Genomic DNA, 72,089 nt, shown 5'->3' on the forward strand with positions numbered 1-72,089 from the left:
ATCACATTGGGACATTGGGTCAGCTTACTAATCTTTAGTGACGTGTGTGTATGTGTGTGTTTATGTTTATGTATATTATATTATGAACTGTTTGGATATGAGCGACACGTTGTGATTAAGAAATATATTTAAAATGGGTAATATTTTTCATTATAAAGTCTTCTTCCTGAGATTCTATATTAAGAAACGTTGAGGCCAAAAGTTTTCCAAAGAGATCTTGATGATATTGTGTCCTGGCATCAGGTCAGCATCTAAGAACAGTTTAAATTTGGTATGACAGAGGATCATCTTAATGGGAAAATTTTTTTAAAATATGAGATGCAGAGTCAAAGTTTAAGAATACAATCAAGACTGGAAATATGATTTCAGGTGTCTTCCATATAAAATTAGTGAGCTTTAAAACCATGCAAGTGGTCACGTTTTCCAAGAGAGAAACATGCCCAGAGAAAAGAGAGCAGGGCACAAAGCTGGGTTCTTCTATAAAGCAAATACCTTCTTATTTAACTGTTAAAATGTTGGACACAGAGAAATGTTCCAATAGGGTTAGTGTCTGTCACATGGCAGGCCTCCGTAACTCTTTAACCAGTTAACGAAAGAATGGAATAAATAAGATGTAGTTGAGAGGAAGAGAAACAAACCTGAGCAAAAATCTGAGAAGAAATAAAGTTAATGGGGTAGAACCAAGATAGGGCAGCTTCAAGGAAGCCAAAAGAATAGAGAATTCTAAGAATTTAGAAATTGTTTACAATCTCAAATGAGGAGGAGGAATTCAGTTCACAAGGAATCAATATCCATGGTTCATTGTTGACCTTGATGGGAACAGTTTTAATAGCATGCTTTAGAGTGCTAGGGAATACAGACAAGCAACATATCCTGGAAACAATGTGAGGGTGAGTCTCTGAAGTCTTCCTGGAGGAAGCGATGCTAGGCTTGAATCTTAAATGAGTAAGAGTTTTCCTGGAAAAGTAAGAGAGGACTCAACATATTAGTTAATATTTTTAAGCATTTTATATCCTGTTCCTTCTCAACTAATCCTTAACAGATCTACAGTGTGTGATCCTCATAAATAATATCTTACTCCAGTAAAGTGCTAATAATGACAAGACGAATTTTTGAGCACTTAAGTGTGCCAGATGCTGTGTTAAGATGCAGTTCATACAAAGGTGCAAAAAATACAGTCCAGTCTTCAAGATTCTTATGATGTATTTGCAGAGAGAAAAAATCAAGTGGATTTATAGAACACAGACTATGTGTCTGGTCCTATATTCTGCATTAAGGGCACAGAGATAAAACCCACAATGTATGTCCAGGGTTGGACATGTAGGTTAAAAGACAATTACAGTTTCTTATGATAAACGATATGACGGGCTGTGGGAACAAAGAGGAAAGATGCCTAACCTAGATCAGGTAAGAGGTCATGGAAAGCATAGAACAAGTAAACTTTGAGCTCAGTCTTACAGGAGACACTGCCTACGAACTTATCTGAGTAAAGTAGAATGTCATATGAGAGTTAATGCACAGATCCGAGGGAGGAAGCTGCATTTGAATATTTAGAATAAATACCTGAAAAGTATCTATAAGATGGGAGGGTGAGAGTGATGAGAAAGAAGCCTGGAGAGGGTGAATTTTGGCTTGAAAATGGTGACATCATATAATTCAGAACACTGTGGCTTTCTAACTTTTCAGTAACTCCTTATTTCTTAGTGAGCTTCCAAATAATGTCATCTTTATTAACAGCTTCTACAGACCTACTAGTACGTTGGAGTTCTGCTCCACTATGTCTGGGTCCCAAATGGTCCTCTTCAGTCATTTCGAAGCCTTAGCTTATTTTATTTAGGGCTTGCTCCAATAAACACAATATTCCTACATGGAATTTAATGTGAACTATTGTCAGTGATTACTATTCAACATGTGGTCTCTAATCTCCTCTGCACCCCATAGTACTTAATGAGCACTCATTCAATCAGAATTTATTGAGCACTGCTACATGGCTGGAACTGAGCCAGGTGCTTTACAGCAGTGCTTCTCAACCTCTTATATTCATATTTTCTTTGACTGGACATTAACATCATCCTTTCCTTTAATATCAATTGAAATTTCAAATTTTTCTTAAATTAAAAACAAAAGTATTTAATGGAATATAAGTACTGATAGAGCAAATTAATTTTGTCCTAGGGAGGCACAAGGGACATTTTTGGCTCATATAATGACGATAGAAAGATAAGAATGAATCTGCTTGTTTGTGAAAAAGTTCTATGCTAAAATTACGTATTCCTTTAACAAATATTTATCAAATATCAAGTGTGTGCTGAGCACTGGCCATGTTTGGGATGTACCAATGAGAGCAACAACAACAAAAATGAAGTGGAATTTCTGTTCTAGAAGGTACAGACAGATAATACACATACACATAATGAATAACTAAATGTATAATACATTTTAAAGTGAGAAATACTATGGAAAAAATAGAAAAGGTTAAGGGAGATGGGAGGGTGGGGTTGGATGGGGGTTGCAGTTTTAAAAAGGGAGGTCCACACTGGCTTTATTGAGAAGGTAAAAATCGAGCAAAGACTTGAAAAGGTTCAAGGAGATACCTATGGGGATATCAAGGGAGGAGCATTCCAAGCACAGCAAACAGCCAGCAGGAAAAGTAGGAGTGGGCCAGGTGAGTAGAGGAATAGCAAGATGTCCTGTCAACCTGGAGCGGGTAGGGTGAGTGTCAGCCAGAGTGGAAGGAGTGATGGTCAAACAAGTTGTTGGGAGTGGGAAGAGATTCTAAGAGAAAGAGAGGGAGCGAGAGAGGAATCTTTAGTGAGTTACCTAAACAAAGATTACTTTTCTATTCAAGTCTGGGGTGCACTTATTAGTGCAAATAATGGCCTCAGAAATGCATGTGGAAGAATGCAGGACAATGGGATGGAATCTTTCACAAAGCTCCCCTTGAGTTCTTCTGCCAAAGACTGTGCAGTGGTTAATTCAGCTCAGAGGTAGTTGCAGAGGGGGAGCTAGAGGGCCCTGGAATGAGACTACCTTTGTTTAAGTCCTGGCTCCATGACTGCTAGGCTGAGTTCTTTCCAGCAAATTCCCTAACCTTTCTGTGTCTCATTTCCTCACATGGAAAAAGGAATGCTAGTCTTTCCATCATTATGACGCTGTGGAAATTGAGATAATACATATAAGACATTTAGAGGTTTTGAGGATCAATATGGCTGATGACAAAAACCCATGTCTGACACATACTAAATTCTCAGTCGATATCACCTATTATTGCAGCTTAGAAGAGGGTTTCCTTCAAGTGTTTAGCAGAAAATTTTCACTCCAAAGTCAGGAAAATATCTTCTGCAGACAGAGTAAGTGAGATTTGATCTTCCTTCAAATCATTTTAAAGAGTTGTGCCCTTGAGCATCTCATCAGTCTGAGAAGATGAAGACATGTTGTCCATAAGTATATTTTGGCTATAAATGGTTGAAGTATATCATAACGAGCAAAGGTATTGGTATTCGTCCCCAAGGTTTTTATGTTCAGTGTATTCAAACTTAAAAAATATGGTTTTATTTGCTTAACATAGCTATAAAATATAACTCCGAGTAGTTTAGAGCAAATGATGGTTTTAAGTTAGCCTGAAATAGCTTAGTTCCTATTGACCACTAGTGGCCGTATACTAGAGGGACTTTGGGATTGGTTATCAAATCTGCACAGAGAAGGGCAAACATTCTTATCTTTAATATATTTGTCTTCAAAGTCATTGATTACAGCTGTCACAGCAAGGTTGAAGGCCTCTTGTGAATTAGCAAGCAGAGGTTTTGTGGTCACAGTGGAGTAGAGAATAATGGCGGGGGACTTTTAAAAATTAAAGTACACATGTGAGTGTGCATTTAAAGTGCTTTGTTTTCCTTTTCTTTTTCTTTCTTTTTGTTTTTCTTTTGGGAATTCTGACCACCCTATTAAGGCATGACTGATTTGGTTAGAACTTGAACTCTTCATTAATTTCAAACTCAACCCATTCACTCCAGGACATTTGACACAATATTAAAGAAAAAAAAAATCAGCTTTTAAAAAAGTAGTATCCTAGGCTACAGAAAGCATCAATTCTTCTGCACACAGTTGAGCACAATTCATGTTATCAGTGGAGGCATTAAAACTAAAAACAAAACAGAGTGACAGCCATACCTTTGAAAAATATTGTTGATCTCTTTGGCTATATTACAATTTTGGCACTTAACTAAAATTTCTTTTAAAATTTAGAATCCAAGAAATATTTTCCAAAGCAGTTAGTTTGCAAATTTTATAACTTCTCCAATGATATGACTTAAATTTTTAAAATAGTCTCTCTTATTTCATAAAAATTTTCTGAGTCTGTAGATTCCTGATATTATTTAGTCCAGTACTGCCTTGCTTCATGTGTAGGAAAAATGCTTTGTAAAAAATTTAAAAATATATTATGTAAACATTTTTTATTCAAATCATTTTAAGACAAGAGAGCTTGGGTCAAGTTTAAGATATACAACACAGAAAAATTTCTACAGTAGTTCTTGCAATGTATATAATAAATACAAACTAGGAATGCACTAAAGCTTGGCATTGACCTTGATATTTGACCAAAATCAGGTATTTGGCTTCTACTCTGGTCTTCAAAAGGCTGAATGTCTACTTCAATGTAATTTTGATCCTGTGATCAGATACGTTACCATCAATTTAAACACAGTAATGTCATTAGTACTGTAAATAACACATACCATTTGGATTTGTTAATGCCTAAATATTCTTTTCCAGATATAGAAAGACTTCTACCTATAAGTTGAAGTGAACAATTTTCTGCCTACTTTATACATAGAACAGTTTCTACTTACTTAAAGTATAAATGTACCTTACTGTTGCAACTATAAAATGCTGTAAAATCATCAAAGTTGATGTGAAGCCTGTTAAATTTATGTTAAAAACAAATAAAAAATTCATCATTGAAACCATTTAGTCCTGAGCTTTTCTTTGTTAGGAGGTTTTTGATTATAGATCCAATCTCCTTATTCATTGTTGGTCTGTTCAGATATTATATTTCTTCTTGATTCATTCTTGATAGGTTGTATTTTTCTAGAAATTTATCCATTTCTCTAGATTATCCTATTGGTATATAATTGTTCATAATTGTCTCATAATCCTATTTTTATGGTATAATTTATAGTTTTTCCTCTTTCATTTCTAATTTTGAGTCTTCTCTCTTTTTTCTTAGTTAATCCAGCTTAAAGTTTGTCTATTTGTTTATCTTTCCAAAAAAACAACTCAATTTTGTTGATTTTTTTACATATTGTTGTTCTCTTCTATGCTTTATTTCTGCTTGAATCTTTATTATTTCCTTCCTTCTGCTAACTGTAGGTTTAGCTTTTTTCTTCCTTTTTTTAGTTTTTTGAGGTATGAAATATTATTTATTTAAGATCTTTCTTCTTTTTAGATATTAGCATTTATATCTATAAACCTCCCTCTTAGTACTCCTTTTGCTGCATCCCATAAGTTTTGATATGTTGTGTTTTCATGTTCATTTTTCTCAAAATATTTTCTAATTTTCCTATGATTTCTTCTTTGACCCATTTGTTCTTCAGGAGTTAGTTATTTAATTTTCACACATTTGTGAATTTTCCAGTTTTCCTTCTAGTATTGATTCTACTTTAATACTCTTGTGGTTGGAAAAGATGCTTGGTATTATTTAAAATTTTCAAAATTTATTAAGGGTTATTTTGTGAACTAAAATGTCATCTACCCTAGAAAATGTACCACAGGCTCTTGTGAAAAATCTGTATTCTGTTGCTTTTGGGTAAAATGCTCTCTATATCTGTAGGTCCATTTGGTCTATATGTTATTCAAGAAGAATTAATACTGATCTTCTTAAACTCTTCCAAAAAATTTAGGGAAGAGTGGACACTTCCAACCTCATTTTATGAGGCCTGCTACTATCCTGATGCCAAAGCCAGACAAAGGTTGTACAGAAAACTACAGGCCAATATCCCTGATGAACATAAATACAAAAATCTTCAATAAAATACTAGCAAACTGAATTCAACAGCACATTTAAAAGATCATACATAATTACTATGTGGAATTTATCCCCGGGATGCAAGGATAGTTCAACATATAAAATCAATTAATGTGATACATCACAACAGAATGAAGGATAAAAGTCACATGATTATCTCAACTGATGCAAAAAAAGCATTTGACAAAATTCAACATTGTTTCATGATAAAAATTCTCAATAAATTATGTATACAAAATGTTTACCTCAACATAATAAAAGCCATTTATGAAAAGCTCACAGCTAACATCATAATTAATGTTAGAAAAACCAAAAACATTCCCCCTAAGATCAAAGATGACCACTCTTACCACTCCAATTAAACACAGTACTAGAACTTTTAGCCAGAGCAATTAGACAAGGGAAAAAAATAAGAGGTGTACAAATCAGAAAAGAAGAAGTAAAATTATCTTTGCAGATGAAATGATCCTATTATAGAAAACTCTAATGGCTACACACACAAAAAACTGTGATAGCTAATAAATATATTCAGTAAAGTAGCTGAATACAAAATTGACATATGAAAATCAATTGCATTTCTATACATTAATGACAAACTAGCCAAAAAGATAATCAAAAAAACAATCTCATTTACAGTAGCATAAAAAATAAAATACTTAACAATAAACTCAACTAAAGTGTTTAAAGATTTGTACTCTGAAAACTACAAACAACTGATGAAAGAAATTAAAGAAGACACCAATAATAGGAAAGACATCCTCTGTTCATGGATTGGAAGACTTAATAATGTTAAAATGTCTTTACTACCTAGAATGATCTAGATTGAAAGCAATCCCTATCAAAATCCTAATGGCATTTTTTATAGAAATAGAAAAACCCATCCTAAAATTCACATGAAATCACAAAAATCCCTGAATAATCAAAGCAACCTTGAAAAAGAACAAACCTAGAAATATCACACTTCCTGATTTCAAAATATATATAAGCCTACAGTAATTAAAGCAGTATGATACTCGGATAAACCAAACATACAGACTAATAGAATAGCGAGCCCAGAAATAAACACATACACATACTGTCAACTAATTTTTGGCAAGGATGCTTAGAATACACAATGAAATAGTCTCTTCAACAAATGGTGTTCAGAAACTGGATATCCACATGAAAAAGAATAAAATTGTATACTTATAACTACTAAAAAATAAAATAAAAATGGATTAGAGATTTAAACATAAGACCTAAAATTGTAAAACTCTTAGAAGAAAACATAGGGGAAAATCTTCATGACACCAGTCTAGGAATGACTAATTGGATATGACACCAAAAGCCCAAGCAAAAGCAAAATCAGATAAGGGGGTTTACAGCAAGCTAAAAAGCATCAACACAGCAAAGGAAATAATCAACAGAATAAAAAGAAGACCCATGAGAGAAAATATTTGCAAACCATATATCTGGTAAGTGGTTAAAAGCCCTAATACTTAAGGATCTCCTACAACTCACTAGCAAAAAAAACCAAATAATCCAATTTTAAAATGGGCAAAGAATTTGACTAGACATCTTTTGCCAAAATGACATACAAATGGCTAACAGGTTCATAAAAAGATACTCAACATCACTAACCCTCAGAGAAATGCAAGTCAAAACCAAAATGAGCTATCACCTCATACCTGTTAGAGTGACATTTTTTTTTTTTAAGAAAAAAGTACTGGTGACAATATGGAGAAACTGGAACTCGTATACTGTTTGTGGTAATGTGAAATGGTGTGACTGCTATGGAAAACAGTATGAAGATTCCTCAAAAAATTAAAAATAGAACTACCATATGATCCAGTAATTCCCCTTCTGAGTATATACCCAAAAGAATGGAAAGCAGGGTCTCAAAGCAATATCTATACTCCTGTGTTCACTGCAGCATTATTCACTATAGCCAAGATGTGGAAGCAACCTAAGTGATGAATGGATAAAGATGTCGTCTATGTATATACACGGAATATTATTCAGCCATGAGAAGGAAGGAAATCTTGTCATTAGTGACAAGCAGCTGTACCTTGAGGGCATCATGCTAAGTGAAATAAGCCAGACTCAGAAGAAGAAATACTGTATCATTCCACTTATATGATGTATCTGAAAGAGTCAAATTTGTAGTGAGAAAGAGTAGAATGGTGGTTATCAGGGGCTTGTGGGAGGGGAATGGGAAGTTTCAGTTCAGATATAAAGTTTCAGTTATACAAGATGATTCAGTTCTAGAGCTCTGCTTTACAACATTGTGCCTATAGCTAGCAATACTGTATTGTGTGCTTAAAAGTTTGCTAAGGTGGTAGAGTCCATGTTAAGTGTTCTTAACACAATTAAAAATAATAAAGAATAAATAAAAATTAAAAACCAATGCAGATTCCATTTTATATATGTACCACATTTTTATCCATTCCTATTTTCTGCAAACAGATTGTACCTTCTTCATTTTTTTTTCCTGTGCTATACAGTAGGTCCTCACCAGCCATCTACTTCATACATAGTAGTGTACATATGTTAATCCCAATCTCCCAAGCCATCCCACCTTCCCCTCCCCCCTTGGTGTCCATACATGTGTTCTCTATGTCTGTGTTTCTACTTCTGCTTTGCAAATAGGTTAATCTGTGCCATTTTTATAAATTGCACATGTATGCATTAATATATTTCGTTTCTTTTTTCTCTTTCTGACTTACTTTACCCTGTATGACAGTTTCAGTTTAGGAAGGAGAAAAATTCGGGAGATGAATGATGGTGAGAGTTGCACAACAATGTGAATGAATATACTTAGTGCCACTGAAATGTACAGTAAAATATGGTTAAAATAGTATGTTTTATATTATGTGACTTTTACCACAATAAAAAAACAACAACAAAAAAAACCCAATGAGAACTCTCAGATAATTAAATAGCAACATAAATTGGTTGTGACATAAATATTAAGAAAGAGTGCATTCAGGGAGATCAACTTGATGCTTTGTGATGACCTAGAGGGGTGGGTTAATGAGGGTGTGAGGTAGGCTCAAGAGGGAGGGGATATGGGAATATATGTATGCATATAGCTGATTTACTTTGTTGTACAGTAGAAACTATCACAACATTGTAAAGCAATTACACTCTAATAAAGATGTAAAAAAAAAAAACAGTGCATTAAGTAGTTAATTTAGATATAATATTTTCTTTTTGATTTAACAAAATTTAGAAAAGCTTGAAAATTATTAAAAGTTGTATTATATTTTAGTAATACTTTAAAAATAAAATTCTGGATTATTCTTTTTTTAGAAAATAATATACTGAGGTGAAATTCATATAACATAAAATTAACCCTTTTAAAGTGAACAATTCAGTGGGTATTGATACATTCACAAAATATTCTACAGCCACTGCCTTTATGTAGTTCCAAAACATTTCCATCACGCCAAAGTAGAACTCACTACCATTATAGTTTTCCCTGCTCCCCTCTAACCCTAGAAACCATCAACCTGTTTGATTTCTCTATATATAGATTTAACTACCCTTGATATTTCATATAAATTGAGTTCTACAATGTGACCTTTTGTATCTGGCTTCTTTTACTTAGCATAATGCTTTTGAGATTTATTCACACTGTAGCATGCATCAGTACTTCATTTATTTTGATGGCTAAGTAATATTCCATTGTATATATATATCACAATTTGCTTATACAGTAATCTTCTGATGGGCATTCAGTCTGTTACCATCTTTTGGCTACTGTGAATATTGCTGCTATAAACATGCACTTAGGTATACTAGTTTGGGTAGCTGTTGTCAGTTGTTTCAGACATACAAGAGTGTAATTATGGACTCATATGGCTGTTGGATGTTTAACTTATTCAGGAACTGCCAAAACGGTTTGCACAGTGGTTGAGCCATTTTACAGGATCCCACCAGCACTTTATGAGGGCTCTATGTCTCCATACCCTTGCCAAACTTGTCATTTTCTGGTGTTCTGGTTTTAGTCACCCTACTGTGACTGAAGTGGTACTTCATTGTGATTTTAATTTGCATTTCCCTAATGATGAATGATATTGAGTTTTTTTGTTTTGTTTTGTTTTGTTTTTTCCTTGAGAACAACACCTTTCCTTCAGCACTAGTGATGGGATACTTACAGCACTAGGGTCTCATGAGTCACACCATCATGGAAGTGTTAGTGAACAGTTGACCGAAACCAGCCGCCTTGGCCAGGCCCACTTGCCTGAGTTGTCTCACAACAGGAGGTCCCAATAAGGAACATGGTGCTGCCGCCGAAAACTAACCAGGAGAATTTGGGAGGGGCCCAAAGAGGGAGGAGACGACCAGCCTACCAGAGCCCTTCTCACTGGAATCCATCTCAGCTGAGCGATGCATGTGCCACCAGGAAGGACCGTGAGTCAGACTAACTATGGGCCAAGCCAGAGATTGGCCAGAGACAACCAGGAAACTAACCCCATCACATAAAACCAGAGACTGTGAGGCACGTGGCAGAGCAGTTCTCCTGGGTTCCCTTACCCTGCTGCTCTCTGCCCGGGGGCCCTCCTTCCAAGTAAAGTCTCTTGCTTTGTCAGCACGTGTGTCTCCTTGGACTATTCATTTCTGAATGTTAAACAAGAGCCCACTCTCAGGCCCTGGAAGGTAGCCCTTCCTGCAACACTCCTGTGCACCCCCTAGTGATGGTGCTGTCTGACCTGGAGTCCACAGTAGCCACACAGCCCATCTTTGTCTCTTTGTCCAGGTTTATGTACACTTTGGGGTGGGCAAGGGTACCCCAACACCCTCACATGATATCACTCGGCTGCTGACTTGGCTCACAGGCTTCTCTGCTATCAGATGGATGGTGAAGTTCTCATTCACCTCTTTCTGATGACCTACAAATCGAACTTTCCTGTTGTCTTTATCATCATAAACCTGGCCGGTGTGTGTGGGACCTTCTCCGTGATCTGCGAGGTCCACACCCCAAAGCACCTGGCACACCGCCCTCCCCCAAGCCCGGCAGCCGGAGGAGGGTCACTGCCGCGGCCACCTTGCAGGCTGACCCTTGACCCAGTGCGTGGACGCTCACAGCTCCGAGAGCCCACACATGCGCACTGCTCAGTAATGAATATTTTTCTCATGTGATTTTTGGCAATTTGCATATCTCCTTTGTGCAAATGTCTGTTCAAGTCTCTTCCTCATTTTTAAATTGAGTTATTTGTCTTGTTGCTGTTGACTAGTAAAATTTCTTTTATATTCTGGATACTAGAGCCTTATCAGAATTATAATTGGTATATAATTTTCTCCAATTCTCTAGGTTTTCTTTTCACTTTCTTGATGTCTTTTGATGCATAAAAGCTTTGAATTTGGATTAAATCTAATTTATCTCTGTATTTTTTTGTTGCTTTCCTTGTCATTTCTAAAAATCCATTTCCAAATCCAATGTCATGAAGATTTTCCCCTATAGTTTCTTCTAAGAGTTTTATGGTTTTATATTTAGGTCATTCAACTCTGAGATTATTTTTTTATATGGTAAAAGGTTGGGTCTAACTTTATTCTTTTGAATGTGCATATCCAGTTTTCCCAACTCCATTTGTGGAAGAGACTATTCTTTCCCATGTAATGATCTTGGACTCTGTCAGAAATCAATTGATTATAGATGTATGGGTTGATTTCTGCACTCTCAATTCTAGTCCATTGACTTATATGTTTATGTGTGTCAGTGCCACACTATTTTGATTACTATAGCTTTGTAGAAAGTTCTGAAATTGGGAAGTGTATATCCTCTGGTTTTGTTCTTCTTTTTCAAGATCATTGGCTACTCAGAGCCCAATTCAATTCCACATAAATTTGAGCATTGGATTTTCCATTTTTGCAAAAAAGTCCCCTGGAGTATGGACAGAGATTCCATTAAATCTGTAGATCACTTTGACATCTTAACAATATTAAATCTTCCAATCCATGACAAGGGGATGCCATACTGTTTAGTTAAGTCTTCTTTAGTTTGGTTCAGCAATGTTTCAAAATGTTTAATGTGTAAATCTTGTGCCTCCTTGGTTAAGTAATTTCTATGTATTTTATTCTTTCTTAAATTATGACCAAATATACATAGCATAAAATTTAACACTTTAACCATATGTAGGGTACAATTCAGTGGCATTGAATGTATTTACACTGTTAGGTAATAATAATCATTGTCCATTTTCTGAACTTTTTTATAACCTCAATCCTAAACTCTGTACCATTAAACAATAATTTTCTATTAACACATCCTCTCCCCATTGAATGGTGTTGTCACTTGAATCATTTTGCTAGGGCTGCCATAATAAAATACCAGAGATTAGGTGGCTTAAACAACAGAAATTTATTTTCTCACAAATCTAGATCTACAGGCTAGAAAGCCAAGATCAAGGTGTTAGCAGGATTGACTTCTTCTGAGGTCACTCTCCTTGGCATTTAGATAGGCTTTTCTCCCTATTTCTTCACATGGTCTTCCCTCTGAACATGTCCAAATTATTTTTTCTTATATAAACACCAGTCTTAGGAAATAAGGTCTATTCAGCTCCATCTGGAATCAGGAACCAAGATCCCACACTGGGATTTCAGGGTGCCATCTTTAAGACCAATATCAAGCTGAAGAGGGTGGCCAAGGGCAAGTGAAATCACCACAAACTTTCCTACCATTTTTAAGTTTTCTTCTTATTGATTCAGCATTCACTTTGTTGCTGTAAACTTTTGACTGTTTCCCAGAGTTCTGACTAAGTAGATTCTAACAAGTACTGCTTATTTTTAATGTTTTTGTGAAGGAACGGGAGTTTGGAGCTTCCTACTCCATCAATTTGCTGACCTCACTCTTCCAGATTTATTCTTGATCTCAGAAGTTAATCCTATGATAGAGATAATCAGTTTTGGCTTCAAGGTTCAGCTAGTTTTAAAAACTAGGTCTTTTTTGACAATTTGGCAAAAATATGTATTCACTGCACCTTATTATGGACATTGTAAAATGTTCATTCTTGCCGAAGACTTTATTTATCCCTACTTTTTCCAAAACATAAATATGAGGAGTATTAATAAGGTTGTATAAATTACCTTTTGGAGAAGTAAATGGTTTTGTTGTTGGCTTGGCTATCTGTAGTGATTAGTCTTTTTTGAAACCTGAGAAACAAGATTTTTTTTAAAGTTTTATAGCCAGGATCAGCTATTTAACACTTGACTCAACTTAGTGATGCCCAAAGGCAGATTAAAATGCCCTTAATTTGATAAAATCCTCTTTTCTAACATAGAGATTTCAAGAAGAAGGTTTTAAAAATGGAAATGTGACAAAAATAATCTCCTAGAGTTCAAACCCAATGTAGTTATTAAGACCCACAAACAAGAAATAGTTTGTCTTTTAACTTAGCTATACTTACAGACAAAAAGCAAACAAACAAACAAACAAAAAACAACCTTATATACACTTGTCATATACAACAGCATTCTAAAATTAAACTGTAGTGTACTAAGACCATCCCTCAGAGTTAACAGACATATCATGCCCCTTGTTAACAGTCGGTTTGGACTGGAATGGTTCCTCACTCATTTTTTTTCTATTTCTTCACCATCACACATGTGTTTATCATATTTGTTCTCAAACAATGTGTATTTTTATATAAGTATATATTTCAGTGATTCTCAAATAAATTTACATTACAATATAGAATAGGCTTGTTTCAATGGAAAATACCCTTCTCCACCAAAGAACTTTGATAGGTTTCTAGGGGATTATACTGGTCCTCTCACTCGTCTTTCCCATCTGCCACCCTAGATAAGCCGTAGCTCTACATGATGGGAGCATAACATTATAACATCCCTTTCTACTTCAGAGACAAGTTATACACTTATAAGATCCTGAACTTGTAAAATAGTAGTGCCAAAAATCCTTTAGGAGCTGAATGATCATTTACAACACCTCAACTTAAAGACCAAGAAACTGAGGGTTTGTGAGGTATATTGACTTTTCCAGGGTCACATAATGAGGCAGCATAATGGGGACGTGAAGGATTAAATACTGAAATGAGTGCTGTAGGTAATTACACAGAAGGCAGAAACGGAAAGGATCTGAATTATTTAAAAGCTAGTTAACACTGCAGAGCACTTAAACTTTCACAGCACAGAAAAATATAGGAAAGCACTTAAAATAGGGATACCACAGTCTATAAAAATGTATGGGTAGCTTGTTTTCAACCAAGATCTACTTGGCCAATCTAGAAAGTTCGTCTTGGGAAAGGTAAGGAGTTAACAGCCATTAGGATACAGATCTCTGTCTTGTGCAATATTATTTTCTCATGGTTAAAATCAATCCAAGAAATTCGTACCATGAAGTCTGTCTGACTCTGATTTCCATGTGACTTCCACCATTGCACACTGCCTTCCAAGAGGCTGAGCAATGGAGCTATTGAATTGGTCTACATTTTGGGAAGAAAACTTCAAATGCCAGTGTCTAGTAGGTAGGCTTTAATGTTGAGGCCAGCGATAAACTTTTGATAAACTTTTGAGGACAGCCATGCCATGGCTAACTTCTATGACATTTAAATTTGTTTTCATTTGAATCATTTCAGTCATATAAAAAGGACAGACATTAATATAAAAATAACCCAAGTTTACCACTCTGATTTAGGAAATGTCAACATTTTTCTGTATTTGTTTCATGTTATTTTTGTTTGTAGGAATAAAAGCTTCAGGTACACTTGAAGCCACTCAACCTTCCCTTTTGCCAGAAGTAACCATTTTACTGAGGTTGGTATGTGGCCTTCTGTGGCTGCTTTATTCCTTACAACATATATTTATGTCTATAAAAAAGTCTAGTAATATTTTATGTGGTTTTTCATATCTGACATTGTACAATATGCCCCTTTGCAACTTTTCACATTGTTATGTTTGTGATATATCAATGTTGATACATGTATATATAATTTATTTATCTGTGCTTCATTTAATTTGTTATTTTAAACTGATGGATTGAAAGAAGAGCAACAACTTAATTATTTTTTCTCCTCTGGTAGACATTTTGATTTCCTGTAATTATTTCCTATTATCAACAGTTCTGAAAAGAACACTGTGTTACATGTCTCCTTGTGCAAGCATTTAAGAGTCTAAGAGAGCTAACTAATAGTGGTATTACTGAATTGTAAGGTATGTACTTAAAATTTATGAGACAGTGCTCCAAGTCTCTCCAAACTGGTTGTGCCTTTTGCATGCCATGTTAGACAAGTATTTGCATGTACTTGTCCAATTGCCAGGTAGTCGGGTTCCAGATCATCATTCAGAGCCTGGCAGAAGACAAGTCACATTTTCCAGCTGAAAGGGATACTGTGTTCTCTGCTGTCCTTGGTTTTTCCCTGTCTGAATGGTGCAACTACTCAAGTCATAGCATCCTATAAAGTCTATCTATTGCTTTTATTTACTACTCTTTGCTTTTCCTGTTACTGAAATAAGGGGTGGGATTTGCTACGTGGCCTTCTTCCTTGAATATTTGCTACATATATAGTCCCATGCACACCTGCGATAGTCTGCAAAATGCAGTCAGTACCAGAGGAAGTATTTGCTTTCAAATCTCCTTGAAAGATTGATAAAGATTACTGGGTCAGAGTCCTACTGTCTGTTTGAATTGAACAACAGACAAGATGTAGGGGTCTTTTGAGTAGACTATTTGGTATCAATTCACATGCTAAAGAGACTAAAAAATGTGAATTGCACAAATATTGTAGGAGTCCTTTAGGCATTGGAGGTTCACTAACCAGAGGCCAGAATCCATTCGAGCATCAAGCATCAGTGTCTCATTTCCTCAACTTTACTCCAGACAGAAGATGCAAAATGAATCCTACAGGTGGTTATTTGAGGGAAACTATATCAAAACTAGTTAATTCTGATTGCATTCCTGCTTGATAAATCATATATTTACTCTTTCAACAAATTAACCTCTTGCCTATCAAAGAAGGAAGTTGCATTGTGTTTGAGTTGCGTAGTCTGGGAGAAGCTAACCTTCTTTTCCATTACTGATCCATCAGCTCTCACTAGGTGGTATGGAAAGAGAAGACCTACAATTGCAGTCAATCTCAGGAGAGCTGGGATCAGGCTCTGCCACACAGAGCCACATGGTGTTGGTAAGAAGGATGTGTTTCCCCTAGATGACTGCTGTATTGTTCAGGGTGAATGACTTAGAGGAACCTGGGCTGGGTTTTGGCCCTTTAATCCCCTCATCAGGGCAGTCCATTGCAGTGAGCACCCTGTCTGGCCATCTGCTGCATCTCTGTCTGCTAACAGGTGGTTACCTTTGATTACTGTGTTATTCCACAGAGGGATTTGGGAAGGAACAGTGTGAGATGTGAACTCAGATTTCCAACTTAGAATGCTCTCCAATACGTCTACATCTTTCCTACAAATACTTTTAAGTTCCAGGGAATTAAAATGCAGGTAAGTAACTGTATGTCCTATTTTGTTTGTATTGTATCAGTTCCATTTTTAAAATGTCATTATATTTTAATAAGTGCAAATCTTTGGCTGCATATTTTATTGAATGATAGATATTCATCATAAGGCCTATCAGAGCTCTGTTTTTCAGACACTTATTTCCAACGTTTTTTATCTCAGCATGTAATGTTCCCGTAAACATTTATGTGTGTAAATCTTGGTCTGCTTTTCAGATTGCTTCCTCATTCATTCATTTTTACATATATGTATATATTGTATCTATTATGTGTCAGAGACTGTTCTGAATGCTTTTGATATATGGGTAACAAGTATTTGAAGGGAACTCTAGGATTTCAGAAATGTATACATTTCAAGGTTCTTTATAAATACGAGCAAATTTACACACATAGTTTTCAAGTTACAGATGGTCTTCAAGCACCAAACATTTTGAGGACTGGTGTCTGATCTGTTGGAAATTGAAATGCCAAGACCCATCCTTTCTTTGCTCCAGAGCTCAAAATATTAGAAAATAATTTTAAAAAACTGATGGCCAAATAGGGGGTAGCAATATAAGCTTTACTGAGATAAAATGACTGCAGAGCATAACTGTAACCTGAGGTCCACACTGCCTGTTTCTAGTTCCTCCCCATTGAAAAAAAAGGCCTAAGCAGAGGCAGCTGAAGAAGCTGGGCCAGAAAGAACAGATCCCTCCCCAGACTAAATATAGACCAGAAGCTCAGAAGGCCATGGCAGCTCCACTTACCCATGAAACAAGCAACAAAAGACGAGGTGCAACTTGTGCACAGAAATCCTATGTACCCTTACCAGGGCCCTGGGCATGTCAGGCCCTCCCCAGCCAGATTACTTATACCCCTTTCCAGCTTCCTCCCCTTAGAGAGAAAATAAATGGGCTTATCTTCTGAAAGAAACATGATAGAGAAAATTTAAGGGTAGTTCTTTTGCAAATACTCCATGAGAGCTACAGGGAGCAGTATGTTTTCCCAGGAAGAGCAAGATATCAAAGGCTTTCGTTCCTGGACACTTATTGACTTATGTAACATTAAACAATCTACTTAAATTATCTGAACCTCAAGCAGTGAGGATATGATACTCATTTCATAGTACTACTGCATAAATTAAAAGAAGTATTATTGCTGAGTAACTTCTCCTCCCTGTGGAGTTGTCAATTCATTGACAGGGAAAAAAGTCAAAACAGTTGTTTAATACATTACCTCATTGACTATTATAGCTACAGAGGTCATAGTGGTGAAATTGGAAATGCTGTATAGACGTTCTCATTATTAACCCAGAGTTTATTGAACTTATGGCTCTTCTAGTCCCAATTGACATAAATCAACCACACATAATTCTATGAGCTTGCTTATTTTATTTATATGTAAGATTAACAGATTTCTTACTTGATAGGCTTTGGAGATGTGTGTTAGCTGTTGATTTCGGTAGCTGTGTAAACAACGGTTCTAATTTCTCCACATCCTTGGCAATACTTGTTATTTTCCTTTGTTCTGACCCTGGCCAACCTAGTGGGTGTAAAGTGACACTTTGTTGTGGTTTTGATTTGCATTTCTCTAAAGATTAAAAATAAGAGCGCATCTTCTTTGGGAAAATGTCTATCTCAGTCCTTTACCCATTTAAAAATTTGATTGTTGTCATTGAGTTCTTTATATATTCTGGATGCAAGTCCCTTACCAAATATATGATTTGCAAACATACTCTCCCATGATCTCGGTTGTCTTTTCAGTCTTCTGTTAGTTTCTTTTGCTGCACAAAACTTTAAGTTTTTATGAGGCACGATTTATCTTTTTTGTTGTTGCTGCTTACACTTTTGATGTCATATCTAAGAAATCATTGTCAAGTTCAAGGTTATAAAGCTTTATAGATTTAGCTTTTACATTTGCTCTCTACTCATATTTCAGTTCCTTTGGCATATGATGTGAAGTAAGGGTCCAACTTTATTCTTTTTCAAGTGGATATCCAGTTATCCAAGCATCGCTTGTTGAAGAGGCTGTTCTGTATTCATTGAATCACCTTGGCACCCTCATCAAAAATCAAATGGTAATACAGTTGACCCTTGAACAACATAGAGGTTAGAGGACACTGACCCTCTACATAGCGGAAAATTTGCATATAACTTTACAGTTGGCCCTCTGTATCTGTGGTTCCACATCTAGGAATTCAAACAACCTCGGATTATGAAGAACTATAGTAAGTATTTATTGAAAAAAAATCCATGTAAAAGTGGACCTGCACACTTCAAACCCGTTGTTCAAGGGTCAACTGTGTATAGAAGGGCAAATTGGAAGTTGACTGTATTCCATTGGTCTATGCTTATGCCAGTACTACACTATTTGATTATTGTACATTTAGGAGTAAGTCTAGAAATTAGGTAGTGTGAGTCCTCCAACATGGTTCTTCTTTTCCAGTACTGTCTTGACTATTCAGAGTCCCTTGCAATTCCATATAAATTCTAAGATTGGCTTTCCCATTTTTTGCAAAAGGGGTCACTGGGATTTTGAAAGGAATTGCTTTGAATCTGTAGATTCCTTTGGGAAGTATTGCATCATAACAATCTTCTGTTTTCCAATCCATAAATATGGGATGTCTTTTTATTTATTTAAGTATTTATTGATTTCTTTTAACAATGTTTGTAGTTTTCAGTGTACAAGTCTTGAACCTTAGTTGAATTTATTCCTAGGCATTTTATTCTTTATGATACTATCATAAATGAAATTGTTTTCTTAATTTCCTTATTGGATTATTCATTTCTAGTATATAAAAACACAGCACATTTTTGAGTGTTGATCTTGTACCCTTCAAATTGGCTGAATTCATTTACTAACTCTAATATTTTTTGTGACTTTGGGACATTTTCTATATGAAAGACCATGTCATTTGCAAACAGTTTTTTCTTCTTCCTTTCCAATGTGGATGACTTTTATTTCTTTTTCTTGCTTAACTGCTCTATCTGAAATGTTCAGGATAATGTTGAATAGAATGACAAAACAGGCATACTTTTCTTTTCCCTGATTTTAGGAAAAAAGCTTTCACTTTTTTACCATTGAGCATGATATGAGCTCTGAGTTTTTCATAAATGGCCTTTATCATGTTGAAGAAGTTAACTTCTACTCATTTTTTTAAATTATAAAATGTGATGGATTTTTTCAAATGCATTTTATACATTAATTAAGATGATCATGTGTTTTTTCTTCATTCATTTCAATAATTTTGTATATTACATTTATTAATTTTCATATATTGAACACTCTTTATATTCCTAGGATAAATCTCACTTGTTCATGATACAATCCTTTTAATATGTTGTTAGACTCAGTTTGCTAGTATATTTAAAGCACATTATCATCTATTTGGATAAGAGACATCGGACTGTAATTTTGTTTTCTTTTGATGTATTTGACTAGCTTTGGTATCAGAATTACGTTGACATCATAGAATGAGTTAGAAACGATAGCTCTTACTCTATTTATAGGAGAATTTTAGAGGATTGGTCTTCTTTTTTTGAATTTTTAAAAGATATTTATTTATTTGGTTGTGCTGGGTCTTTAATTGCAGCAGACGAGCTCCTTAGTTGTGACTCGCTGGCTCCTTAGTTGTGGCATGCACACTCTTAGTTGCAGCATGCACGTGGGATCTAGTTTCATGACTAGGGATCAAACCAGGACCCCCTGCATTGGGAGCATGAAGTCTTAACCACTGCACTACCAGTGAAGTTCCTAGAGGATTGGTCTTAATTCTTTTTAAAATATTTGATAGAATAGCCCCAGACATTTTTTGGTGGGGAGTTTTTGGTTACTGATTCAATCACCTCACATTGAATTGATTCTTGTGTATGGTGTGAGGTAGGAGTTCAACTTCATTCTTTTGTGGGTGGATATCCAGTTGTTCCTGAACCAGTTCTTGAAAAGACTATTCTACGTTTTATGTACCATTTTATCTCATAAGGATGCCCAGCATCTGAGGCAAATTGTCTGGAAGATCATGATCCCAAACTAAGTGGGGATAAGTCCCCCATCACATTGTTTTCTGTCAAAGGCTTTTCCTAAACTGAAGAGAGTTAAGAACTTCTTAGGCCTTTCCTGCTAGTACAGACCTTCCCTAAGACTGTCTTCAGAGGCCTTGAGATGAGCAATGACTTTGGCATGTGATTCTCCCCCAAACTGGGGAGAAGGCCAAAGTTTTCTTAAGCCACATGCTGCCTCTACTTTTGTCACATCTCAATCACACACAACTTTTCTTATTCCTTTGGTTTTGTTTTATCTTAACTACTACACTAATATCATAAACATTATCTTTCCATCCCAAAATTTCCTGCTGCATTAGGATTTTGATTTGAGCCTCCTCAGTGCTGGCAGAGAAAGCAGAATCTGGGGGTAGCCACGTGTTTACTCCAGAGTTTTGCCCTTTTGAGTTGAGCCTCCACTTTGGCCTCTGCAGATGGGGCTCTAAGATAAGAAAGATTGCCTTGGCTGTCCAAAGTCTCCAATAGCATCTTTCCTGTCTCCCCACAAAATTCCTCTTCAAGCCAAGGCCAGATTATAATTTACTTTGGTTAGGGTCATAAACAGACTTTCTCTCACCCACAATTTGGTTCTCTTTGTTACTAACACTAGTAGCTAGAACCACACTTGATAACTCAAACCATCAATGTGAGATCAGCCCAAACAGCCATGGGACCTGGTGCCTGGGTTCCCTGACTCTTTTTAACTGGAGGTTGAATGCAGCCTTTCTTGGAATTGTCACCTCCCTTTCTCTTTCTCTTCCTGGTCCCTGTGGCTTGGTTATAAGTGGATTCAGCATCCTTCTTGGCCTTGGCTGGCTTTCTCTATAGACACACAGGCAGAAGGGCAGGCCCTTTTTAGGCCTTGAATATGGGTTACCTCAATTTAGCATTTTATCAGAATTCTTCATAGAATTGTACAGATATTAATATTTTAGTGAAAAACTTGCTATTTCTTTTGAGAACTTTTGTCAAAATTTTGGAAAAATGTATGGGCAATTTTAGGTTAGATTTGGAGAAATTATTGGTTTTCTGTCTATAGCACCATTGCAATATTCCTCAAGTTAAGTGTTTTTAGAGCAATAATCTCAATATTTATAAGAGGTGTAAGAGGAATTTAGCAAAAAACACCCACCATTGTGGACATTTTTATCAGATGCCCAAGACGTGTCCTTGAAGCTTATCTAAAATCTGTTCAAAGAAATATGATGAATAAGGAGTATAAAGACCTTCAATTGGGAAGATAAGAAACGAAGATCATCACCTATGACTGAAGAAGACAGAGTCATCTACTATGGAAGCACCAAGGAAAAGGAAATTTGAATTTGAAGACAATGGGGTTGTCATCGCCTCCTGTAGAAATTAGCCCCACTGACTAGCAATGATCTGGAAGGAGCAAAATAAACCAGAGTCAACAAATGTGTAGGAGCAAATGTTGTAGTTTTATAAAACAAGTTGCATTTTTAAAACACATTACATTTGTGAGAACAAATGTTGCTATGTTAGTAACTATTTGTGCCTATTTTTTCTCTTGTATTGTTCAGGGTGTTTTAGTTTCAAAGCATGACAGCTTTTGACAGCATGGTGAGGGCTGGAGGTCGGAGAGAATGTGCCCAGACCAGGAAGACCAGAGCTGAGGTCTCTGACTTCATTGAGGGGCCAAACTCCAAGGTGGATGATCAGCAGTTTTGTAAGCAGTATCATTCAAAGGTTGGTGGTAGGTCTGGTTGTGATGCATGAACTTTTGATATGTAAGGAGCTTCAGTTCTATAAGAGGCTCAGTCAGCATACAAAGCGTATTCACGATGGAACCATAATACGTGTAAGCCTGGAATGGGGAATCTCTGGTGATAAGTACATCACAAGAACATAGAGAAGCAAGTTCCAGTCATTTGAAAGTGTTAAAGCAGGCAGGTAGCTAGATATGAGCAGAGAAAGGAGGGCACGGGCCAGGTGGCAGGAAACCACACATGTTGGGGTGATCAGTGTCCTGAAGGCAGACAAAGAAAGACGGGAAAAGGAGGGAATCTCTGGCATCTTAATGTAATTTTTGCTCATTATGCTCTCAGTACAATAAAATTAGCCTTGCAGATAAGAAGTTCCCATCATGCACCAAGGCCATGACCCTTCCAGTAAAGACTAAATAAGGACAGGGGCTCCCCTGGTGACACAGTGGTTAAGAATCTGCCTGCCAATGCAGGGGACATGGGTTTGAGCCCTGGTCCGGGAAGATTCCACATGTCACGGAGCAACTAAGCCCATGCACCACAACTATTGAGCCTGCACTCTAGAGCCCATGAGCCACAACGACTGAAGCCTGCACGCCACAACTACTACCGAGCCTAGAGTCCGTGCTCCACAACAAGAGAAGCCACCACAATGAGAAGCCCACGCACCGCAACAAAGAGTAAGCCCTGCTCGCCACAACTAGAGAAAGACTGCGAACAGCAGCAAAGACCCAATGCAGCCAAAAATAAATTAATTAATTAAAAAAAAAAAAGACTAAATAGGACAAAAATCCCTCTTCCCCTTGTGAAGGTGGAGCTGAGATGAAAATCAGGGAATACGACCCCAAACCCATCCTTCCCCAATGAATATTCTGCCCTTTCATTCTATGCCCCACATAACCAGCTTGCCAAAGAAACTCAGGGCAGCTACTCACCTGAGCCTGCTCGCTCTCCCCTGGAGAGTGTACTATTGCTTAAATAAATCCTCACTTTACTTTCTTATCCCTGTCACATTTCTGAATTCTTTATGTGACAAGACAAGAGCCTTTCACTGGGAACAAAAGGATACTTTGTTAGAATTAGGAACAGTGATGGGATTCCAAAAATATAGAGAAGGTTTGGCCAAAAATCTATTCCCAGCAAGAATGTGAAACAAGTAGGAGTGGGTAAGTAGAAATCTGAAGCTCAAACCAAGGTGTAGAGATTTGGCCATATGGCAGAATGCCCAAAAGACCGGTGATTCAAGGGCACATGTGTGTCCAGAGGTCACCCCAACCACATGAAATGAGAAAACGTTGCTTCCATATTCATAAACAAAGGACATTTCAGCCATCAAGCCATCACATTACAGCTGCTCCCAAAGGTGAGCACTGAGGGAGCTCATGACGGAGACAGGATGCCCCCCATCTAGCAGTCAGCCACTGGAGCCACCCCTAACGATGCACCCTGAGGAGACTCAGGATGAGAAAGCACAGGATCCTGGCCCCAGAGAGCTGAGGTGCATATCAAAGGAATGATTTCAGTGAGCCCAGACTCTTGCATCTTCCTATACATAGAGAAGTGCTAAATTCCTTAACCTGAGATGTCTGGTTTTCTTTAACTAACAGTAATCTTTTGATATTCTGACGACCTGGTCTTTGTTACAAAAACTCCTATAGATCCTGGCCCTCCCTTGCCTCTTCAAAGCAGTCCCTCAGAGCATCCGAGATGCTGTCTCCTAGGCTTAAGTCCTCAGTCTTGTCTACCAAGTAATATATAATTCTCAAGTTTTAGGTTGTATGTTTTTTTCAGTTGACACTACCCAACAAATCTCAGAACTGACCAATGAATAGGGCAGATTTGAGCTTTGTAGCTGACTTTGTACAACATCTTAAGGTTTATTGTTTTCTAAACTGATTTCCTAAGTTACTTCTTATGGTCAATTAAGCTTAAAAATGATATATGCAAAATTTCCAACTGACAAATTTATTAAACTTCTATAGTGAGTTAAAACAAACAAACAAGCTTTGTTTATCCCAGCATTTTCTAAATTTCCTTAAGAAAGGAATCCTTGAAATGTATTTTGGAAAGTCCTGCTGTAATCAGCAGGTGAGACCCAGCAATCTAATCCAGAGGGTTTCCAGCTCCTCACACCCATTGCTAAAAGCATTCACTGCACTCTTTACCTCCCTGTTCAGCCCCTGAACTTGGCCCTGAGACCCCATGCACCAAGATTGTGGAAGCATTTTCTTTCCCAGAGAAGTAGATGTCATTTATCTCTTGTTGACCTTTGCATATATCATTCTCTCAGCCATCACCTACTACCAGATTAACTCCTACTCTCTCTCTTTTTTTTCTAAGCTATCACTCCCTCTCAGGAAACTTCACATCACCTCCCTGATCACTCACTACCAAATCTTCATGCAGTGTCACTCTTAGGTGCTTCCTAGCTCTCTTTCGTTAAGTAGGGATTTATTGAGACTCTATATTTTGTGCCAGGCTCTTGGGTTACATCAGTGAACAAAACAAAGCATCTGACCTTAGCATCTATCTCCCTAGATGCCTGTCTTACATACATCTCATTAGATTGTCAAGTATCTACCTTTTTTTTGTCTATCTCTCATGCTTACTCTAGCTGTGTAAGAACAAGATCCATCCAATTCTTTCAGTTTTATTCCCAAAACCCAGCATCACTTTTATGATGTTGTAGTCATTCAGTAAGTGCTAGTCAATGGCTATGAGAAACAATCATACCATTTCTTATTAATTTTTCCTTTTGTTTGTCATAGTTTCAAATATCAAAATCTTATCTGGGAAGCTATCTCTAGGAGGTCAAAATAATTTATAGTGCAAATCTCTTCATCAGATCTCAGCAATAATGGAGAGAAGCTCCTGGACTTTACCAAGTTCCCCTTGGTCATCCCTCTGGTTTTTGGCAGTAAAGCCCTCCACCATCTCGTGCTCATATTTCCTAGAGTAGGAGGTTGCAATTTTATTAGCTTTTCTAACAACTTTCTACGCAATGTATAATTTTAGTGAATTAAATAAAAGTAAATGAATTTATGTTGAGATTTTTGTTGACCATGCTCAAGTAGCCTCTGTTCCCTTAAGCTGTCAGTCACCTTGGGCTGGCACAGAATGTAGCAAGAACAGAGTCCAGATTTTGACCAATTTGAATTAAATCCTCCCTTTTTCCCCCTGGGATGTGTGACTTTGGGAAACTTACTTAACATTCTTGAGCCTTACTATCCTCATTTGCAAAACAGGAATGACTAAGCTCCTTGCTGACCTCATAGAATTGTGTGAACATTCAAAGAGTATGGAAGGTGACAGACCTCACACAGTACTGCCTGACATATAGTAGAAACTCTGTAAATGTTAGTTTCTTCTTCCTCCCAGGCGGGTGACTTTCCTTTTACGGAAGGGGTGGGGGAAAGAGATATGAGACTGTCAAATTGTGGTGAGAATGTTAAATGAAGGCATCTTCTTGTGCAGATGTTAGGTCTCCTGTAGTTCAGCCTTAATTATTCAGAGGACTGAGCTGGAGGAACTGGAGGTAAATGCATCATTTAAAAAAGTTATCTGCTTAATCTACAGGGGTTCTTTCACTTGCTCCAGGCTGTAATTAAGACTTGTCTGAATATACACTAGTATTGTAATCGAGGTACAAGAGGAAGAAGATGAAATGCAGGAAAAACAGAGCTTCCAGCTTTCTTCTGAGTGAAAGATTGCTCACTTTGGAGAACAGAGTGAGCCTTCAAAAAGTGCTTACCATGTAAAGCAATTATACTCCAATAAAGATGCTAAAAAAAAAAAGTGCTTACCAGGGGAAAATTTTTAACATTTCCTTTTAACTACACAAGTAACATCAATGTGCTAATTATTCTAAAATGAGCTCGGAATTTTCTGTATAGTTACGCTTTATGAAATACTTGAGCTCCATTACACCAAGAAATAAAATGCTGCAAATTCATTTCTGTTAATTCATGCACGATTGAAGCAGGGGCTGGTGTGAAGCCTCCAGAATATGCACATTTTGGTTGCTTTGTTCTTACTGCATTTGTAGTTAAAGGTTTACAACAACAAAAAGCTGTAAGTACATTGGACTCATAACTTTTATGAACTGTTTAAATGCATAATGAAGATGATTCATAAACGTCTCTAATTATATAAGCACATCGCTAAATACGGATTATAAAATATCTTGTTTACTTTTTCTATAAACCCACCATAGGTAAAAGAATATTACGAGCATAGCATCTATTTTGTGTAGGATGGAGATTGGATCTAATTTTTACTTAAGAAAAGTGGCCCTGTGTCATTGGGACCATTTTTTCTTCAATTGTTTTTTCACCAAAATCAGAGAAATCATTCTGATATCATCTCGGTGAATATAAGTGAGGGCTTCAGTTAGCTGAATTTCTCAGTTAAAGCTTTAAGCTAAACCACATTAAAAATAATTCCTCTTTGAAAATCTTGTTAAAATATTTAAATCAAGCCCCCATGGCTCCATGCCCCACAGAGAAATGCACCAAAACCATTATGATACTAGATCTTTATCTGTCTCACTAAGGATTTTGTGTGATATGAAGGAAGTAATAATAGCCATTATCTAATGATCAGGTACTATATGCCAAACATACTTGCAGTTGCTTGTCCCACACCCCTTCTCAACCCCTGCCCCCCAGGAATCCAGGAATGAACCTCTGCAAGTATGTGCCAGGCAATTAAGAGGAACTCAGAACTAATTGTGAACGATTTTGTGAAGTAATTTGTCAATGAACATGTTACCGAACTCAGCTTCAGCTGCTTGCTGCTGCTCAAAAGCCAATACTTTGAGAGACAAGTGTCAGTAGAAAGGTAAGGTGCTTTAATCAGAAAGTCTGGCAATCTGGGGAGAAGGTGGGCTCGTGTTCTAAGACCAACTACAAAAATTCTGCTCAGCCATGACAGTTTTTAAAAGAAAGTAATGGGGGGAGGTGGTAAGAATCTCAGTGAATCATTGAGGCAGGATGTTGGGTTCTGCATCCTTCTCCATTGCATGCAGACTGGCTGACTCTCTCTTCAGATGTTATCTTGCCCACATGATCTGTCTACAGGATTCCTGGGGGGGGGGTGTTGGGGGTAGAGAGCTAGTCATTTTTTAACTGCTTAGTTCTTGATTCTTCTTTTTATCTAGGAAAAGAATCAACAGGTTAGGCAAGGCATGTTGTGTGTTCAGGAGAGCATAAGTCAGGAGTTAGGTTCAACTGCCTAGTGAACTCATTCCTATAATTAGGTTCTTTCAAGGTTAGAGGGGGACAAAAATGGGCAAACAGGAAAGGGGCAGAAGAGCTGCTTTCCAATATATTGTGTAAGGCTTTTACTGTAAACATCTCCAACCCGCTGCAAACTGTTCGTGGCAGCATTAACTATCACCCCATTTTACAGGTGAACAATTGAGACTCAAGGAGTCTAAGTCATTTAGACATTGTAACACTGAGAAAAAAATAAGGAAATTGGGTTCCAAGCCACATTCTAAAAATCCAACCTGGGTTGTTTCCAGTGCTCAAACCATGATGCAGCTCCATCTGCCAGAACAGGCTCACTGGCCTGGATTGCAGGAAACTCAAGAACTAGAGGGATTTCATGGGTTTAGGTCAACCTCTGAAAGATGTGTGTCTGTTTCCACATTAGGATAATCTTTTGTCTGCTTCTAAATTGTTTTTTAGCAAATACTTTTGGTTAGCTGAGGTTGTGATTAGTTGTGTTCTCATTAACTGGTGTTTAATTAATGAGAATCTGAACTCTCAGGCAAAAAGAGGGCCAGAGTTTAGATTTCGTAGACCAGGTTTGGAAACTCTAGGGTTTACAGAGTAACAATGAAAGCAGCTCCTTTGTCCCTTTCCTGTTTGCCTATTTCCGTTCCCCTCTAAACTTAAAAATCTAACTATAGAGAGGGATACAGACCTCAACCTCCTGTCTTGATGATTCACTGAGATTCTCTCTCTCATTGTTCCCTTTAAAAACGCTCATGGTTGAGCAGAATCTTCGGAGTTGGTCTCAGGACACAAGTCCATCTTCTTCCCAGATTGTTGGCTTTTCTTTTTCTTTTTTCATTGTATTTATTTATTTTTTAACATCTTTACTGGAGTATAATTGCTTTACAATGGTGTGTTAGTTTCTGCTTTATAACAAAGTGAACCAGCTATACATATAAATATATACCCATATCTCCTCCTTCTTGCTTCTCCCTCCCACCCTCCCTATCCCACCCCCTCTAGGTGGTCACAAAGCACTGAACTGATCTCCCTGTGCTATGCAGCTGCTTCCCACAAGTTATCTATATTACATTTGGTAGTATATATTAGTCCATGCCACTCTCTCACTTCGCCCCATCTTACCCTTCCCACTCCCCGTGTCCTCAAGTCCATTCCCTGTGTCTGCATCTTTATGCCTGTCCTGCCCCTAGGTTCTTCAGAACCACTTTTGTTTTTCTTTTTTTTTTTTTTAGATTCATATATATGTGTTAGCATATGGTATTTGTTTTTCGCTTTCTGACTTACTTCACTCTGTATGACAGACTCTATGTCCATCCACCTCACCACAAATAACTCAATTTCATTTCTTTTTATGGCTGAGTAATATTCCATTGTATATATGTGTCACATCTTTTTTTATCCTTTCATCTGTTGATGGACACTTAGGTTGCTCCCATGTCCTGGTTACCATAAAAAGAGCTGCAATGAACATTGTGGTACATGACTCTTTTTGAATTACGGTTTTCTCAGGATATTTGCCCTGTACTGGGATTGCTGGGTCATATGGTAGTTCTATTTTTAGTTTTTTAAGGAACCTCTATACTGTACTCCATAGTGGCTGTATCAATTTATATTCCCACCAACAGTGCAAGAGCATTCACTTTTCTCCACACCCTCTCCAGCATTTATTGTTTGTAGATGTTTTTGATGATGGCCATTCTGACTGGTGTGGGGGGATACCTCATTGTAGTTTTGATTTGCATTTCTCTAATGATTAGTGATGTTGAGCATACTTTCATGTATTTGTTGGCAATTTTTATATCTTCTTTGGAGAAATGTCTATTTAAGTCTTTTGCCCATTTTTGGATTGTGTTGTTTGTTTTTTTGATATTGAGTTGCATGAGCTGATTGTAATTTTGGAGGTTAATCCTTTGTCAGCTGCTTCATTTGCAAATATTTCCTCCCATTCTGAGGGTTGTCTTTTCATCTTATTTATGGGTTCCTTTGCTGTGCAAAAGCTTTCAATTTTCGTTAGGTCCCATTTGTTTATTTTTATTTCCATTTCTCTAGAGGTGAGTCAAAAGGGAACTTGCTGTGATTTATGTCATAGAGTGTTCTGCCTATGCTTTCCTCTAAGAATTTTATAGTGTCTAGCCTTACATGTAGGTCTTTAATCCATTTTGAGTTTATTTTTGTGTATGGTGTTAGAGAGTGTTCTAATTTCATTCTTTTACATGTAGCTGTACAGTTTTCCCAGCACCACTTATTGAAGAGGCTCTCTTTCTCCATTGTATATTCTTGCCTCCTTTATCAAAAATAAGGTGACCATGTGTGCATGGGTTTATCTGTGGGGGTTTTCTATCCTGTTCCATTGATCTATCTTTCTGATTTTGTGCCAGTACCATACTGTCTTGATTACTGTAGCTTTGTAGTATGGTCGGAGGTCCAGAAGCCTGATTCCTCCAGCTCTGTTTTTCTTTCCCAAGTTTGCTTTGGCTATTCGGGGTCTTTTTTATTTCCATACAAATTGTGAAAATTTTTGTCTAGTTCTGTGAAAATTGCTGATGGTAGCTAGATAGGGATTGCATTGAATCTGTAGATTGCTTTGGGTAGTGGAGTCATTTTCACAATGTTGATTCTTCCAATCCAAGAGCATGGTATATCTCTCCATCTGTTTGTATCATCTTTAATTTCTTTCATTAGTGTCTTATAGTTTTCTGCATACAAGTCTTTTTCTCCTTAAGTAGGTTTATTCCTAGGCATTTTATTCTTTTTGTTGCAATGGTAAATGGGAGTGTTTCCTTAATTTCTCTTTCAGATTTTTCATCAATAGTGTATAGGAATGCCAGAGCTTTCTGTGCATTAATATTGTATCCTGCTACTTTACCAAATTCATTGATTAGCTCTAGTAGATTTCTGGTAGCATCTTTAGGATTCTCTATGTATAGTATCATGTCATCTGCAAACAGTGACAACTTTACTTCTTTTCTGATTTGGATTCCTTTTATTTCTGTTTATTCTCTGATTGCTGGGGCTAAAACTTCCAAAACTATGTTGAATAATAGTGGTGAGAGTGGACAACCTTGTCTTGTTCCTGATCTTAGTTGAAATGTTTTCAGTTTTTCACCATTGAGAACAATGTTGGCTGTGGTTTTGTCATATATGGCCTTTATTATGTTGAGATAAGTTCCCTCTATGTCTATTTTCTAGAGGGTTTTTATGATAAATGGGTGTTGAATTTTGTCAAAAGCTTTTTCTGCATCTCTTGAGATGATCATATGGTTTTCTCCTTCAGTTTGTTAATATGGTGTATCACATTGATTGACTTACGTATACTGAAGAATCCTTGCATTCCTGAGATAAACCCTACTTGATCATGGTGTATGATCCTTTTAATGTGCTGTTGAATTCTGTTTGCTAGTATTTTGTTGAGGATTTTTGCATGTAGGTTCATCAGTGATATTGTCCTGTTGTTTTCTTTTTTTGTGACATCTTTGTCTGGTTTTAGTATTAAGGTGATGGTGGTCTCATAGAATGAGTTTGGGAGTGTTCCTCCCTCTGCTATATTTTGGAAGGATATAGTGTTATCTCTATAACACTAGGATAGGTGTTATAGAGAAGGATAGGTGTTATCTCTTCTCTAAATATTTGATAGAATTCACCTGTGAAGCCATCTGGTCCTGGACTTTTGTTCGTTGGAAGATTTTTAACCACAGTCTCAATTTCAGTGTTTGTGATTCGTCTGTTTATATTTTCGATTTCTTCCTGGTTAAGTCTTGGAAGGTTGTGCTAGATGCTGGCTTTTCTGATTAAAGCAACTTTCCTTTCTATTGACACTTGCCTCTCTAATTATTGGGTTTTTGAGTGGTGAGCAGCCGAACCTGAGTTCAGTAGCAACATCAGTATGAGAAGGATCTCAGCCTAATACAACTGGCACAGGTGGATGTCTATCCAATTACTAACCACACAGACAACTGAAATTAAAATAGTTGGCTCTAAAAAAAATTCCAGGAGAGTGAAAAGGCAAGTTCACTAATCTTCTATACTAAATCTTAATGCTTTGGAAGGCAACACTTTCGTGGGTAACTATACAGGTTTCAGAGTTGGGCAAACCTGAGTTCCAATCCTCATTTTTATAACTGTGCAACTTTAAGTCCCTTGATCTTTCTCAGCCTCAACTTCCCCCTTTATATAATTGGGAACATATAGCTAATTTCTCCAGTTGAGATAAGGAAAGAAAATAATATGTATGTAGTATTTACCTAGACATAGGATTTTGTCTCTAAACTCTGTTTTTTTGTCCATACGATCTGTCTGAATTCTTGGTTGAACTGAAGAATCATCACCATTTGAGATTATGGTCATCTGAACTTTACATTAACTAAATGTAATTTATTTGGAGGATCATGCATCCTCTAAAGATTTGTAGCTTGCACCATCAGTGAGAGTTGCCAAGACTGTAAGAGATGAAGAGATGTATATATTTCCATGTTCTGGCCCTTGGACCAGCTAATAAGTCCCTGTAGGGGATTCGGAATGGGAATGATTTTCTTTCAACCCTAAAGTTATAGCTGGGCCTGAACCACAGCTACAGAAATAGGAAAAGTGGGAACACAGGCCAGCAGCCTGGCATGCTGTTCCCAGGCTCTCTTCTCTGGAAGATGGGAGGTGCTGGCATATTGCTTTAAGCCACACCTGCATTGAGAAGAGGAGATATAATTTTCTGATGCTCAAAGAACGATATTATTCAAATTTTTTTTAAAAAATTAAAGTACTAATTTAAAAAATTTTTTATTGGAGTATAGTTGATTTACAAATGCTGTGTTAGTTTCTGCTGTACAGCAAAGTGATTCAGTTATACACATATCTACTCTTTTTTAGATTCTTTCCCCATATAGGTCATTATAGAGTATTGTATGGAGTTCCCTGTGCTATACAGTAGGTCCTTATTAGCTATCTATTTTATATATAGTAGTGTGTATATGTCAATCCCAATCTCCCAATTTATCCCTCCCCTCCCCTTCCCCCCCACCCCTGGTAACCATAAGTTTGTTTTCTACATCTGTGACTCTATTTCTGTTTTGTAAGTAAGTTCATTTGTATCGTTTTTTAGATTCCACATATAAGCAATATCATATGATATTTATCTTTCTCTGTCTGAATTACTTCACTCAGTATGATCATCTCTAGGTCCATCCATGTTGCTGCAAGTGGCATTATTTCATTCTTTTTTATGGCTGAGTAACATTCCATCGTATATAGGTACCACATCTTTATCCATTCATCTATCGATGGACATTTAGTTTGCTTCCATATCTTAGCTATTGTAAATAGTGCCTCTAAGAACATTGGGGTGCATGTATCTTTTTGTATTAGAGTTTTCTCCAGATATATGCCCAGGAGTGGGATTGCTGTATCACATAGTAGCTCTATTTTTAGTTTTTAAGGAACCTGCATACTGTTCTCCATAATGGTTGTAAAGTACCCCTAATTTTGAAATGATTAATAAATTGGTTTACCATTCAGAACGTATTATAGACACACACACACACACACACACACACACACACACATATATATATAATAAGAAATCTCCAGAAATTTTCCTCCATGTTTTCACTGGTTTTAAGCATATAAAGAAAATTCGTAAAAGTGGTTTCATTGTCTCTCTTTACTTCAAACCTATATTGCAGTAATACTTACAATTCACAACTGCAAAATATTGAGCGTACCCCTCTAGATATGTATGTGAGGAAATGTCAACGTATATGCACACACATACACAGAGGGATATAATTTTAGACATATTGTTCTGTCACTTGAGTTTTGCTTAATAATACATGTGAACAAATTAATGCATAAAGACCTTTTAATTCTTTTTATTGGCTGCATAGTGTTCATCATATGGGTACATTATGAATTATTTGCATACTATTGTATTCAATACAATACATCCAGAGTACATTCAGACTCATTTGTGTTTGTCCTTTAGCTTTGTCCAACTACTCTGCAATGGATTTTTTGCAGATACATTTTTATGTGGAGAGCAATTCTTTGGAGTAGTTACTGGGTAAAGGGTGTGCACAAATTGCCCTTCCACATCCACATTCCCACTTGCAGCATGTGAAAGTGTCGCCTCCTCTCATCCTTGCCAGCTCTGGGTGGTTTCTGTTTTTTTTTTTTTAATTTTCAGTCTGACAAGCAAAAATGGCATTTCATTTTATTAAGATTTATGTTTTCTCAAGTACTAATGAGTTTGAATATATATTTAATATCTTTCTGGCTAGGAAATGAATCTACTGCAGAGTGAGCTTTTCTCTAATACATGTCTACACTCCTGAACTCAGCCAGACATGTAGAAAGCCAGTATCTCTGATCACATGGAACCAGGGGACCAGGCGTGTGCAAGGCCAGGGGTGTGTGTGTGTGTCTGTGTGTGTCTGTGTGTGTGTGTGTTGTAACACCTGCTATGGACCAGCAAGGCCATGTGGACACATTCCTGGTGTTTGCTCTGGTATTCATCCCTGCAAAAACACGTATTTGCCTAAATGAAATTAAATTAATCTTAGGTCTTTTTTTCTTTTACTATTTAAGCAACTTTTATTTGAGAATTTCTCAAAATATCTTAAATTAATTTAGAGACACTCTAAAGAATGTGAGAAAAGGGTTATTATAAAGTAAGGGCTTAGAGTTTCTTTTTTAGAGAAATTCTTTCATAGGAAATCATATCTAGTTCTCAATTCCAAAAAATAGTCCACAACTCAATTGGTATTCAGTCCAGAGTTATTAAACATTTGTGACATACCACAACTAGGCTGGTATTGGTATACAGAAATGAAAGTTTTATTCCCAACTTTCCAGGAGCTCACAGTCCAGAGGAGGAGGAGGTGAAAAGTAAAGACATAAGCATCATATAGTGAACTGAATATTTTAGAACCAGTAAATATTGATTACAGTGGGGACCAAGGGTATGAGAATGTTTGGAGTCTGTCTTCATAAGAGCTATAAAAGCTCTCTGGAAAGAAATTTGCTCTGTGTGTGTGTGTGTGTGCATGTGTATGTGCACATGCGTTGGTATGTTCTATGTACAACTTTATTGAATTCACTGGTCTACAAAATACATGGCCAACTCCTGCCCAACAATTTTAATACAATTGCACCACACTGAAAGCCAGAGAATGAAGAGACAGATTACAGACCAGACTGTAACTTAATTGCGGAACAACAGAAAAAAGAGGGAACTAGAGAGAGCTTAAAGATGGTGGAAGAGTTAGATGCAGAGGTCACCTTCCTCCCCACAAATACATCAGAAATACATCTACAAGTGGAACAACTCCTACAGAACACCTACTGAACGCTGGCAGAAGACCTCAGACCTCCCAAAAAGCAAGACACTCCCCACGTCCCTGGGTAGGGCAAAAGAAAAAACAGAGATAAAAGAATAGGGACAGGACCCACACCAGTGGGAGAGAGCTGTGAAGGAGGAAAGGTTTACACACACTAGAAGCCCCTTCACGGGCGGAGACTGCGAGTGGCGGAGGGGGAAGCTTCGGAGCCACAGAGAAGAGCGCAGCCACAGGAGATCAGAGGCAAAGTGGAGAGATTCCTGCACAGAGGATCGGTGCTGACCAGCACTAATCAGCCCAAGAGGCTTGTCTGCTCACCCGCCAGGGCAGGTGGAGGCTGAGAGCTGAGGCTCGGGCTTCAGAGGTCAGATCCCAGGGAGAGGACTGGGGTTGGCGGCGTGAACACAGCCTGAAGGGGGCTAGTGGGCCATGGCTAGATGGGTGGGATTCCAGGAAAAAGCTGGAGCTACTGAAGAGGCAAGAGACTTTTTCTTCCCTCTTTGTTTCCTGGTGCACAAGGAGGGGGGATTAAGAGCGCCACTTAAAGGAGCTCCAGAGACGGGTGCGAGCAGCGGCTAACAGCGTGGACCCCAGAGACAGGCATGAGACGTTAAGGCTGCTGCTGCAACGACCAAGGGGCCTGTGTACGAACACAGGTCACTGTCCACACCTCCCCTCCTGGGAGCCTGTGTAGCAGCCCGCCACTGCCAGGGTCCCGGGATCCAGGGAAAACATCCCTGGGAGAATGCACGGCATGCCTCAGGCTGGTGCAACGTCATGCCGGCGTCTGCCGCCACAGGCTTGCCCCGCACTCTGTGCCTCTCCCTTCCCCCCGGCCTGAGTGAGCCAGAATCCCCGAATCAGCTGCACCTTTAACCCCGTCCTGTCTGAGCAAGGAACAGATGCCCTCAGGCCACCTACATGCAGAGTTGGGTCCAAATCCAAAGCTGAGCCGCGGGAGCTGTGCGAACAAAGAGAAAGGGAAATCTCTCCCAGCAGCCTCAGGAGCAGCGCGGATTAAATCTCCACAATCAACGTGATGTACCCTGCATCTGTTGAATATATGAAGAGACAACAAATCATCCCAAATTGAGGAGGTGGACTTTGGGAGCAACTATATATATATATATATATATATATATATATATCCCTCTTTTTTGAGTACGTATGTGTACGCTTTTACGTGTGATTTTGTCTGTACAGCTTTGCTTTTACAATTTGTCCTAGGGTTCTCTCTGTTTTTTTTTTTTTATTACTTAAAAAATATTTTTTCTTAATAATTATTTTTTATTTTAATAACTTTGTGTTATTTTATTTTATCTTCTTCTTTCTTTCTTTCTTTTTTTCCTCCCTTTTATTCTGAGCCATGTGGAGGACAGGCTCTTGGTTCTCCAGCCAGGTGACAGGGCAGTGCCACTGAAGGGGGAGAGCCAAGTTCATGACACTGATGCACAAGGGACCTCCCAGCTCCACATAATATCAAATGGCAAAAATCTCCCAGAGATCCCCATCTCAACAGCAAGACCCAGCTCCACTCAACGACCAGCAAGCTACAGTGTTGGACACCCTACGCCAAACAACTAGCAAGACGGTAACACAACCCCATCCATTAGCACAGAGGCTGCCTAAAATCATAATAAGGCCACAGACACACCAAAACAGATGACCATACATGGACCTGCCCACCAGAAAGACAAGATCCAGCCTCACCCACCAGAACACAGGCACTAGTCCCCTCCACCAGGAAGCCTACACAACCCACTGAACCAATCTTAGCCACTGGGAACAGACACCAAAAACAACAGGAACTACGAACCTGCAGCCTGCGAAAAGTAGACCCCAAACACAGTAAGTTAAGCAAAATGAGAAATACACAGAGAAATACACAGCAGAGAAATACACAGAGAAATACACAGCAGATGAAGGAGTAAGGCAAAAACCCACCAAACCTAACAAATGAAGAGGAAATAGGCAGTCTACCTGAAAAACAATTCAGAACAATAACAGTAAAGATGATCCACAATCTTGGAAATAGAATGGAGAAAATACAAGGCACATTTAACAATGACCTAGAAGAACTAAAGAGCAAACAAACAGCAATGAACAACATAATAAATGAAATTTAAAATTCTCTAGAAGGGATCAATAGCAGAATAACTGAGGCAGAAGAATGGATAAGTGACTTGGAAGATAAAATAGTGGAAATAACTACTGCAGAGCAGAATAAAGAAAAAAGAGTGAAAAGAAATGAGGACAGTCTTAGAAAACTCTGGGACAACATTAATGCACCAACATTCAAATTATAGGGATCCCAGAAGAAGAAGAAGAGGAAAAGAAAGGGACTGAGAAAATATTTGAACATATTATAGTTGAAAACGTCCCTAATATGGGAATGGAAATAGTTAATCAAGTCCAGGAAGCATAGAGAGTCCCATACAGGATAAATCCAAGGAGAAATACGCCAAGACACATATTGATCAAACTGTCAAAAATTAAATACAAAGAAAACATACTAATAGAAGCAAGGGAAAAACAACAAATAACACACGAGGGAATCCCCATAAGGTTAACATCTGATCTTTCAGCAGAAACTCTGCAAGCCAGAAGGGAGTGGCAGGACATATTTAAAATGATGAAGGAGAAAAACCTGCAACCAAGATTACTCTACCCTGCAAGGATCTCATTCAGATTTGACGGAGAAATTAAAACCTTTACATTCAAGCAAAAGCTACGAGAATTCAGCACCACAAAACCAGCTTTACAACAAATGCTAAAGGAACTTTTCAAGGCAGAAAACACAAGAGAAGGAAAAGATCTACAATAATAAACCCAAAACAATTAAGAAAATGGTAATAGGAACATACATATCGATAGTTACCTTAAATGTAAATGGAATAAATGCTCCAACCAAAAGACACACACTGGCTGAGTGGATACAAAAACAAGACACGTATATATGCTGTCTACAAGAGACCCACTTCAGACCTAGGAACACATGCAGACTGAAAGTGAGGGGAGGGAAAAAGATATTCCATGCAAATGAAATTGAAAGAAAGCTGGAGCAGCAATTCTCATATCAGACAAAATAGACTTTAAAACAAAGACTATTACAAGAGACGAAGAAGGACACTACATAATGTTCAAGGGATCAATCCAAGAAGAAGATATAACAATTGTAAATATTTATGCACCCAACATAGGAGCACATTAATACATACGGCAAATGCTATCAGCCATAGAAGTGGAAATCGACAGTAACACAATCATAGTAGGGGACTTTAACACCACACTTTCACCAATGGACAGATAATCCAAAATGAAAATAAATAAGGAAACACAAGCTTTAAATAATACATTAAACAAAATGGACTTTATTGATATTTATAGGACATTCCATCCGAAAGCAACAGAATACACATTCTTCTCAAGGGCTCAGGGAGCATTCTCCAGGATAGATCATATCTTGGGTCACAAATCAAGCCTTGGTAAATTTAAGAAAATTGAAATTGGATCAAGTGTCTTTTCTGACAACAATGCTAGGAGACTAGATATCAATTACAGGAAAAAATCTGTAAGAAGTACAAACACAGGGAGGCTAAACAACACACTACTTAATAACCAAGAGATAACTGAAGAAATTAAAGAGGAAATCAAAAAATACCTAAAACAAATGACAATGAAAACACGATGACCCAAAACCTATGGAATGCAGCAAAAGCAGTTCTAAGAGGTAAGTTTACAGCAATACAATCCCACTTTAAGAAGCAAGACACATCTCAAATAAACAACCTAACCTTACACCTAAAGCAATTAGAGAAAGAAGAATAAAAAAGACACAAAGTTAGCAGACGGAAAGAAATCATAAAGATCAGATAAGAAATAAATGATAAAGAAATGAAGGAAATTATAGCAAAGATAAAAAAATTAAAAGCTGATTCTTTGAGAAGATAAACAAAATTGATAAAGCATTAGCCAGACATATCAAGAAAAAAAGGAAGAAGACTCAAATCAATAGAATTAGAAATGAAAAAGGGGAAGTAACAACTGACACTGCAGTAATACAAAGAATCATGAGAGATTAGTAGAAGCAACTCTATGGAAATAAAATGGACGACCTGGAAGAAATGGACAAATTCTTAGAAATGGACAACTTCCGAGACTGAACCAGAAAGAAATAGAAAATATGAACAGACCAATCACAAGCACTGAAATTGAAACTGTGATTAAGAATCTTCCAACAAACAAAAACCCAGGACCAGATGGCTTCACAGGGAATTTCTATCAAATATTCAGAGAAGAGTTAACACCTATCCTTCTCAAACTCTTCCAAAATATAGCAGAGGGAGGAACACTCCCAAACTCATTCTACAAGGCCACCATCACTCTGATACCAAAACCAGACAAAGATGTCACAAAGAAAGAAAACTACAGGCCAATATCAGTGATGAACACACATGCAAAAATCCACAACAAAATACTGGCATACAGAATACAACAGCACATTAAAAGGATCATACACTATGATCAACTGCGGTTTATCCCTGGAATGCAAGGATTCTTCAATATACACAAATCAATCAACATGATACACCATATTAACAAATTGAAGGAGAAAAACCGTATGATCATCTCAGTAGATGCAGAGAAAGCTTTCGGCAAAATTCAACACCCATTTATGGTAAAAACCCTCCAGAAAGTAGGTGTAGAGGGAACTTTCCTCAACATAATAAAGGCCATATATGACAAACCCACAGCCAACATCGTCCTCAATGGTGAAAAACTGAAAGCATTTCCACTAAGATAAGGAACAAGACAAGGCTTCCCAGTCTCACGACCATTCAACATAGTTTTGGAAGTTTTAGCTGTAGCAATCAGAGAAGAAAAGGAAATAAAAGGAATCCAAATCAGAAAAGAAGAAGCAAAGCTGTCACTCTTTGCAGATGACATGATACTATACATAGAGAATTCTAAAGATGCTACCAGAAATCTACTAGAGTTAATCAATGAATTTGGTAAAGTAGCAGGATACAATATTAATGCACAGAAAGCTCTGGCGTTCCTATACACTAATGATGAAAAATCTGAAAGTGAAATCAAGAAAACACTCCCATTTACCATTGTAACAAAAAGAATAAAATATCTAGGAATAAACCTACCTAAGGAGACAAAAGACCTATATGCAGAAAATTATAAGACACTGATGAAAGAAATTAAAGATGATACACATAGATGGAGAGATTTACCATGTTCTTCGATTGGAAGAATCAACACTGTGAAAATGACTCTACTAACCAAAGCAATCTACAGATTCAGTGCAATACCTATCAAACTATCACTGGCATTTTTCACAGAACTAGAAAAAAAAATTTCACAATTTGTATGGAAACACAAAGACCCCGAATGCCCAAAGCAATCTTGAGAAAGATAAATGGAGCTGGAGGAATCCGACTCCCTGACTTCAGACTATACTAGAAAGCTACAGTAATCAAGATAGTATGGTACTGGCACAGAGACAGAAATATAGAACAGTTGAACAGGATAGAAAGCCCAGAAATAAACCCATGCACATATGGTCACCTTATCTTTGATAAGGGAGGCAAGAATATACAGTCGAGAAAAGACAGCCTCTTCAATAAGTGGTGCTGGGAAAACTGGACAGCTACATGTAAAAGAATGAAATTAGAACACTCCCTAACACCATACACAAAAATAAACTCAAAATGAATTAAAGACCTAAATGTAAGGCCAGACACCATCAAACTCTTAGAGGAAAACATAGGCGGAACACTCTGTGACATGAATCACAGCAAGATCCTTTTTGACCCACCTCCTAGAGAAATGGAAATAGAAACAAAAATAAACAAATGGGACCAAATGAAACTTAAAAGTTTGCACAGCAAAGGAACCCATAAATAAGATGAAAAGACAACCCTCAGAATGGGAGAAAATATTTGCAAATGAAGCAACTGACAAAGGATTAATCTCCAAAATTTACAAGCAGCTCATGCAGCTCAACGTTAAAAAAACAAATAACCCAATCCAAAAATGGGCAGAAGACTTAAATAGAAATTTCTCCAAAGAAGATATACAGATTGCTAACAGACACATGAAAGAATGCTCAACATCATTAATCATTAGAGAAATGCAAATCAAAACTACAATGAGGTATCACCTCACACCAGTCAGAATGGCCATTATCAAAAATGCTGGAGAGGGTGTGGAAAAAAGGGGACCCTGTTTAACTGTTGGTTGGTATGAAAATTGATAAAGCTACTATGGAGAACAGTATGGAGGTTCCTTGAAAAACTAAAAGTAGAACTTATATATGACCCAGCAATCCCACTACTGGGCATATATCCTCAGAAAACCATAATTCAAGAAGAATCATGTACCAAAATGTTCATTGCAGCTCTATTTACAATAGCTAGGACATGGAAGCAACCTAAGTGTCCATCAACAGATGAATGGATAAAGAAGATGTGGCACATATATACAATGGAATATTACTCAGCCATAAAAAGGAACAAAACTGAGTTATTTGTAATGAGGTGGATGGACTTAGAGACTGTCATACAGAGTGAAGTAAGTCAGAAAGAGAAAAACAAATACCGTATGCTAACACATATATATGGAATAAAAAAAAAAGGTCATGAAGAACCTAGGGACATGATGGGAATAAAGATGCAGATCTACTAGAGAAAGGACTTGAGGATACAGGGAGGGGGAAGGGTAAGCTGGGACAAAGTGTGACAGTGGCATGGACATATATACACTACCAAAAGTAAAATAGGTAGCTAGTGGGAAGCAGCCTCATAGCACAGAGAGATCAGCTCGGTGCTTTGTGACTGCCTAGAGGGGTGGGATAGGGAGGATCGGAGGGAGGGAGATGCAAGAGGGAAGAGATATGGGGACATATGTATATGTATAACTGATTCACTTTTTTATAAAGGAGAAACTAATACACCATTGTAAAGCAATTAAACTCCAATAAAGATGTTAAAAAAAAAAGAAAGAACTAATAAAGGCTGATGTTTCACATTTGCAAATAAGTTGATGCAACTTGAAGAAAAATTCACGCTCCTTCAGATGTCAGTGCTCACAGAGCTGAAGGTGCAAGAAACAGTACGGTGGGGTTAGGAGCAAAGCAAGAAAGCAGACACTAGGACAGAATGAATCATCAAAGCCGATAACACTTGAAGTCCTTACTTTCAATTCCAATGATTCCTGGCATGGTTGAAAATAGTTGACATAATTTTCCTCTATTAATTTGTGTTTTCATGCTGCCTTTGCTCTTTCAGTCACAGAGAGTACAGCTACAAATATAAAAGGGAAAAATATCTTTTTGCAGTATTTTGCAAAAACTAAGACATGAAAAGGGCTGAAAATTTTGCAAAACTTTGTCCTTGATCAGTTTTGCAAACACAGGTGTTCCACATAATTTGAGTAAACAAAGGGGAACAATTTTTGCTAACCTTTCTAATTCCCCCATTATGTCTTCTGGTCACATCCTGGCCCTTGTATTCCTGAAAATTTTCCCTGGAACCCACTGTTTCTTGTTGCTACTGATCTATTCCTCTGGTTTATAAACTTAAAGGAGTTTGTACCCTCTGAAGGACTGCCCAATGCCTCTCAGGGGAAAGATGTAGACCAAATTGACTCCTGCAGATCGTTTGCACAGAAAAGTAATGTTTGGAGAAGTAGATTGGGGTCTTAGTATGGGGGCCTCAAATGTTTGGCTGTGAAGTTTGGAGCTTATTAAATAGGCCCTGGGGATCCACATGAAAAACATGATCATTTGCTGAGATTACTGATGCCAATCCAGAGGATGGATGGTGGAGAGGGGTAGGAAGAGATACTAAAGGCAGAAAGAGCACTACAGAAATGTAACTGTGAAGTGTAAACTCATATTTGAACTAATATAGTAGAAATGGAAGGTTAGGAGCATATATAGTTTCATCCTTCATTCAATCACCGAATTTTTGTTGGACATTGTGTTGGATGCTTTGTGAAGATCCAAAGATATCTCAGGCATCTTTAACTGTCTCACATCTACTTCTATTGTTTGTAAAATTTATTTCAAGCTTGACCTGCTGGAAAAAGTCATCTCTGACACCATACCTCTTTGACATTGGTGCCCAGGTCCATGGTTTCCAAGGTTAAGTTCTCTTCACACTGTTGTAATTACCTTTTACATGCACATCATTCACTTTATACTGTGAGGCCCTTGAAGGCAGGAACTATGTCTCATTCATCTTGGTGATGCCCAGAAAGCAATGTAGGGCCTGCAACAGGGGAGGTATCAACATTGACCTAAGGAATAATGGCCTCAATATAAAGGGAAGCATGATTTTAGTACACAGTATTGTCACTGACTGCGGATTTTCCAGGAAGAAATTGAGTTCTTTTAATCACATTGTTACCAAATGCAGGTTTGGCTGCTTGCTGGTCAAAGCCAATAATTCAAGAGGCAAGTGTCAGTAGAAAGGAAAGCTGCTTTAATCAGAAAACCTGGCAATTTTGGGACAAGTTGGACTCATGTCCAGAGACCAGTTCCAAAGATTCTGCTCAGCCATGACCGTTTTTGAAGGGAAAAATGGCGGGAGGGGAGAAGAATCTCAGTGAATCATCAAGGCAGGAAGTTGGGTTCTGCATCCTCCACTGCATGCAGAATGGCTGACTGTCTCCTCAGATGTTATCTTGCCCGAGTGACCCACCTGAAGGATTGCTAAGGGGACTCTTGGGAGTAGAGAGCTACTTACTTTACTTATTTTTAACTAGGAAAAGAATCAACAGGTTCTTTAGGTTCTTTCAAGGTTAGAGGGGAACAGAAATGGGCAAACAGGAAAGGGGCAAAAGAGCTGTTTTTAACATGTTGTGTGTGAGGCGATACAAGTTGTCTAGAAGAGATACAGAGACAGATGAAAAGGCAGAGGCACAGTGCAGTAAAGGAAGGATGGCTATACTCAGATTTGAAAAAGGAAGATTAAGTATTAGGTCTGAATAGAGAAGAAAGCCATAAATGAGGGAATGAAAGAATAACATTCAAAATCAAGGAGCTTGAAAATATGTAGAAAGTGGAATATAAGTTGGGCTGTACCATTCAGTTTGAAGACTAAAAACAATCTGATGGTTCTGGAAACCAATTTTTATGTAGTGTTCGCACTATAACATAGGACAACCAGGGCATGGGAGATCAAATAGAGCAATGCAGAAAGAAGCTAGAGATGCGAATTTGCTCTCCAGTGAATGGTCCTGGATGGATTTATAGGTGCCATTTGTTTACTCATTCATTCATGCAACATTGCTGAGTGACTATCAAAGTGTTGAGAAACCGAGCATGCCCTCAATAAATGTTTGCTAAACAAATGCTAGATGCTTTGAGGCTTTCTAAACTAAGACAGGTGTTCTACAACTCTAATACTGAGTTGGAATAGGAGCATTTAGAGGGACAGAGAGGACTAGATAGAACCCCATTGGAAAAGACATCCATTCATTTTTTCCTGGACAGCTGGATAGGCAGACAGAAAAGAGGAATCATGGGAGAGGAATCTAGAAGTTGGGAAAAGCAGGAATAGACATTTATATTAGAAATCAGTAGACACATTAGGAGCCCCTTTTGGTAGAAGTATAGAACTTGTGTGTAGCTACTGTCAAAATGAAGACTCTGTTGGTGAGATGTTCATACCGCATATAAAGATAAAGGTAGATGTCATCCAAAATTGTATACATGTATGTAAGTATGACGTCTCAGTTCCTGTTGATGAGACCACACGTGAAGTTTTTTCTAAAAATATCCTAGAGAATTATCTCTTTTTCCATTGCTCATCGTCTTTTTTTTTTAATACATCTATTTTTTTTTTCACAAAGATCATGATAACAAACCACCAGACAATAAAGCTGGGAAGAGCCCTGGACCAGTAGCCAATCAGGAGCCAGCCAGTTTTCATGGGCTGCTTAATAATCTGACTTTGGGCAATTTGCTTCCATTTTGAGCCTCAGTTTCTCTGTATGTTCAAACCAATGTTGAGCTCAGTGGTATCTCAAATTCTTTCTGACCTTGAGAGCTTTAGGGTTGTTTCTATCTTCTGTTTACATTAACGTAATGTAATTAATGTAATTACATTAAGTCAAAACACAGTGAAAGAGAGAGCATATGACCTGCCCAGGACAATAGCTTTTGATGATTTCAATTACTACATAGCGGGTGTTTTAAAACCTGAAATAAACCATCAACATTGCTGTAGACTGAGCAATGAAACAGTAACAAGCTCCCTAACACAGAGCTGGGGTAGGAGTTCCTTTCCTTGGGAAAATTAAATCAACTCAAGTCATCAGACATTTCATTTCCATTTTAAAGTGAGAAAATACACAAGCGATCATCTAAAAATATAATTACAGGGGGAAATGAATAAAGCAGGGTTTGTGTGTATGTTTTAAATTATTCTTTTCAGAATAAATGTTTTTGCAGAATATGTTTCTCCACCGTTGCAGAGCCTTTCCTCAAATGTATTCAAATGTAGGTGAAAATAAATAAATAAAGATACAATTCTCAGTGCAAAGTAATTGACAATCAGAGGGAAAGACAGACAGATCTCAGTCATTATGTCCATACAATGGGTTTGATGGTCAGAGAAAAGAGACATCTTCAGTTGTACTGCTATTAATTGTTATTTTAACTGAAATCATAGGCTAGCTATTTTTTTTAACCATGGATTTTTCTTGAAAATTCAGACTTTCCAGCTTGTTCTACAATTACTATTCAGAAATTGCATGAAGTTCTCACTAATGATGCTGACCATCTGGGAAGTAAGTCTGTAGGTGCGTTTCTACTGGTGGGGGGAAGCAAGGCTTACCTAACATCTCTGCTTCAATGTGTGGGCAAGCATGTAGCAGGTGAGGGCTGCAGTGGGTACCATATCATCGGGCTGTGAACAAGCAGGCTGCACATCCATAACTCAGCTTGTGTTGAGGACCTTTTCTCAGTACAATGTGTGCAAAACAAAAGCAATGGAATCAGTGCAGCACCCTGTGTGTTCCCATACCTCCCCACCATGTGAGTAAGGAAAAGAGGAAGAGAATGGTGATGTTAAGGGTATGACAAATTATTTAGCAGAAATCTGTTCCCTTCTCCCTTGAACCTTGACAGTCAAACCTATAGCATTCCATCTCAGAAATGTGGGGAACTTCTGTAAGATTTACCTTGAGGTTTGTGTTTGCCCCACAGAGAGGGGAGATTGCTGGGGGGGGGGGGGGGGGGGGAAGGGTAGGCTGGAGGGATGACCAGGTGGAGGACGTTGGCATTTTCCTCAAGCATTACGAGCTAGCAGTGTGATTCTGCAAGACAGCCTTAGTAATGTCAAGTTCTTGCATGATTCTGGGATATTTTAAGGCAGACAGCCATGAAGCTATTTAAAACATGAAGATTACACAGTTTACGTGAAATTTCTCTTCGGGTATAAATCCACCAATTGTGGAAAAGTTTAACACAAGATATGTGCATCCATATATTCAAACAAAGATTCGTTCATTCACTCCTTCATTCTACAAGTATTTATTGAATACCTGGTACAACAGAGACATCAGCTCATAAAGTTCTGCTTTCATGAATTTTATATTCTAGTATATACTAATCATTTTAGAATTTTCTAATTTTAATATTTTATATGGAGTTGTATACCTATAAACACACACACATACACACAGTATTTTCATCAGATAGGATACTTCATAGAAAGAAATAAAAGAAAAGCAAGCAATAACAGAAATTGACTACAGTTTGTTTAATCTACAAACAAGTTACTGAAACTGTAGAAATTGCTAGCTAACCAGGCTTAGATACAAGGCAGGAAAAGGGAACCATGGCCAATAGACACCACAGAACCAGCATGGCGGGGACATGGCCAATGCTACAGCTGAGCAAAGGCTGTCAGAGCTCCCAGTCCTGGAGACTGCAATAAACCCTATATGGAGTGATGACAGCTTGGTCCATGGTGGTGAAAAGTGGTAAGAGACTGGATATATTTTGAAGGTAGAGCTGAGAGGACTTGCAGATGGATCAGAGGTGGAGTATGAGAGAAAGACTCAAGGGTGATTCCAAAGTTTTTGACTTGAGACTGGAAATGTTCGTTGCCAACAATTCAAGTGATAAATATCGTCAGCCATGACATTAAGGAAATCTGGTTCTCATTGGTGGTGATAGTGTCTTCTTTTTCCCTGATCTTCGATGCTGAGAAATCTTTATCAAAACAGCACAATAACAGAATATAATGATAATTTAGGTTTTCGTATTGTTCTTCTTAAACCAAACCTTTGTATCATATCAGCTGAAATGATGTCCATATTGACTTTTGTTGTACTTTAATTTTAAAAGAAGGATCCTAGAAATAAATAATTTATGGCAACTGTATTACAGAGTTAATTCTAACCAATAGCATGTCATTTAATATATGAACATGCAAATAGTTCAATTTTATTTTTTTAATTAACTTTTTGGAAGTAATAGCTGACAATTGTCCTTGATCAGGTCAAATGTTATACTTAAATGCCTGACAGTTTTTAAGTCTTTAATGGAAATCAATGGAAACAACTTCCTGAAGTGTACTATTTACTTTTATCTTCCTACTGTGTTTTTAATAAGGATCAGGGCTTAAAAATAACTTCCAAAATTCTCTCTGGCTAGAGCTGTCTATTCTTTCCCAAATAAATTCATAGTAGGCACTTACCCCTCTGATATCTTCCCCCAAATATCCAATCCCTATACACCAATACACTTTTCCTGTTTTTCACTATCTATACACCACCCTATCTTTCAAGGGTCAACATAATTCCCACTTCCTACAATCAATAACCCTGACTTAAGCCCACACTGACCTCATATACTTCAATGTGATATTTCATATGTAAATTACTATTTTTCACATAATATTTGAAAAATATGATTTGTAAGCAGCCATTCTAAGAAGACAAGGATTTAGTTTTTGCATATCGTTTTTCTTTGTGTGTCCCTTCTTTACAGTGATTCTTTAAATTATCATCCCAGAGTGGAAACATGACAAGCTCATGATTCTAATGGGCCCTCGTTAGTCTCTTACTGGAATATTCTGAGCCACTAGACCATCCGAATGCCTGCTCCTGGTGTGTGGAGAAAAGGTGGGGCTAGGAGTCAAGGTGTGAGAGTTGGGTGCACAGCCTGCAAGCCCACTGTTTGATGTGGTCCTTGTATGCTATGGGAAGGAGTTGGGTTGGAGGCTTGAGCTGTTTTGCTGGTGTCCATGGCATCGGTTTCTGCATGAAACTAACAATAAGGGGCTGAGGTGTGCACAGGGAGATGTTGGATGTTCTTTGCTAATGGACTGTCATGAAGAGGACAATAAATAAAAATGCTTGTACCCCAAGAGATAGACAGTGCTACTGCAGAAAGGGAGAGGAGTTTGCCAGCACCTCGGGCCAGGAGGTAAGAATTTCTCTATCCTCTCTGCAGCCTATGTTCCACACCAGGATGCTAGGAGATGAAGAAAAGGAGGAGGGGTGTGGAAAAGCAGACCCTCCTTCCTCCATGCCAAGCAGCTAGAGTTACAGGCTTGGTATATCTAGGGATTTTGAATGAGAAGTGAGATGGAAGTTTGTAAGTGAACAACAGTGAGCCTTAAGATGCAAGAACTCTGTTAATAATTGAAAAAAGTCATAACTGTGTGAACTCAGGATGAAGTTCGTTAGGGGACCCTGCTACTCCTGATGACAGAAGACTGACATAAAGCAGTTGGTGGTATACATTGGGACAAATAAAAACATATCATGCTTAGAGCCCATGACTCTGAGTTTCCTCACTAAATTGGCATTAGTTTCCTTCTTCAGAAAAGGAAAAAATATTACCAGCTTGCATTGCTGCCAAAAAGTACTAAGAGCCAGGGGTTATTAATAGGTATCAGAAAATGCTTAGCCCCCCCCCCCACCATGGCTGGCAGCTGTAAGGACACAAGTGGTGAGCAATGAAGTAGGATTTTCCTTCTCTCTCAACATTTGTAATGGGCAAATGTTTGATAAATAAATATTGTCTCACAGTTTGTCTTTTCCCATAGTATTCCTATAAGCTACCCCCATCCCAAGAGTGTAATACACTTGGTCTGATGTTAAAGGAAAATTGTACTTCCATCTTTTCATTTATGTTCTTTGTTTTGAACTGTTGTTTCAACACATCATACCTCTGACTTGTACTACCTGTACCCCCAACTTCCTAAATCATTATTCTTTCTCAAATTTCAGGCTTTGGTCTTCCTTCCTCTTTCATAACTGATTTCTAGCTTTAAACTATGGCTTTTCAAAGAATGAAATAATGCCATTTGCAGCAACAAGGATGGACTTAGAGATTATAATACTAAGTGAAATAAGTCAGACAGAGAAAGACAAATATCATATGATATCGCTTTTATGTGGAATATAAAAAAAGGGTACAAATGAACTTATCTACAAAGCAGAAATAGAGTCACAGATGTAGAAAACAAACTTATGGTTACCAGGAGGTAAGGGGGAGGGGGTAAATTGGAAGATTGGGATTGACATATACACACTATTATATATAAAATAGATAACTAACTGTGTGTGTATATAGCACAGGGAACTCTACTCCATACACTTGGAAAAGAATCTGAAAAAGAATGGATATATGTATATGTATAACTGATTCACTTTGCTGTGCACCTGAAACTAACACAACATTGTCCATCAACTATACTCCAATTAAAAAAATAAAAAAACTAAAGAAACTATGGCTTTTCTTCAATCACTATACAGGTTTTCTGAATCTCAGATGGCCTTGAGCTCAGCGTCATTCTGTTCTATTCAGCAAGGCATGTCTCCCATGCCTGCTCATTAGCATTAGTTAACTGGTCACAAATGATTTTTCTAGATGTGTATAGGTACCAAATCCTCTCTTAAACATTATTGAAAAAAGATTATATTCTCAGCAGTAAATGAAATTTTGCTTGCTACTTCTTACTCACTATTGATTATGTTTGGAAGCTCTCCGTATAGTTTCTAAACATGTTAACATAAGGGATAACACCAGTATTCTAGCAATATTAATGGAATGAAGAACAAGGACATTCATTCTTGTCATAAGTAAGTTAAAAGAAAACCATAAGAAAAACATTGATCTTTATAATTTTTCAGATTTAGGAATGGCCACCGTCTGGTTATTTTAATCTAAGTGGCTTTTCTATCTCTCTTTCTCTCTTGTTAAGTAGTTATTTTTTAGGAATGAGCATCAGGATGCACCAAGTAATTTATCATCTAATCATTCATTTATGGCTGAAACTATAAATAAAAATGATTGGATGTGGGAACTCTGAGTATATACTTTGATTATTGTTTATTCAACTTGGCCTGCTGAAAAGAAAATTTATTTTATGCCTGCATTTATTTTGCCCTACTCTTTTAGTTAAAATCTTATAAATGGAAAAAAAGGTATTTAATGGTGATAAAATGTGTTTCCTTTGGCACAAGGGACATTTCTCATATAAATCAATAGAAGGAAATCTAATCAACATTTACAAACAACATTTTTCTGGCTGATTCTCTGAGATTATTTCACCCACAGCGATAGCAAATAAATTGCTTTTTGTCTTCTACCTGATATTAGACTAATACTTTTCTCAGTCTGGAATAAGGTAGATAAGACAAGCTTAAGATGTTTTCAGAGGCAACATGGCAGGCGAAAAATTGCAGTCTTTGGTGTTGGCCAAATCTGCATTTAATTTCATGTTTTATCACTTCATAGTTGAATGTTTTTCTGGGACATATTACTGCGCCTTTCTGAGTCTCAGTTTCCTGCTGTTCAAATGGGGTTAATAATGATTACTCTTCAATAGAGATTGGCCACTAAGTAACTAGCTTAGGACATTTGTGCTGTATGGAATCATTTGGGACACACTTTCAAATACATTATTGAATACACACATTGGATATATTGTATTTTGTGTTCACCATTTTGAAGGAGCTGATTTGATGGGAGATGTTTCAATGCAGCTGAAATAAACCAGCCATTAATCATTAACCATGATGGATGAGGAAACTAAAATTTAGAGAAGTAACTGACTTGCTCAAGTCAATACTAGCAGGACAAAAGTGAGGCCTGACTCTTGGTCTCATAGGCTAATATTTTCTTTATCCTGACCTTAGTCTTGTTTAATGCAGGTTATGTTAAAAATAATACAGAATTTAGGGAATATTAACTCTTGGTCACAGTTGGATGTTTGATTATGTGGACCAGCTCTTTGCATTGGATAAAGCTAACAATTCTCTTTCCAAAATACAGTATTGAAAAACAGATTCAGGAAACTAAGCTATGTGAATAGAAGGGGGTTTATGATTATACTCACAATCTATGTATTATATTTAATATACTTTATATTTTATTTAATCTGTAAGTAACACATATTAAGCAAAGATAGTAATTAAATTGAGTTATAGTTATTTCTTCTTGCAAGTCCTTTTTCCTAAATGTAAAAGAGAAGTTTTGGATATTTGGTCTCTGAGTTTGTACTTAAGCTTGTCCCTCTTTGTTAAAATATTTTGGGGAGGGAGAATCTATCTATTATTGACTGTCCAATCATGCCACTTTCTTAAAAGTTTCTTCCACCTTGTATATTCTTGGAGGCTTCCTATATCTGTACCATATAAACCCAATCCTTTGGTCATGACTGCTTGCCCCAGGATGGGAACCTCACAGAGAGTGGAAATAATGCACAGCAGGCACTGAGCCTTTTAGACAATCTTTCTTAGGAAAGTGGGTTGGATATATTCATTGGGTTGCAACATCATATAGAAATAAATGAGTATAGTTGATAGAAACTAGAGTGAAAGCTGCCAATACAGGTAGGTTACAGGAGGGTGGCTTAGAGACTCAGGAAAAGCCATTCTGAGGAACTGAGATTGAGCAGATTTGACAAGACATGTGCAGGTCAAGAGGAACCTTGTACCTCCACAAAGAAAAGAGAAATGGGGAAGGAGAGAGCCAGGAAGCTTCAGTTCTCACTAGACACAGCTGAAATTTCTGCCCCATGTTATCTTGATATTTCAGTAAATCTCTCCAATGAATCCTAATTTTGGGGTCAATTTGAATTGGTTTATGTCTTTGCAACTAAAGGATCATGATGTGAAGACAGTCTTTTGGTCGTCAATTAAACTTATGGCTGTCTTTTAAATTCAGTGATGGAGAGAAAAGATGCTACCTACTTGTAGAAGTTCCTCCCTTTTTGTCACTGAACCTTGAACTGAGTAGATTCCCAATAAATATTTGTTTTGAATACTCAGCATTGTGAAGAAATATGTTCTGAAATGATTTAGACTACACTTATTTTATTTTATTTTTTTTTTGTGGTACGTGGGCCTCTCACTGTTGTGGCCTCTCCCGTTGTGGAGCACAGGCTCCGGACGCGCAGGCCCAGCAGCTATGGCTCATGGACCCAGCCGCTCTGCGGCATGTGGGATCTTCCTGGACCGGGGCACGAACCCGTGTCCCCTGCATTGGCAGGCGGACTCTCAACCACTGAGCCACCAGGGAAGCCCTAGACTACACTTCTTATTTATTTATTTTTTTTATGGATATTATTTTTTTAACATCTTTATTGGAGTATAATTTCTTTACAATGGTGTTAGTTTCTGCTGTATCAAAAAGTGAATCAGCTATACTTATACATATATCCCCATATCCCCTTCTTCTTGCGTCTCCCTCGCACCCTCCGTATCCCACCCCTCTAGGTGGTTACAAAGCACAGAGCTGATCTCCCTGTGCTATGTGGCTGCTTCCCACTAGCTATCTATTTTACATCTGGTACACTACCAAATGTAAAGTAGACTACATTTCTATGTAGCAGCCATCTTCCTAAGTCAATTTCTTTGCAACACACAACTGAGGGAATTTTCCTATTACATCAGTTGGTAAGAGTCATTATCCCGGTTAGGAAAGAAAAGGTACAGTGAGAAGAGGGTGAATTTTTTTTTTAAACAAACTTCAAGGATTTGGGTTTTCTGTTGAGTACAGAATCAATCAATTATAACCTCAAAAGCTGAGAAAGTGTCGTTTATTAAGAAAAGTTAAAAAAATCTTTTTTTTTTCCATCTGAAAAATGTCTGGTAGATACTAAAACACCTGGTTGAAAACTGAAATCTCCAGTGACACATCTGGATGTTTGCTCCATATGATGTCAAGCATGAGGATAATTAAAAATATAGAGCTAATTTACTTAAATGCTAAGCTTTCATCCAGATGTTTTATGCTGTATTAGACAAAAATAAATTCTTTATGCCAGACATTAAAGTAATCAGGAATATCTAAATGTCACTATGAATAAAATAACATTTCTAACATGTTTCATTGGAGAGAACGTATTAACCAATGATTAGAGACAACTCAAGAAGTTTGTTAGTTAAAAGTCTTTTTCATCTGATCAGTAGGGACTAGTAAAATGTGGCAATATAGAATGATTATTCCTGGATGAAAATTGTCCAGACTGACTGACAAATAAACGAGTGTCTTTTGATTTCCAAACTGTTATGTTTTTGTGCATGTTTAGTTTTTATGCAAAGAAGTATCCATGAACTAAAGTTTTTGGCTATTTATTAAAGAACATAGGAGTTTATTTTATTTTTTTATTGGGGTATAGTTGTTTTACACTGCTGTGTAAGTTTCTGCTGTATGGCAAAGTGAATCAGCCATGTGTATACATATGTCCCCTCTTTTTTGGATGTAAAAACACAGGAGCTTATTTTTGCAAATGCATTAGAGAAATGGAGCAAACTTTTGAATTGCAGTTCCTTGGCAATGTTTATTTGTGAGGAATAAAGTCCAAGTAGATACAACTTGCAGCTCTAATTCAGCATCAAGAAGTACCAGATGATATAGCCAGGGTTGGCTCACAAGTTATATCCTATGGGAAAGTGAAACCCAGAGAGCTGAGGATATGGGAAGGCACTTGGCTGGCACAGCAGGCTCAGACAAAAAAAGTGTTAAATCCAGGCAGGGGAGTAATTCAGAGAAAGAAAGACTGTGCCTTTGGGCAGTGCAGGCAGGAAGCAAGGTTTACCATCTAGGGAATCAGAGGAGGTTAAAGTGCCACTAAGTCACGCTAGTGGACAGAATCAAATACTGCTCATGGGCAAATAAGTAAACAAATAAACCCTCTGTGTACCCTGATCAGTTTTTTTTAAATTGGCTTTATTTATTTAGGCCGAATTAAAATGTCTCCCATCCAAATGTCTCCATCAAAATGTTGGTAACAAATTATAATACATCCATGTGAAATGTTTACCTGCATGAAGAATAAGTACTTTAAGTCCCATTTACAAAAAAGGAAACAGGCTAAGAGAAGTCCAGTGACACATTCAAGGAGACACTCAGTTATGAAGTAGCAGGATGTGGACACAAATCCAAGTCTAACTCTAAAGGCCAAGTTTGCTTTTCATTTATCATGCCACCTTTGAAAACATCAAAGCATCAGTTGCCTTTTTCTGCACTAAGATGAGAATTGCTACAATTTATGGTTTAATGTGCATATACAGACTACAGATGTGCATCCCAAATGGACTTGAGAAACAACTCTGATTAAGGAAAAGATTGAAAATGTCCTACAAACTACTGTATGTATGAAACATGGAAAGTGTAGAATAATGGAAAGATTGTAGACTTTATGGTCAGAGAGGTAAAGTTTTGAGTTTCAGTTTTACCATTCGAATTTTAGGCAGATAACATAAATACTGACTTATAAAATGAAGGTGACACTAAAGCTATGTTTTCTCTAGATTGTCATCCAGTTAAAATAGCTTCTCAAACATTTAACTTCATAAACCTGCTTCAGTGTTTGGTGCACAGAACTTAATAAATATGGAATGAAACCACTTGAGGAAGTTACTTTTATATCTATGGGTACATGTATCTGTGTCCTTAACTGTCTTTACCAATATTTCTCTCAAAGTCAAGGTCAGGATCATGTGTGGTATATTAGGGTCCACATGTATCTTCTTATTCAGGAAATCATTTCAGGCTTAGGTCAAGCGTTAAGCATCTTGCCAGACAAGGCATGGTTTTGCCCATACAAGACTCTCCACCCTAGTTCATAAATCTATGGGATGTGTTCAGTCAGGGGCCTTAGGTGCCAGGAGCCAGTGCATGTAGCTAGATCAAGAGCATATAAAGAGTTTAAATTATGTCTACTTGGGTCAGATTCAAAACAGCATAACCCAGATGACTTCTGGTACCTCTCAGCCCTTCAGAGCAATATTAAAATATTTCAACATTCAGTAGTCAGTGGTATTTCCCCATGTTTTGTTTTCTTGTTTGATGGTTTTTCATAACAACCAAAGTATGTGTGGGAGGTGGAGTGAGGAGCGAATTGTGTTTTCATGGTGAGTTTTGGATTGCAATCTGTCTTCTGCAAAGTTTAATTTATTAATTGATGTTATTCCCTTCTTTTTGTGATGTTTTGAGTTTTGTGCTAGTAAACCCAGATGTAAAATTCAGCCTGTTTAATAATATGGGCAAAAGGTTCCCATTCACAGGCATTTGTATTTTGCCACTCTTACTAGAAACATGGTTAAGAGGAGAGAGTGGAAGTGGTGTTCTCATAGAACATAACCAAAATCCACTAAATGGTTGAGAGACCCTGTTCTTTAGAGTCCTTTGAGAATCCCACTGGGGAAAATTATGCATGCCATTTTATCCACAGCTTCAGAACATGTCCTGGATTCTGTTTTCTCCCTTTTTCCTTCTCCATCCCTCCTTCTTTTCTCTTCTCATTTTCTCATGGAGTACTATTTATCCATCTTTTGTCTTCCCTTCACTGTTGTTTCAAAGATTTTAACTTCTACTACAAAGTGATAATCAATTATTTTCTTAAAGAAAGATCTTCCAAAATAGATTTTTGGTAAAGCTATCATTTCATTATTTTGTCTCTGCTTCAATGTAAATGATCTCTTCCTGATATTCACCTAGGTACTTTTTCAAATATTTAATACACCCAACCAGTGGCTTTTAGATTATTATTTTTAAAAATTTTTTTTGATGTGGACCTTTTTTAAAAGTCTTTATTGAATTTGTTACAATATTGCTTCTGTTTTATGTTTTGGTTTTTTGGCTGTGAGGTATGTGGGACCTTAGCTCCCCAACCAGGGATTGAACCCACACCTCTGCATTGGAAGGCAAAGTCTTAACTGCTGGACTGCAGTGGAAATCCCTAGATTATTTTAAGTTAAGTGGTTTAATATATGTCGACACAATCACAATACTTAATAACACCTAGACCAGATGGTTTCGGTAAAGGCAGTACAGTGATTTGTGTAATTCCATTATAATCCTATTCTTTTTCTTCTAATGGTTAAACATTCTCAGCAAAAAGTTATCTATGGATAGGCATGCTGCTTTTTTAAAATTCTCATTTGAAGTAAAAGTGTGAAAGTCCCAGCTAAATTCAGTAATTGGCTGTCATACACTGTTTAGAATGCTGCTTTGAAGAGATCCACTTCTTTCTCTCCTGTTCTCTGTTTGCACCACAAAATATTCAAAATGGACAGATCAAAGTGGAATATTTATTTTTATTGCTTCTCTCTCATTTCTGATACTTATTCTAATGTTTCTTGGAGTAAGGACCAAAGATTTGGGTCAAAACAGAATTTGAACAGAGATGCATTGGGTCTGTTAGTTGCCCAGGAGATGGAAGTAGAGGAGAATCAGAGCTGGAATACTTGTAAGTACTTGCAAAACCTGTAATACTGTCTTTATATAGATGAAAGCAGGAATTTATCATCTGAGAAAAGGAAGTACTGGGTCTAGGAAGGGAAAAGGAGAGAAAGAGAGTCTCCTGGTTTTGTTTCCTGAGTGCCTGGTGAAGTTGATTACATGCCTGCAGTCAAAATGGGATTCCACGTCTGAGAGATTGCCTTCACTTGACTGCTGCACACGACTGCATCTTGAAGATGGGAGTGCATCTGTAAAGAGACTGGCTTTATTTACAGTTGTGGGAAAGAATTAGTTTACATCATAATTATTCTCCTTGAACTAACAGTTCAAAAACTTGCACTTATTTACAGGTCATTTCATCGTGTGTGGCAGAGACAAGGCCTTGTTTTGGCTACTCTCACTGAACAGGAACGCTTGGTGGAAGGTTTCTCTCTCTATCTTTCTTTCTCCATCCTTGCCCTCTTCTCTCTTAACACAATTTCCCTTTCTTCAGGAACATCTTTACCTGGATCTTCCTCTAAAATGGGTCAATATAAATACATACCTAATATTTTTTTCCTTATTGAATATAATGGATGTAGTTAAAATCTCTTTCCCCTGATATGTGACTCCCAGCTGGCCCAGCTATCAGGGTTTGGACCCTAAGATGAAGCCTGCCATCATCTGCTTTCTTTGCTATTCTTTCCTGAACTGGCCTCTCTTCTGTCTTATAAGGAATCATCATTAGCACATCTGGTAGGTCTCCTGGAAGACATATCTCATTTGAAGTATCGGGAGACTCCAGCAACAATACAGCATTCAGAGTTCTGAGTGGAGCCAGACATTGAGCGACTGCACTAGAGAGGGCCATCTGATGATTGTCAAGGTTGTCAAAATTGACAGGCGAGGGCTCCTCTGGTGGCGCAGTGGTTAAGAATCTGCCTGCCAATGCAGGGGACACGGGTTCAAGCCCTGGTCCAAGAAGATTCCACATGCCGTGGAGCAATGAAGCCCGTGCACAACAACTACTGAGCCTGCGCTCTAGAGCCCACGAGCCACAACTACTGAGCTTGCGTGCTACAACTATTGAAGCGCACGCACCAAGAGCCCATGCTCCGTAACAAGAGAAGCCACCGCAATGAGAAGCCCACGCACCGCAATGAAGAGTAGCCCCCGCTCGCCGCAAGTGGAGAAAGACCGAGCGTAGCAACAAAGACCCAATGCAGCCAGAAGTAAATAAAAAATAAATAAAATTTTAAAAAATTGACAGGCTAGAACAAGATTCCACCTCTTATCTTAGGGATGAATGTTTCATGAATTGGAATATCAGGAAGGAAAATAAGTGGAGAATATTTCTGAGCAATTGCCTGGTTAAAGGGCAGCTGTCTCCAACTGTTCTTTTGATTCCCCTCTTTCCATTTGTTAACATTCAAAATTCTACCCTATGTCCCAGTCTAGTCTGATGCAAGAATTAACTTGATTGCCTCATTCAGGTTGGTCCAAGGAAGAGTCAGATGAAGTGGGTCTGGAAATGTGCATTTCACATTTCACAAATGCTCCAGGGGATCCTTTTAATCATGACCTGGTTATATAGATGTCCACATTCTCACTTTGATATCTGTCTTGCCTGTTCATCTCTGTGCACCCACGGACACCATAGCTCCTGATATCAAGACTCTTAATACATATCTATTGCATGAATGGAAAACAGCACATATAGAGCAAGTACTTACTAGGGTCCAGACTCTGTTCTGTGCTTTGGGGATTCAATAATACATAAGTAACAAACTTGCTTCAAAAGATTTTTTGTACAATAAAGGCTATGTGTTGTTTGGTAAGGGGATGGCATTGGTGGTACCTAAGGGGACAATTGGATGTTTAGAAATCAGGGACCTTCTTCCTGAAATCAGAAAGACGCTGTACAGTCTATTCTCCAATACAAAGAATGGAGTCTAGTGGAATCCAGAGAAAAATAACAGACGCTACTAGAAAACCAATCTGAAAGAGGAGGGATCTTACATTCCAATTTAATTTTTTAAAAATGAAAATAGTGGAATCTGAATAGTGAAGCTATTTGACATGCTGTGCTGCCCACCTGCCAAGGGCAGGCAGGCCTGGGACTTGTGCTAAGTAACAAGTCCTGTGGTCACCACGCTTACCAACTTCTCCTCTTTCAATGAGCTGGTTTGGCATGGCATCACCACACTCAAGAATTCATCCCATAACTTCAAATGGCAACCTGACAAAGCTGATATGAATATTGCTCTTGTGTGTCTTTCCATTGACGAGCATGCAGGAAGCTGTTACCAATGTTTAGATATTCTGAATGTCTTCAGTACCTCCCTGGGGGCAGAGCTTATATCTTTATAAAATAATGAGAAGGTATGCCTGCAAAGACATGAGAATTTGTTAATTAAAAATGGCGGAATTAAAGTTCAACATGAATTTAGGCAAAATAGGTAACCTAGCTGATCTTCAGATTACTTCTTTAGGGGAAGAACATATACACAATCGTTGATAAGATTAAATAAGATAATGTGTAAATTTTTGATACATTATATAAAAGCTCAATAAATATTTATCCTCCTAAATTTCCATTTTCTTTCATTATATAACTATGTATAAGGCTAAGTCAGAACATCTTTAGAGACAAGCAGCATGGAAATAACCTGGAAAAGTTGAAATATTGGGAAAAAAATGATTGTTTCCTTTTCTCCCTTTACTGAGCTCCATCTATTTTTGCTGGAGCACATCACTTAGAGCATTTTTGAGGAAAGATCCTGAAAAGAAATCACACAAGCTAAGCTGAATATGATGGATAAAAATGAAGATATTGAAGGTGTAAGTAGTTATTCTCAGACATTAGTGTACCCATGAATCGTCAGGGAAGCTTGGAATGATTTTATTCATACAAATCCTTGGATTCCACTTCCACAAAATTCAGCATCAGTGGGTTCCAGTATCAGACTTTGAAAAACCCAGCTCTAAAGTATATTCTCAAGATTAACAGCTCACCTTAAAACTGTGGCTTGAGTGGTAGAAGCTTGTAGTTTGATAACATTCTGTGAAATAGATTTCTTGTAAGTGAAGGGTGTTCTGGAGCCCCTCACATAACTCTGCACAGACTACTAGGTAATGGAGAAACCAAGAATGGCATTTGCTAATTGTGTATGGAATTGCTCTTTTTAAGGTTGCCTAAATATATTTATTAACAGTATTCTAAAGAAGTACTCTTAACTCTTTCAAAATCAATTAGATTTTTGAAGGAAGGGGTAGGGATAGGTTTGAGTGATATACTATTATACATCTTATAACATTGGATGAAATGTTTTTAAAAATCAATGTAAATCTTCTCCTCAGAAATGTAATTCTTGTCCCTCTAATGCTGCCGAATAAGAGGAAAACTGGGTTGTCTTCTATCTTCCAGTTTTCATTTTTTACTCATTCATCCCCTAGAGTTTCTTATTCATGATAATCCATCTATTTATAGCTTGCAGATCACATCTGATGTCTTTTTATTCTTTGGTGGGCCACGACAAACTCAGAGGTGATTAGAAATTTCAGAAGAACAGTTTTTAAAAAACTTCACCAAAGTACCATTTTCCCTTTTTACTCTTTGTTTTCTTTGGCAAACACATAAAATTTCTTACTCCTCTTTGCCACTTCCTTCTAAAGGCAGCTGGGTAAATGTTGGCCCACACCCAAGGTAATGATTGCTTCTTGCATGCTCTGTCTTTGCTGTTGGCTTTCAGACTAATGGCTTCTGCTTTCAATGGATGAAATTTAGTATGATTAACTCTCAGGTGATTAATAGAGGGTGTTTCTGAGAGCTAAATAATGAAGAAGCAATTAAACAATCTGATATATTGTCTTGACCACAAATCCAGTCACACTTTTTCTTCCTGTTCCTAGGACTGTGGTTTGGGGGTCAGAAGGCTGCCACAACTCAGGCAAGAGAGCTCCTGGCAATGGTTCTGGGAAAAATAAGGACAGGAAACATGGCATGACGCGATTCATCATCACTCACCTGAGTTTGAGCTCTTAAAGTGTAGTATTTGAAAAACAGGAAAGTCATTTAATTCATGAGCCCCAGTTTCTTCATCCCCAAAACAGGCAAGATAACACCTAATTTGTAGGTTTAAATGAAGATTAATTGAGATTAAATGACATAATATACGCAAAGTATCTTGCAAATGCCAAGTACATAATATTCAGTGTATATGCTAGTTTTAAATCCCTTCTCTTCTCCCAATCTTAACTCTCAACATTTTCCTGGGAGTGAAGAAGGTTAGGAGAAGGGATTATATGTAGGGAAACTTCTTTCTTTTTCTAATCTTCAGTAATCCAGAAAAGAAAGAAATTGGTGCCCACGCGCCCCCCACCAAATATATTTTAAAAATGCCATTTATAGCCATGATCACTCTTACAAGTTATTATTTTTTAAAAAGCATAAGCCATTGAATGCCATATTTCCAGCCTCTAATATCAATTTCCACACTTCCTGTCACTTGGTCTTTCCTGTGCAGAATTTTATAGTTTCACTAGAAAGAACAATACAGTACACAAGTTAAAAAAAAAAAAAAAAAGACATTATAAGTAATTGATACATTTCATACTTTAAACATTTAAAGATGGTGAGATCTCAAAATGGCAGAAATAGGAAGGCAATTTGCCTTAGAACAAGAAAGACTTGATCAGTTTATTAATCACCTTCTGCTTGGTTATGCCTTAGGAACAAACAATTTCAAAATATCATTGGTTTACAGCATTAAAGGTTGATTCCTGCTCATGTCATAGTGCATCTCAAAGCAGTTCTCAATTTTACTTTTTACCAGTGGAGATAAGAAATAATTGCTCTGATCAACACTACTATAAAACTAGCAAATTCTTATCTGCATCTCTCTTTTTTATTCATTTTTGTTGAGGTATAATTTACATATCACAAAATGGATATTTAGTGCTCAGATTAATTAATTTTTACAATAGCATACATCTATGTTACCACCACCTAAGTCAACATCTAGAATATTTTCCATCATCAACAGACATATCCTTTTGTCTCTTTCCCATCAATTCTTTCCCAGGCAACCCCTTCTACTATCAGTTAATGTTTCCAAGTCTAGAAATTCAGTTTTAAATAGGATTATAACATATGAGCTCTCATTTGTTGGCCCCTTTTCAGTCCCCATAATGTCTGCGTCTTGTATATTCATGGTCTTGCATGCATCATTAGTTAAGAAATTTTTATCGTTAAGTGATTTTCCATCTAATGGATATATAATAGTGCAATATGTTGGCTCATACTCCTGCTATGAATGCTTGGGGTCATTTCCAGTTTGGGCTATTGTGAATAAAGCTGCTATTAATCTCATAGAAGTCTTTGTGCACATATGTTTCTATTTCCTTTAGAGAAATACCTAGGAGTAGAAATGCTGAGTCATAGGGTAGGTATATGTTTGACTCTATGAACAACTGCCAAAATGGTTTTTATTATTTCAGATTTTCACCAGCCGTATCATAGTGTTCTGGTTGCTCCAGAGTCTCACTGGCATTTGGCTTGGTAAGTAATCTTTTTATGAAGAGCAGGGGTGGCATTTGAGTGGATATGAAATGGTGTCTCAAGAGCATTATAATTTGCATTCCTCTGGTGATCACTGATATTCTGGACCTTTTCTTGTGGTTATTGTCTATTCATATATCTTCTTTTGTGAGATGTTCAAGTATTTTCAGCCATTTTTATTGGGATATTCATTTTATTGTGCATAAGATAGACTTCTTTGTATATCCTAGATATTAATGTTTTGTCAGATATATGTATTTAAAACTATTTTCTGAGTATGTGTATGACTATTAGCTATCTTAATGATTCCTTTTGATGAGCAGAAGAGTCTATTAAAATCCTTTGCATTTTTTAAGAAAATTAGGTTTGTTGTTTTCAGGTAATTCTGGATATAAGTTCTTTATCATCTATATGGCTAATATTGTCTACCAGTATTTGAGTTGTCTTTTATTATCTCTATTTCAAAGAGCATGAGTTTTTAATTTTGATAAATTCCAGTTTAACAATTTGTTCTTTTACAGATTGGGCTTTTGGTATCATATCTAAAATATTTTTGCCTAACTCAAGGCCACAAATATTTTTCCTCATGTTTTCTTCTAGTGTTTTTTTTAGTTTTCATTTTTAAAAGACTTATGACTCAATTTGAGTGTTTTTCTATATGGTACAAAGAATGTATTAGAGTTTTATTTGTATGATTTATTTTTGCTTTTTCTTTCTTTTTTGTTTTTTACATATAGATATCTAATTGTTCTAACATCATTTGTTAAAAAGACCATACTGTCTCCACTAAATAGCCTTTGTGTCTTCATTGAAAATCAGTGATGCTATATGTGTGAGTCTTTCTGCAATCTCTGTTCTGTTTCACTGATCTATTTGTCTACAAATACTTGAATGCACACTGTCTTGGTTACTATGAGTCTTGAAACTAGGTAGCATTAGTTCCCAAACATTTTTTTCCTTAAGTTTCTTTTTTTTTTAGTTCCTTTATTTTCTATATAAATTTTATAATTAGCTTGGCAATATCTACAATAAAAACCTATATCATTTTTATTGGGACAGTGTTGAATTTGTAGATTAATTTGAGGAGAATTGACATTTAACAATATTATATACTTTTGATTCATGAAAATGGTATATCTCTGCATTTATTTAGGTACCCTTAATTTTCTCCTGACAACGCTTTGTAGTTACCAAATCTTAGGACTCATTTCTGTTGTTTTCTTTCTGTCAGGATCACTGTCCATCATTGCTTGATGTCCAGTTGAATATTGGTGTTTCATACATTTTTGTCTAACTTTTGTGAGTTTTTTCCATTGAGAGGGAAACTGGTCTCTGTTACTTCACCTTGGTCATCAGGGGAAGTCTAGTTCATTTGCATTTTATTATAATTATTAATAAGGTTAGGTTTAAGTCTAATATCTTTTGCTTGTTTTATATTTATTTATCCAATTTTTCCATGTTAGACTCTTCCTGTTTCCTGGATTATTTTGTGTTGACTCATTTTAGCATTCACTTTTATAGCTTACATCAACTTTTAAGATTTAGTTTTGTGTTTTGTTTTCCTAGTTGCTCTAGAAATTACAGTATTCATCTTTAAATTATTATAGTCTGCCTTCGTATAATACTGTTTCAAAATCTCACTACTTCATATATAGTGTGAAAATCTTACTACTGCTTAATTCCATCTATCCTTCTGTCAGCTATGCTTATTTACTTTGAATTCTGTAAATATCACACATTCCATATTACATTGTCATTATTTTTGTTTATACAGTCTTTAAAATCTCTCTCTGTCATTAAAGTCATTAAAAATATTTTTTATGTTTACACAGATACCTTCTTCATTGATGCTCTTTATTCTACCTTGCAAGTCTAAGAATCATTTCCCACTGATGTGAAGATTTCTTTAACATTTTCCATAGTGCAGTTCTTCTGAAGGTAAACACCTCTCACCTCTATTTTTTTTTTTTTTTTTTTTTTTTTTGCGGTACGTGGGCCTCTCACTGTTGTGGCCTCTCCCATTGCGGAGCACAGGCTCTGGACATGCAGGCTCAGCGGCCATGGCCCACGGGCCCAGCCTCTCCGTGGCATGTGGGATCTTCCCAGACTGGGGCACGAACCGGTGTCCCCTGCATCAGCAGGCAGGCTCTCAACCACTGCGCCACCAGGGAAGCCCTCATCTCTATTTTAATGAAGACATCTTTATTTCACTTTCGTTTTGAGGCATACTCATGTTGGATATAGGATTCTAGACTTTTTTTCCCTCTCTCATATCACTTTAAAGACGTTGTATTATCTTCTGGCCTCCATTGTTTACAGTGTCAAGTCATTTGTAATTCTTATATATGTTCTTCTGCATGAATTGTGTCCCTTTTCCTTGTTTAGTTTTAATATTTTCTTTTTCTCCTGGGTATCAGTAATTTTACTAAGATGTGCCTAGATTGGGGACACTTTATCCTATTTATAGTTCACACAATTTCTTGTAGCTTTAGACTGATATTTCTCATCAATTTTGGAGTTCTTGGGACTTATTTTGGAGGGTAGTTAAAATACCATCTTTCTCCTTTTTTAAAATAAAAACATTTTTACATAATAATATTATTATTTTACATAATTTTTAAATGTTACTTTCCCCTTACAGTTATTACAAAGTATTGGCTATATTCTCTGTGTTGTACAATACATTCTTGAACCTCTCTTACACCCAATAGTTCATACCCCCCACTTCCCCACACAAAATTGCCCCCCCATTGGTAACCACTAGTTTGTTCTCTATATCTGTGAGTCTGCTTCTTTTTTGTTATATTCACTAGTTTGTTGTATTTTTCAGGTTCCACGTTAAAGTGATAGCATAAAGTATTTGTCTTTCTCTGTCTGACTTATTTCACTTTGCATAACGCTCTGCAAGTCCACTCATGTTGCTGCAAATGGCAAAATTTCATTCCTTTTATGGCTGAGTAGTATTTCATTGTATAGATATATAGATAGATATAGATACAGGTATAGATATACTACATCTTCTTTATCCATTCATCTGTTGATGGACACTTAGGTTGCTTCCATATCTTAGCAATCATAAATAATGCTGCTATGAACATTGGGGTGGATGTATCTTTTCAAATTAGTGGTTTTATTTTTCCAGATATTTACCCAGGAATGGAATTGCTGGGCCATATTGTAGTTTTATTTTTAGTTTTTGAGAGGAAATGCAGATGGCCAACAGGCATATGAAAAGATGTTCAACATCACTAATCATCAAGGAAATGCAAAACAATATGACAATGAGATTTTAGCTAATACCTGTCATAATGGCTATCATCAAAAAGAGCAGAAATGACAAATGTTGGCAAGGATGTGGAGAAGAGGGAAACCTTGTACACTGTTGGTGGGAAAGTAACTTGGTGCAGCCACTGAGGAGAACAGTATGGAGGTTCCTCATCTTTATTCTTCATAAAGATGAAGGTAGAGGACGCAGAATCCTGTTAGAGGAAAAGGGGCTGCTAGCTGAATTAATTTAGCAGCTGCTCCCTCCCTCTGTACCAGGCAATGTCAGCTGGAAAAATGGATGGGGATATTGCTGGGATAGCCCTTCTCAGGCATGGGCTCGACCCTATCTGGTGAGTCACACCAAGGAAAAGCAGAAAAACAAAAACACTCTGCAGGAATCTGGCTCCCAAAGGAAAAAGGAGGTGTCTAGTTGAGCAACCCAAATTTACTTTTTATTTTTTTCACTAGTATGGTACTTTTTTTCATTGGGGCAAATATATATAACCTAAAGTTGGCCATTTAACCATATTTTTTAATGTACAGTTCACTGCCATTAATTACCTTCATAATTTTGTACAGTGATATTCACTATCTGTTTCCAAAACTATTCATCCACTTAAATGGGAACTGTGTAACCATGAAGCAATAATCCCCCATTTCTCCTATTCCACAGCCCTTGGTCACCTTTAATCTACTTTCTGCCTCTATGAATTTGCTGATTCTGGATGTTTTATATACGTCAAATCTTACTGTATTTGTCCTTTTCTATGTGGCTTTTTTCACTTAGCATGTTTTCAAGGTTCATCTGTGTTTTAGCTCAAGTTCATTATTTTTTATAGCTGAATAATATTTCATTGTGTATATATACCACATTTCATTTATCCGTTCATTTGTTGACTGACACGGGTTGTTTCTCCCTTTGTGCTATTGTGAATAGGCTGCAATAAATACTGGCATACAGTATTTGGGTCCTTGTTTTTAATTCATTATAATATATACCTAAGAGTGGAATTGCTGAGTCATTTGATAATTCTACATTTACATTTTGGAGGAACCACTGAACTTTTTTCCACAGTAGCTTTACCAGTTTACATTCTCACCAACAATGCATAAGGGTCCCAATTTCTCTACATCCTTGCCAATATTTTCAGGTTTTTTCTTTTATTCTCTTTTTAAAATTACAGTCATCCTAGTAGATGTGAATTGGTATTTCATTGTAGTTTTGATTTGCATTTCCCTAATGATTAATGATTTTAACATCTTTTTTCATGTGCTTATAAGGCATTTGTAAATCTTCTTTGGAGAAACATCTATTCAAGTACTGTTCTTATTTTTAAATTGGATTGGTTGTCTTTGTTTTTGAGTTGTAGGAGTTTTTTCTATATTCTTGATATTATTCTTTTTTTACAGATATATAGTTTGCATGTATTATCTTCTATTCAGCTCCCATAGGTTGTCTTTTTATTTTCTTGATAATGTCCTTTGAAGCAAAAAGAAAAACTAATTTTGATGACATCCAATTTATCTATATTTCTTTTTTTATTCCTCATACTTTTGGTGTCATATCTAAGAATTAATTGCCAAATCCAAGACCATGAAGATTTATCCCTATGTTTTCTTCTAAGAGTTTTATAGTTTTAGCTCTTATGTTTAGGTCATTGATCCAGTTTGAGTTAATTTTGTATATGGTATGAGGTAAGGGTCCAACTTCATTTTTCTTTTTCATGTGCTAGTGCCTTTTATTGAAGAGACTTTTCTTGTTGTATGGACTTGATACCTTTGTCAAAATAATTAATTGGTCATATATATATATGGGCTTATTTCTGGACTATAAATTCTATTATATAGGTCTATATGTCCATCCTTATGCCAGTACTACACTCTTTTGGTTAATGTAGACTTGTAGTAACTTTTGAGATTGGGAAGTGTGAACCTCCAGTTTTGTTCATCTTTTTCAAGATTGTTTTAGCTATTCAGGGTCCATTGCAATTCCCTTTGAAAATAAATTTGAAGATTGACTGTTTCGTTTCTGCAAAATGAATTTTGGAATTTTGATAAGGATTGCATTGAATCTGTGGACACTTTGGGTAGCATTAATATCTTAACAAATATTGAATCCTACTATTCATTAACATGGGATGTCTTTCCATTTATTTAGCTCATTTTAAATTTCTTTCAGCAACATTTTAAAAAGTTTTTAGTATACACATCTTTCATCTCCTTGGTTAAATTTATTCTTAGATAGTTTTTAATGGTATTATAAATGGAAGTGTTTTCTTAATTTCTTTTAATTTCCGATTGCTCATTGTAGATATATAGAAACATCACTGAATTTTGTATTGATCTTATACCTTGCAAGTTTGCTGAATTTATTTATTAGCTCTAGTAGCTTTCTTGTTAATTTTCTGAATTTTCTATATATATGGGATCATATCATTTGTGAATAGAGATAGTTTCAGCTCTTTCTTTCCAATTGGAATGCCTTTCATTTTTTTTTCCTTCCTAACTGTTCTGGCTAGAACTTGTAATACTGTATTGAATAACAGTGGTGAAAGTGTGAATCTTTGTCTTATTCCTCATATTAAGAAAAGTTTTGTGTCTTTCAGTATTGAATATGATGCTAGCTGTGGTTTTTTCATAAATATCCATTGTCATGTTGAGGGAGTTTCCTTCTATTCATACATTTCTAAGTGCTTTTATTATGAAAGGTTTTGGATTTTTCAAATGTCTGTTTTGCCTAAATTGAAATAATAATATAGTTTTTTTTTCTTTGTACTATTAATGTGATATATTACAGTGATTGATTTTATTATATTGAACCACCCCTGCTTTTCTGAGATGAATTACACTTGGTCTTTTTAATATGCTTCTGGAGTCGATTTGCTAGTGTTGATATTTTGTTTATATTCATATGGGGTATTGGACTGTACTTTTCTTACAATATATTTATCTGGCTTTGTTATGAGTTTGCCTCATAGAATGAATAAGGAGGAGTTATCTCATCTTCTACTTTTTATGAATTAGAGAAGGATTTTTGTTAATTATTCCTTAAATATTTGATAGAACTTAATAGTGAAGCCACCTGCACCTAGACTTCCTTTGTTGGGAGGTTTTTAATTACAGATTCAGTCTCTTTATTTGTTATAGGTCTGTTGAGATTTTCTACTTCATCGTGAATCAGCTTATCTAATCTGTGTGTTAGTAGGATTTGTCCATTTCATCTAGGTTATAAAATTTTTTGGTATACAATTGTTCATAGTATTATTTTATAAACTTTTTTATTTCTGTAAGTTTGTAGCAATGTCCCTACTTTTATTTCTGATTTTAGTTATTTGTGTCTTGTCTCCTTTCTTTCTTTTTAAGATTTGCCAATCTTTTTATCTTTTTCAAAAAAAATTATTTCACTGATCCTAAAAGAACAAAAATCAAAGAAAATGAGCAGAAAAACAAACAAACAAAAGAAAAAACTAAAATGAGAGAGAGATAGAAAACTGATCTCTCCAAGTCTGAAGATAGACTCTACACTGGTGCCCTTCTTGAACACTTAGCCAGGTTTGTACTGACTTGAGGCATCCACACCAGGTGAAAGCTCAGTCTTCTCAGCCTGCAGTCATCTTGCCCTGGTTATACATGTGGTTTCTAAACTCCCCAGAATACTTGACTACTTCTGAATGTCTTAATTTTCTAGAAAAGCTCTCCCAGCTTTTGCTCCAGACTTCATGCAGTCTATTTTATGCTTTGACTCTAAACTTTTGCCACAAACATCTTGAGGGCTGTTAGTTTGTCTTGCAGTATTTTCAACCAAAGCTTGTTGCTTTTCCAGCATGAGTTCTGAGTTAGATGAAACAGAGATGAACACCTTGCATCAGTTTTTCAGGTAACCCCAGACAAGTTAGAACTGACATACATGATATTTTTTCATGATACTTTTTCTTTTTCCTCCAGAGCCATAGAAAGGGTACCACATTGTGAATTCAGGCCACCATTACTTCGAGACCAAGTCCATTTCTGCACCAGGGGTGGGCAGTGGTGGTGATGCAAGGGAAAATAAAATTGTCATAAAAATACCTACCATTTTGAAGTGACTTTTTCTTGACTCAGTATTTGGTTACTGCCAACTTTTTGACTGTTTTCTGGTGTTCTGACAATTTCTGCTTATTCTCCAGTGTTTCTGTGGTGAGATGAGAGGATGGAACTGCCTAGTTTACCATTTTGCTTATGTTTAGATCAGAAAGTTCTTGGTTATTTATTATCTCTTCAAATATTTCTTCTGCCTCATTCTTTCCTCCCTTTCCTTCTGAAATTCCAATGACAGATATGTTACATATTTGATGTTATATCTCAGATCTTTAATACTGTGTCTATTTTATTTCACCCATTTTTATCCTTGTGTTTCAGTTTTGATAGTTTCTATAGAAGTGTTTTCAAGTTCATTGAACTTCTCTGCTCTGTTTGGTCTACTGCTAACTCCAACAAATGAATTCTCCTTTTATTATATTTTTCACTTCTAATATTTTCATCTCTCTTTTTTATTGTTTCCATCTGTCTGCTGAAATTCCCCACTTCTTTACCCATGTTATCCATACTTTCCATTATCTCCTTTAATATATTCATTATAATTGTTTTGTTACAGTGATTTCTGACAGAATGTTTTATTTCTAAATTTATATCAGCTCTTTGACTTTGATGACTGAACCTGGTTTTCCTGATTTTGATCTTTGGTGTTCTATGGACTTTGGTTTTAACTTCTTGTTAGCCTCTTGACTTCAAGTTGCTTTCTATGGCTGCCAGGTAGGGGTTCCTAGTTTGGGGTCCAGAACCTGTGCTTAGTCAATGATATTCTCTTTGTGCAGCATTATATATGAGCACAGTGAAACCCTTTCTGACTTGTATCTCCCCCCACCCTCCAGCCAACACACACTGCCTTTTTTTGGCTGGTATAGTTTCCGGCATGTAGTAAGACACTTAATTATTGATGTTGCTGCATTGAAATATAATGGCTAATAATATAAACCTTAGAATAGATGTACAGGTTTTAAATCTCATCTTCACCATTTACAAACTGTTTGATTTTGGCAAAATTACTTCACTTCTTCAAGCCTCATTTTCTTCATTTGTAATACAGAGATAAGAAAATCCACCTTGTAGAATAATTGTAAAAATTATACAAAGAATAAAGGGACACAGTACCTGGAGTTCACTAAGCAATCATTAAACTGTACTTGTTATATTTACTTTATGACTGTAACCTTACTGAGTTTTAATTTCTTTACCTGAAAAATGAGTATTATGTTATACAATAATAACATTGCATCACATACCTTTCTATATAAAATAACATGATAATTTTAATGACTGAAATTCATAATGCAATTTACAAATTACAAAGTGTCTTTACATAGATAACATTCCCATAGAAACCTGAAAGGTGGGTGTAGTTTTCCCATTCTACAGATGAGGAAACTGATGCCAGGAGAGAACTGCCATCACTCACAAGTAGTTAGAGACAGGTCATAAACCAGCACCTATGTCTCTTTAATCCTGGTCCTGCACTCTTTATACTGCATGATTCCAAATACTGTAAGAGCAGGCCTAGAGGAACGCAACCATCTCGATTCTTTAGGCCAATATGCCCAAATGGTCTCATGATTTTCTTTCATTTCCCTTAATGTATTATAAATGTTGCTGATTTGCTCTTTTATGTTCTTCTTGGCTGTGTTTCTTAGCATTTTTTCATGCTGCATTTCATTTCATCATCTCTAGTTTCTATTTCCAAATGTAGCTATTTGTTCAGCCTGGTTTTGCTCTGTGAGGTGTTATTTACAATACATACTAATTTAATCCTTGTTCGGGGAAAAGTGAGGAGTGATTTGCATACTTTCACAGATCATTGAAATTTCAAGCCTGGAAGAACTCACCTAGGACTAGAATCCTCCTTTTTATTTAATCAGTGACATATGTATATATAGTGCCTGACCATAATACAAAAATGGGTAAATATCATTCACAAAATTGTGATTGATTGCAAGCATTGTCTCCCATACATCTAATAGAAAACATTTCCTAAACACAAATTTTGGATACAAATTCAGAAACCAGTAACGTGTGACACCTAGGATTTGAGAATGCTAAAGCTTAAAGGGAAGTCATCCATCATCCCAAGCAGGTGAAACTAACACAGTAGCCTGCAGGATCACCCATCACACAGAGCACATGGAGGCTGAATGTCCACTCCACCTGTCCCCAGACCTTCCAGGGGAGCATCCTTATTGTAGCTCTTAACTTCATTCTGGTATTTTTCACCTGCCTGGACCTTCATCAAGGAGGAGCGTGTGTCTTTATTAAAGAGAAGTCCACTCCCAATACTAATTTTAACTATTTTCTCACTTTGTAATGCATCCCTTAGGTCCAGTTTCATTTAAGAGAAGCTCTGCATTGATGAAGTACTTCAATTAGGTCTTGGAATTTAACATTTAGTTCAAATATGTATTTATTGAATCAGAAATAGCATACATTTATGGGAAGATCCTAGCCTTTAGACGGATTTTGAATTACCAATTTCTGGGGTTGCTCACTACTAACAATTTCAATAGTTGCCACCATCTTCTGAGCACTGACTAAATATCATGTCCTCTGCTCAGAGCTCTATATGAATTAAATCAGTGAATTGTCAGGATAAGCTTATAACTTGTGATTTTAGACAAGTCATCTGATTTCTCTGCTCTCAGTTGCCTCCTCAGAAAAGTAGGGATATTAATACCTGCCTTTCTTTTGT

The sequence above is a fragment of the Monodon monoceros genome, unplaced genomic scaffold (assembly GCF_005190385.1).
Source record: "Monodon monoceros isolate NGI ecotype Baffin Bay Population unplaced genomic scaffold, NGI_Narwhal_1 Super_Scaffold_16, whole genome shotgun sequence".
Taxonomy (NCBI): domain Eukaryota; kingdom Metazoa; phylum Chordata; class Mammalia; order Artiodactyla; family Monodontidae; genus Monodon; species Monodon monoceros.